General features: G+C 46.6%; 1 protein-coding gene and 1 long non-coding RNA gene across 2 annotated transcripts; one reads left to right on the top strand and one right to left on the bottom strand.

The window, feature by feature from the left end:
* The first annotated feature begins 5049 nt into the window (after positions 1-5049).
* Positions 5050-45504, top strand: DUSP10 (dual specificity phosphatase 10). The gene is made up of 4 exons (XM_003999516.6): positions 5050-5537; positions 7753-8591; positions 39213-39584; positions 43117-45504. Exons 2-4 carry the CDS (start codon positions 7796-7798, stop codon positions 43380-43382), a joined length of 1434 nt encoding a protein of 477 aa, XP_003999565.2. The 5' UTR covers positions 5050-5537; positions 7753-7795; the 3' UTR covers positions 43383-45504.
* Positions 30695-34425, bottom strand: LOC123382732. The gene is made up of 3 exons (XR_006591605.1): positions 34241-34425; positions 32852-33049; positions 30695-31907 (listed from the first exon to the last, which is right to left on the bottom strand). It is a non-coding gene; the product is annotated as an uncharacterized LOC123382732 (long non-coding RNA).
* Positions 45505-61587: the final 16083 nt, after the last annotated feature.

The raw sequence follows: 61587 nt of genomic DNA, 5'->3' as shown, positions 1-61587 counted from the left end.
GCCTTCACTCCTTAGACCTGAGGCAAGCGGGAGGGGCTCTAGGAACGCTGAGCGGGAGTGTTTGCCTTTCGTCTTTGCAGCCGGCAGTCACAGCCTCCTGGGCTGGAGCCACTGTGGGTCCAAGAGCATTTTCTAATGAGAGAATGATTGCTCAGCCTGGCAAAGGGGAAAACGGGAAGTCTTTGATGTAGCAGCTCATAATAATAATAGGCCATCCACTGCAGAGCAAGGCATTGCTGGAAACCTACCGCCAGTGAGTTTTTGGTTTGGTATTTTCAGAAGGAAAATTGTGTCAGTGATCCACACACTCGGGCCTAGCCGGAGTTCTCTCTTGACAAAGAGCAGTAGGCATCTCTGAGGTCACCAACGGAGGGACGAGCCGAGGGGAACGAACAGCTAACTGCTCGGGAAGGGGACCGGCTTGCCTCAGTTGACACAGGGAGTTTATTAATTCCCCCAACAGGGCACTCGCTGCCTGCACTGTAGGGACCACACTGGACCTTCAAGTGAAGTTGAGGTCAAGTCCTGAGGTCAAGCATGGCTTTGACTCGGTTATCACCATTCGCTGGACCTCAGATTGCCTTACGGGCAAAGTGATGGGCCCTGAGTAAAACACAGCAAAAGAAAACAAAACACCAGCCAGAATCCTTTCTTCAAAAGCAATCTTACTTTGGAGTCTCAGGAATAAAAGAATACATCTCCAGGTGTGTGAGGAAGGAGGAGTGGTCCCAGAGCTCCTTCAGCTCACCCCTCAGGACTTTTTCTCTTCGTTTTTTCTTTTTAATATGTATATATTTTTTAACGTTTATTTATTATTGAGAGACAGAGGGAGATAGAGCATGAGAACGGGAGGGGCAGAGAGAGGGGGAGACACAGAATCCAAAGCAGGCTCCAGGCTCAGAGCTGTCAGCACAGAGCCCGACGCGGGGCTTGAACTCACAAACCGCGAACCGGTGACCTGAGCTGAAGCCGGAGGCTTAACCGACTGAGCCCCCCACCCCGGGCGCCCCCCAGGGCTCTTTCTTTAATCTTCCCCTGGCCTGGGTGTCTCTATTCCCTGTGGCTCATCCTCACACGGTTTGAAAAACACCAGCCTAGATAAGCTCTAAGGCCGGTTCAGATCTAACACTGAGTGGTTCTGGTCCCTTTGGCCCCAAAGTGACCTCAAATCAAAGGAGAAATTGCAGGTTCTAGAACGGCACTGCCCACAAACCTATGTCAAGTGCATAAGTCTTTTTGAATTTTCTAATAGCTCTATTCTAAGAAGGAAAATAAACAAATACAAAAATAGGGAAAATTAATTTCATCAACATATTTTATTGAACCCAACATATCTGCACAGTTCCACATGTAGTTGATACAAAAATAATTGAGATATTTCACATTTTTATGTGAAATTTTCAAAATCTGGCATGTATTTTGTTACTTTATTTGTAAAGTTTGTTTGGGAAAGAAGAGAGAGAGAGAGAGCATGAGAGAAGGACAGGGAAGGGAAGAAAGAGAGGGAGAGAGGGAGAGAGAGAGAGAGAGAGAGAGAGAGAGAATATCCCAAGCAGGCTCCATACTCAGCACAGAGCCTGACTTGGGGCTTGATCCCATGAACCATGAGATACTGACCTGAGCCGGAATCAAGAGCTGAAAGCTTAGCCAACAGTGTCACCCAGGCACCCTCGGCATTTACTTTAAACGCACAGCACATTTTAATTCCCATTTGCCACGTCGCCAGTGTTCAGTGGTCTCATGTGGCAAATGGCTACCCTACCAGAAAGCACAGAAGCACAGAATCTTAAATGGCTCGGGCATAGGTCCATCCCATCCATGACTTTACCGGGAAACATCTGCAGGCTCCCCGTTTCCAAACTCATGGAGAGAGACACGCAGATGGTCCCGCTTGCGTTTCCATGGCCGCACCAGATGCTGCGGGAGCCACTCTTCTTCTGGGCCTGGAAAGTGCTGCGCGACGTTTCATCAGGCTGGCCTCGGTGACCTCAGCTGCTCGACACCTCACCTTTCCGTCACTCAGCTCGTGCTCCAACCTCTTGTGGATCCGCGATCACCTTTACCCTGGGATTTACTCCTTCTAAGTTTTCCTTAAGCCTTTCTCTGCCTTCATTCTAGAATTCTAGAATTCCTCCAGGAATCTACCTTGACCCGGAGGAGTATTTTGAAAACCCGGCTGTCACACCCATCCCTACCTTCTGCCGTCAGCATCTCACACTCATCACCATTTGAGTGCGCATTAAGGAAGTCGTTTAATTAGTATGTGTTTTTTTTTTCCGACGTTATCCATATTATATCTTCTGTGTCAGTCTAAGTCGTCTCCATCTTTTGGCTTTAACACATAGTGCTTTGCGGTGAAACGGTATTTTCCTTATGATGTTTGTCGGAACAAAGATATGGCTCAGCATAATCACGTTAGGACACTCAAATACGGCGAAGATGTTTTGCTGTCTCTTTGGGACCAAAACTGAACATTAAGGCTTTGCTGGTTATTTGTATACGGATCAGGTTCATAGCCATCGACTGGCTGGTATTACGGACAGCGTTCTCACATTGATGACTCAAAACAAAAAATTAAAGGAACACAATCACCTCTGTTTGTACAGAAGACGCTCAGAAGTATAACGACTGAAACAACATCCACCTGTAAACTGTTTCCTACCATTCTATAATTTGAACATAAGCTGTACCTTTAGAGATGCTTAGTTAAAAAAAAAAATGACATGTTTGTGTGTGAATGATCCGGTAATTCTTCCACGTTTCAAGTTTGATAAATGAGGAGGAATGTTGCCATTTTTCCTAATTTTGCAACTTGGATGGCTTCGATTCTTAGTCAACTAAATTAGAATAATCCACTAGTTTGAAACTATAATAAAATAATCATCTCATTAAATGGGTTACATTTGTTTTTGAAGTGACATTCCCCTTCTGGGCCTGTGGGAGAAGCTGTTATAAACTCCTCTGTAAGTGTATAAAGCCTACTTTGTTTGGGCTTCGATCGTGAGGCATTAGCAATGAATTCGTAATCTAGAGATCACAAGTGCTTTGAAACAGAGGCACCCAGTTATCAGCACAAGTGTTGGTTCCCCGGCCCCTCCCCACCAGGACTTTTCCTTCTTCCTTCTGGGCTGGGGTATTACCGTTTTACAGATAAACAAATGAACACAGTGACTCTGGATGAACAGACACAACAGATGTGCGTCAGAATCAGGACTTCTATCCAGAACTCTCTGACCCTGAATTAGTGAACGCTGATTCAATAGTCGTCTATGGTTAGGGAAAAGCAAGCTATTAAAGCTCCAAATAGATCCAGGGTAGACCCTCTGGGAACTTCTTCTCTGAGGTCTATGGAAATTACCCAAAACCAACTTCCTCAGCCAGGACCTGCTGATCCCCAAGGTGTAAGGTCGAACGGGCTTGCCCTAAGTACTCAGGTATCATGAAGGGTGTAGGTGCCTTGGCGTGTGAATGCAGAAGGGTGACACAAAAGATGATCATATGATTTTTTAAGATAACTGTATTCACTTACTGCACGTTGAAACCCTGGAGTGAAAGCTGGACTGTGTATGTGGACGCACCTATGTGAAAAACTGTACAGGTATTTTCCCTCCGGAGGAACCCGAAGGGGTTGCTCTTAGCGGCTCTTGGAGCACAGCCGGCCATCGTGTGGCATCTTCTGATGTCCGATCTGCACTTAAAGCAATTATAAGAATATGTCACCGCCACTTAGCTTACTTAACAGGCCTGGAGCCTGAAGAATGTCTCCAAACACCTTCAAGCTCCTAAGAGAAAAATCATCGCCAAATGTCTGCAGTCTCCTAATGCAATGTCCTCCACTGTAATTATTTCACTCCTTCGCTCCCGTCTGAGACCAGTGAGGGGAACGGAAAAAGCTCTTTTCTCTTTAGGGCTCTGTGACGCAAGGCTCTCCGCAGTCCATTTCGTCATCTCCACCCCTTTTCGCACCCCAAGAAAACCTTCCCGCAGTGACCCTGATATTTTCCCGACCAGGCGCGAGCCGGCTTCTCGACCCCCACTCTTTTTCTCCGGACGCGTGCCTGGGCCCGCGACTTCCGCGGGCGGCAAAAGTCTGGAAAACCCAGAGGGTCGGCGCCGCCTCCTCGACGCTCCGCGAGCTACACGCAATCTGGTTGTTTACTCTCAGCTCCAGCTCCTGTCCGCCACCGGCGGGGTTCCAGAAGCGCCGGGCTGACTGTCCGAGGCTCGCCTGGGGCCTTGCGGGGTGGCGGGGCGGCTGCCCAGGACGCGGGGAGGAGGGCGGCAGGCACGGCGCGGGGATGCCGCGCGCCGGGCGGCAGACGGGTCCCCGGGGGTGTGGCGAGCGCACTGCGAGCCCCGTCGCGACGCCGGGCCTCGTGGGCGCGCACCCTGTAGCTTCTGGCCTGGACGCAGGCCGCCGCCACCTCTGAGCAGCCCTCCGCAGCGCCGCCTCGGCCGAGCCCCGGGACGCGGGCGGGGGGACGGCGGGGGCGTGACCGGGGCGCAGATGCAGGCGAGCCAGAGGGCGCCGCGCCACCGCCGCGCGGGGTAGCAGCAGGGCAGCCGGAGGGGCAGCGACATCTGCGGGCGGGCGGGCGGCCGACGCTTCCCGGAGACGCAGAGCCGATCGCGCGGCCCGAAGACGCGGGGCGCAGCTCGGCTGGGTGGGCCTCGCTCCCCGGGGCCGGCCCGCCCGCCCGCTCGCCAGCCGCGCCCGCGCCCCGGCCCCCAGCGCGCGGCGGGTGCTCGCGGGCCGCCGCCGAAGCGACGCCCCTGGCAGCGCGCTCACGTCGGTCCCACGGCTGGCGGCTCGGCGACGTCCGTGGCTCTCGGGTTCGCGTTTGTCAAAGCACCTCGAGCGACTCGGAGAACCCGGTTTGCCCACTGGGGACGGTGATTGTTCTTGTTTCTTGCCTGGAGAAAGTTACTCCGACACTTTTGATCTTCCGTCCCCAGTGAGAAGGAAAAGGAAAGCGTGGTCTGCCCACAGGGAGCGGGGGTGCAGGGGGCGGGGGGGGGGGGATCCTGGCAAAGGGACCCAGCCAGTTTTAGCCAGAGCGGCGAGTCCAGCCCACTGACACTTCAGCCCCGGAAAGGGTTAACCGCATCCAGCCGGTTCGGTTTACATGTAAATAGAGAGCAGCTGCTCCGCGCGGGCCCCGGCTGGCCCTTTTAAGTTTTTGATTGGTTGCCAATGACATCACCGCCCGTGTTCTAACTCTGAGGACCCGGAGCGGCGTCGGATAAACCCTCCTTAAAGAGACGAGGCCACGCCCCCGGCTCCTCCCCCCAGGCTGCCCATTGGCCGCGGGCCGCTGTGAGGCCGCGGTCAGCTTTCTCCGGATCCCTATTGGCCCAACGTGCCGTCGGTCGGCAGCCGGCCCGCCCCCCCAGAACCTTACATTTACAGTGTAGCAAAAGAGAAAGTAACTATGTTGCTGCTGGAGATCAATGAAGCCAAGTGAATGGGGGCTGAATGGGCGAATCCATAGCTGAAGCGGAGCGCCAGATGGTGGAGGGCTACGCTTATTTATGAAGTAAGTGGAAGTCACCGCGGCTGCTCCCGAGAGCCTGGGAGTGTAAGGCGGTGTGAGTGTGAGTGTGAGTGAGTGTGTGCGATGCGATGCTCACGGGGGAGCCACAGCAGGTGAGGTTAGAGGGTTCCGGCTGTTGGCTCACGCTGCCCTGTGCGTTTACTCTGTCTGCAGTCTAGTTGGGTTTGGAGAGAAGAAAAAATGAGGTTTGTTGGGATGCTTTGCGGCAGTTTTAAATGCCAGGGGCTTGTTCGTGCGCTCTGTTGCGAAGGGGGATAAGCGCCCAGGAGTGGGGAAGTAGCATTCTCGAACGACTTAATTTTCTTTCCAGCCCCTGCCTTGAGGTGGAAGGACGACTAGCAAGGGAGAGGGGGTAGCTCCGTGTTTCGCTGGGAGGTTTCCTGGGCCAGTCTGGATGGTTTCACGGGCAATATATACGCCCGACCCTCTGCTGCAGGGATGCAGATCTCTTTATACACTCCGTGCGCGCGCGTGTGTGTATGTGTGTGTGTGTGTGTGTGTGTGTGTGCGCGCGTGTGAGCCGCGCACTCCGTGTGGAGGTGGGGGTCCCAGCCTGTGTCTCCGTGAAACACGCTTCTGCGTCCCTCGCAAAGGAAACGGGCTGTTGATCCCGGGACGAGCCCTACCTGGTAACACAATAGCAAAGACTTTCCCAGCTTGGTCCAGCTGGGAAACAGTTATAGCTTCTGGAATAGTACTTGCTCTTCAAAAAAAAAAAAAAAAAAAAAAAAAATACTACGCAAGGGAGGGAGGGAGGAAGAAGAGAGGGAGGGGGGAGGGAAGGGGATGGAACCTTCTCTCCCATCCAAAGGTGGGAGAGAGAAACCTGAGTCGGTGGGGATCTGTGGACGTGTTGGGTGGGTGCCTCTGTGTGTATGCGTGCGCTCGCGTGTGGATTCTGCCTGTGACACTTTGGCTCTGTGTCAGAGAATGGTGACGGTCGTGTGTAGACGGATGATAGATGACATTTTCCCAGCCATCTCTTAAAGTTCCTTTAGGTGAGCGATTCTTGCATGGGGTTTGGTTTCTTTTCTCTGTGCATGTCTAATAGCAGAGGACCCAGGAGGGTCTGGTCAGAGAGTGCCCCTGTGCCCACGGGAAGGAAGGAACTGTTCCTTTGCAGGCGTCCTCTCATGAAACAGGAGGTGGACCTAGCGGGCAACCCTTCCCTGCGCCCTTTAACAGGGACCAGCTAATTGGGAAGTCCTTTCTACGGAGTTCATCCTCTTCAAGGGGCAAGGGTCTATCTGTGGGGGATTGAAATGTCCTCTATGGTGGCTGCCTGCCATTGAGAGAAGCTCTGGGATGCACAGCGTGTGCCAATAGAGAAATGAAGGAGGGAGGAGAGTCGAAGTGGTCCTTTCCTTAAAGGCAGGAGTGGGGGTGGGGGGGGGCGACGAGGTTGGCAGCAGAGGAGCAAAGGGTGATGGGTCCGCCAGAGCTGAGGGGTTACAAGACTTGGCTCCTTGGCCCGAGGCTTTGTTTCGGGACATTTCGTTCGCAACAAAAGGGGAAATGCAGATTAATTTATAGGAGACTGACAGGAAACATGGGGGGGGGGGTTAATGTGACCGTGCTGTGCCTCTCAAAGGAGTGGGAAGCGAGACTAGCTGCTGGTTAAAGAGATTCACGAAGGGGGACACTTTCATTCTGATGTGCAGAAAGTTGCCATCCGCCCCCGATGTATATTTAGCTGCTGTATATTTTGGTGAGCCATGCCAGCGCTCTTGGTCATTGCTTTGCCTTTGCAGCGGGTGAGGGGATGAAATGGAAAGTATGTAAGGGTGGACAAGTGGCTCTTTCTCAGATGGCTGCCCGATGCTTCTGCCCAGGAGATGAGGCCCAGAACAGATGCCTCTGAAGAGCCTTCCTTTCTGTCTTCAGCTTGTCTGAGTCTTCGTGCCTTTGCTGTCTCCGAGGCCGACCTTTGCTGTGGGTCCGCGGAAGGTCGTTCGTCAGCGTTGGTGTAGATGGTCCATGCAGCCGTGGACTTGGTGACCACGTAGGCGGGGGCCCTCAGGTTGACATCCTCTTGGCAGCTCTAAGGACGAGCTCCAGGCTTGGAGAGTGGCGTGGTAGAGGGCCCTTGGGACCCCTTCCCTCAGAGGGAAGCGGAGACCTTGCCCAGGTTTTGGAGCCGACTGCCTTTTGTGTCACGTGACTTTATTCTCTCTTTCCCCCCTCCCCTTCTTTACAGACTGTCTTGAGTTCTTCTTGAATTGCCAGTTTTCAGCCTCCTCATGCCTCCGTCTCCTTTAGACGACAGGTTAGTGGTGGCATTGTCTAGGCCCGTCCGACCTCAGGACCTCAACCTTTGTTTAGACTCAGGCTACCTTGGCCCTGCCGCCCCCGGCAGTAGCAGCCGCCCTCCGGTCATTGCCACCACCGTCGTGTCCCTCAAGGCTGCGAATCTGACGTATATGCCCTCATCCAGCGGCTCTGCCCGCTCCCTGAATTGTGGATGCAGCAGTGCCAGCTGCTGCACTGTGGCAACCTACGACAAGGACAGTCAGGCCCCGACCCAGGCCGTCGCCGCTGCCATCGGAACCTCTGCCGCCTGCCCTGCCAGCCAGATGGTCAACAGCAATGAGAACGCAGGCCCTTTAAGTCCGTCAGGTGGGGTGGGAAGCCCTGTGTCAGGGACCCCCAAGCAGCTAGCCAGCATCAAAATAATCTACCCCAATGACCTGGCGAAGAAGATGGCCAAGGGCAGCAAGAGCCACCTGCCGAGCCAGGGCCCCGTCATCATTGACTGCAGGCCCTTCATGGAGTACAACAAGAGTCACATCCAAGGAGCTGTCCACATTAACTGTGCCGACAAGATCAGCCGGCGGCGACTGCAACAGGGCAAGATCACTGTCTTAGACTTGATTTCCTGTAGGGAAGGCAAGGACTCTTTCAAGAGGATCTTTTCCAAAGAAATTATAGTTTATGATGAGAATACCAATGAGCCGAGCCGAGTGATGCCCTCCCAGCCTCTTCACATAGTCCTCGAGTCCCTGAAGAGAGAAGGCAAAGAGCCTCTGGTGTTGAAAGGTAATGCCCTCCCTGCCCCCTTCCCCCGCGCAGTCCCGGTCAGCCTGGGTCCAGTGCGGGTTCGGTCTCAGAAGTTCCGGCAGCCTCCTTACACCCTGGCGACCCGAGGCCAAGCCAGGCTTTCTTCTTCTCGTCTTCCCTTCTTGGCCCTTCGTTGTTCTGGTAAGAGTGAGAAAAGCCCAGTAACACAGAACTGGAAGCCAGAAGCCCTGGGTTCTAGTCTCGATTCAGCCGCTCGGTTGCGTGGTGTAAGCATCTCACCTCTCTGAGACTGTTTTCTCATCTTTCTAAAGAGGGGCTTTGTGCCACCAGATGGTTTCTCAAGTCCTAACTGGGCTGGTAGCACCGTTCCACTCAATAACCAGCTGGAAAGGTATTGTCTCTCAGATTTAACCCAAGTTGATGGAACGGAGGAAGCAGCAACTATGGTGAACTACAAGTAAACCTACAGGTACCAGTTCTTTTGGTGGGGAAGCTTCTTCCTCACCTCTCTGGCCAGCTGGGCTTTTAGGTGGTTTATAAAGTGACCTTCAAGAAGGGCAGAGACCCTTCTTATAAGGCCCCACAGAAAGCGTTAAGTGTAGCCAAAACGTGCATTCTTCTGCCAAAGCTCCAGGGGGACAGAGACATTTTTATGAAACACCTCCCCAACCCGTTGTTCTTTCTGGCCTCACCTGGCAACCGTTGGCATCATGGCTCCTTCCAGGATGGAGTGGTGGGTCACTTGCCCACGTACCCTGGATGCGGCATAACTGTGAGGTCAGCGTTGCTGAGCCCTGGCAGGAAGAGTTAGTTACCCACTCTTTCCTGAGTTCCTTTTCACCCAGGGTTGCCGAACCCAGCAGGGGAGCCCTCATCTGGGATCTGTCCCGGTTGCTCCTCCTTGGCGTCCGATATTGTCCTTTGGGGCACTACGCACTGCTGTGCGTCTTCGGTGTCTTCTGTCCTTTGGTGGTCGTGAGAGACAGTCATCCTCTCTCTTTTCTTCTCTTGTATCTAGAGCTAAGGTATACGGTTTCTGGGCCACATCACCACCAAGTCTCCTGAAGAGTGTTGACCAAAGGCATTGCTGGGTTCCTTTAAATACCTTCCATATTTCACTTGCAGCAGGCCACCGGGATGAGCAAGTCGGTCGTTCTGTCTTTGTGTGACAGTTCCGCCACTCTCCTTGTCTTCCCAGTGACGCATTCTGCCTTTTCTTAAGTAGTGTTGTTGGAAATACGGTTCTGAATTGCTCTGATATTGTCCCCCGATCCCATCCTCTCCTGAGCTCCTCAAGCTTGCTGACACTGTGCTCCCACAAAGGCACAACTTTTCTTAGGGTCGGTGGGGTCTGGTGGGAAGGAGAACATAATGGCGGTCACATCCAGAGAGTTTCAGCAGGGCCCAGATTTTTTTGTTGTGGTTGATGGGTTTTCTCAGGGTGACGGATATATTCAGGTTTCCCCTGTGGAGGAAAATCTGTGTATTTTATCGTTTCCTATTCTGGTTTGGTTGACTTTGAGTAATTCCCGGTAGGCTTACCCAGCTAGTGTTCTCTCACCACGGTCTTGGCTTGTCTTGTCTTTTTTCGGGTGGGAAAAAATACGACCTACAAATTTCCCGTTTGTAATAGTGGGGAGCAAAGAGAGGGGCTAGCCGGTGGTCGTGCGGGGCATCTCTTTGCTCACGTAGAGGAGAGGTTGTTAAGAGACAGTAGACCTTTTTACGTCTGTATGATCTGAGGGCAGGCATCAAACAGTAGAAATGAAGATGACCCTGACCTTGAACACGAGGGTGATTAGGAGGAGTTGGAGATCCTACCCTCTCGTTTGCAGCGGACACTGTTGTGTTTGGGGGTGGCTTGTCGATCGCCGGGAAATGAGTCTCCTGGGTGCTACTGATGGAAGTGGGGTACCTCTCCGGTGGATGCAGCTTGAGAGTCCAAGCAGCCTGGGCTTGTTCCTCGGTGTCACTGAGTAAGACTGCCTCAGTGGGGCGGGGCCGGACATGCTGCTGACCTCACCACTGGGCACCCTGGGCGGCCGCCCCGAGGGCGCGTCATTTTCGGGTTGGTGAGACACAGCGGCGGTCGACCTGGAAGACGCGCTGGTGGTAGAGGTTGGATTATTTGTAGTTTTGGGGGCTTTTTCTTCAAGTATCTGGGAAGTTGGTTGAAAATACATAGTTTAGGAGCAAAAGGGCCTGTAATCTAGTTAATTTATTATTGTCATTACCGTTTTGGTCTCTTTTGGGGGAACGGCTTAACATTGGGACCAAGATGGGAAAGAAAGGAAAGCGATCGCGATGAGAACCGCCCCCCCCCCCCTTACCTACGCTTTCATCTGGATAAATAAACCAAACGTTAATCCCGTAGCACCACTGAGGTGAAGAACGGGGTGGGCCTCTCGCAGAAGCGCATGGCCAGCAACTTCTCCCAAGTTCTCGAGTGGGTCAAGCCGACCACTCTGGTCTGGGTTCTCTGCTGGGGTTCATTCTACTAACCCCTCCCCTGGTGATGTAAGATTTTATGTTAGCGAGGTGGGAGCGGTACCATTTTGGAATGAGCAATTTTCGCAGGGAAGCTATGGGGATGAAGGTGGTTGCAAGTCTAAGGCGGAAACTTCTGGGGCCTCATTAATTTCTCTTCAGAGATTTCGGTACAATCTTGGGTAATTTATGGCTGGCCCAACTGATTCTCCGGGTTGTGTTTGTAAACACTGGTTGCTACCCTCCCTGTCCAAGTTTCATGTCCCCCTATTTCAATGCCATGTTCTCCATTTTTGGTGCTACCAAATAGAGTGGCTGCTCAGTTACCATTTTAGTAATGCTGTGTCAGGTTGGGAAGAAACCAATCAGAGGCGCAGAAGCCCCTGGGATTAAGTTACTGTTCTAATTTACAGTCCCCTCCCTGTGGTGACCTATGTCTGAATCTATGTTTTATTCTCAGCTTCCGAAGAATAAATGGCATCAGACCAGTGCTTCTGCTCATCCTGGTGAAAATGATCCAAATGAATAAAAACGTAGGGATTTGCAAAGTCTCTGAAAGGGCCACAATCTGTTTCACCCCAAGTTGCTTTTTGGTATAATTTCTAACCAAACGGAGTAAGAAGACTAGACCGTTCCGGTCCCTTCCTTAATGGGAGCTACCACCTCTGTCATGGTGTTTATAGGGTACCCTTACTTTTCAGGAAAGCTGGATTCAGGGAACTATTTTATCACCGATAGGCCTATGTTGGAAAGCATAGTCTATGGCTTTGCTCCTCTCGAAAGACGGTGTGTGCCTTTAAAACTTTAATAATGATTTTCAAATAGATAGAAAAGTAGAAAAGAGGTTAAAGAGCACCCACATGCCTGTCACCTAGAGTAAACAGTTGTCACTATTTTCCCAATTGGCTTTCTCTTCCTTTTTCGGTTGCTGAAATATTTCCTAGCATAGACCATAATGTATTCAAATATGTTTCACATTGGAACTCTGTGTCTTAGCCTTGAGAAGGCCGGGAATATTTTATAGTCTAGCGTGGACAACATTTGCACTCCTAAAACCTTCAGGGTCGTGTGACCATTTTTGAGAGTTTTTCAAACTTAGAATTCCACTCTGGCTAGGTAGCTCTCAGGTCTGTGGAGAAGCGAATGGGGGAGGGGGCTCTAGGCACTTCCTTGGGGGTCTGTAGGGCCCATGCCCATACTTGCTCTGTGCTGTCAGGATACAAAGACTGACCGACTGCCTCGGTCCCCCACAGGCCTGCTGCCGTGGCTAGAGGTGTTGAGTGGGGAGCAGGGGAAGAGAGGAAATCACATCAGGAAGGCTGATCCATAAGGAAGATTTGATAACGTAGAGAGTTAGATTGTTATACCATAAAACCTTCCATCATGATTCCTGAGGAATGAACAACATAGATTGCACATTTTTCCACAATCACAAAGGATTCTGAAGTTAACACTTCTGGGCAATACTGAGTTTGACAACAAAATAAATGCCCGTGCTTGGAAATCAGGGACCCTGTGACAATATTCTATTCCTGCTTTGTTTTGGGGGGGAACAAACAGTCTTCCTCTTGTCTCTCAGGGTGTTAGGAGGATTTTTTTTTAAGATATGTGAAATCAAGACATACCTACATGCACGAACTCACCGTTGTTATTCTGGACCTCCGCTTACCATCCAAACGTGCCGAACGTTTGCCTTGTAGCAAATGGTGGAGACATTCAGGCGGGATTTGGGATCCGGTCTGTCTGAAGCTAGTCTTGGTCCCCTCTTACCAGCCATGGGCCCTTGGGCAAATTGCCTAATCCCTTACTTCCTTAGTTTCTGCACTTATAAAAGAGGATATAACAGTAGCTAGCTCATAGTGTTAGATTAGGAATCGAAGGAATTCATGTGTGCAAACTGTCTAGACCGGTTTTCATATGTGGTAAGCATTCAGTAAATGTGGCTTCATATTGTTATTACTATTGGTTGGAGAGAAATGGTGGTGCTAGTAAAAAGGCAATCTGTGCTCCTTTGGCAAAGGAGTACAAATAGCAAGCTAGATATAACAGAGAGGGAGAGAGAGGGAGAGAGAGAGGGAGAGAGAGAGGGAGAGAGAGAGAGAGAGAGAGAGAGAGAGAGAGAGAGAGAGAGAGAGAGAGTGTGTGTGTGTGTGTGTGTGTGTGTGTGGTGTTATGGCCTAAAAATAACTTGGTGACTGTTACCTAATTTAAGTAGCATACGATTGGAGTGCCAAATAATTATAAAAACATGTTAGGTCAAGAGGCCAGGGTTATTTGGGCATATCCTAGAGTTATTTATTTGTAGGGGAATCTGTAGAAATGTGATGATAAATCTGTCCAACTAGCATCCCATAACTAAATGATGAAAGTATAAAACCATTAAGCGTCGCTTTTTCTGGCCTCTGGGGCTGATTTATTTTTGGAAGAAGGATTGTAGTCTGACTATAAAAGGGTAGGTGGAAGGAGGGGGGGGATGTGCTTCATTTTCAAAGGTTCTCAAAGCTTTGAGTTGTGAGGAGATGGCATGTGAAGGAAAGGCGGGGAATCGTGGGAAGGCCCGTTCTTGAAGCGAGACCTGGGCCTTTGCTCTCAACTGGTTCACGGTTGCCTGTATTTTGAGCTCTTGGGTATCCTGTCCTTCTTCCTAATTAAGATGTAAGTGAAAGGATGTAAGTGAGCTCCCCGCCCCCCATCCCTGTCCTTGCTTTATCTGTTCCCCATTCGCTGTGTGCTCAGCAAAGTGTGGTTTAGCCCACTTACACCTGAGCTCAGTTCTAGGCTTTTCTATTGACCAACTGTAGGTGTCCTTAGGGAGCTCAGGTCACCTCCCAGAGCCCCGGTTGTTTCTCTGCTGTGAAACAGGAGTAATTCCAACATCACAGGATGAACTGAGACAGCGGAAATCAAGTGCCTGGTGCATGGCTCTCAATGAAGCAGCCCCTGGGCCCTGTTCCCCTACCCCTGTGCCCTTGCAGATCCTCTGAGGTTAGACACTGGTCACTGGGGAGGATGGCAAGTTGCTCTAAGCACGGTACTATGGGAGCATGTTAAATATCAACCACTTGTCCTCACCAATCCAGATCAGTTAAGTTAACCATCTGGCTTGTCAAGGACAAGTTCAAGAAACTCCTTTCCTGGCAGTAGTAGATCATGATTTTAGATTAGAAAAAGGAGGGTAAGGGAAGGGAGTTTTGACAGAATCACAGGCGCAGAAAAACTCTGCACAGCCTAGGTGTGAGCCTTTGACCAGGAGCAGACCCACTCCTCACTCCTTAGGCTCAGCATTGCCACCAGCCAGGCCCTCCTGCCCCAGCCTGGGGGAGCAGTTTGGGCATAAAAATGTGTCGATTTGCAGTGATTTAACTCAAGTAGGTAGGCAAGGATACACTCCACATTAGGGAGAGAAATTCTGAACCCAGGAGAGGTCTTCTCATGTTCTTTGAGCTCAAGATCCCAGTTTTTAGAACAGGAAGGGACTTTAGAGGACCCCTAGTCCCACAGTCGTCCCTGCAGGCTGCCCAGTGGAATCCACTGGGGTGATTTAAAACCTACGATGCTCTGTTCCCACCTCTGGAGATCCTGGTTAAATTGGTCTGGGGTACAGCGTGTGCATAACGCTTCCCTGGTGATTCTGACGTGCAGGAAAGTGTGAGAACCATTGATCTAGTCCAGTCTCATTATGCAGTTACTGAAATGGGGCCTAGAGAGATTTAACTTGCCCAAGGTCACATGCATGATTAATTTTAGAGCCTTGGTCCTCAGTGCTAAAATAGGTCTTGCCAGGTTGGTAGAGTGTGTGTGTGTGTGTGTGTGTGTGTGTGTGTGTGTGTGTGTGATTATCTAATGATAACAGGATCTACTGTATAGCTTACAAATATGAAGTAACATTTAATCAATCATTTTTCGTATTGATACCATTTTTGTTGAATTTTGAGATTTCAGTCTAGAACTATAGGGACCTAAGTCTAAGCTCTTTTGAAAACCAGCAGCTCGTGGGCCCGCTTTTTGCCTGGGTCCTAGATTAATAGGTCAAATATTGACATTGACTTAAACCCATCTTCTAGGGAACTTGATGGTTTATGAAAGAGCTGGAAAACATGTATCAAAATGCACCCTTGTCCCAAAGTATCTCAGGTTTCTAGGGACTTTTTGATGTGTTGGTCTCCATGGATATACAGCCCGTGGGTAGAGGAGATGCATTCATTTGTTCAACAAATATTACTGAATGCCTTCTATGTGCTGGGCACTAATTTTTGAGCTGGGGAACCTGTAGCTGTAACCCTCAAAATCTAAATGCTAGCATGGGAGCATATACAGACCAGGCCAGGATATTCCAGATCCTTTCTACCTTGAAGATCATGTACCTGTTTGTTTTCTTCATCCCCTCCTGCTACACAATCTTGTTTAGGGAGCAGTTCATCTTTAGAAATGCCATTCTCCCGGGAAGTACATGTTTGTGAAGCATTTGGCATTTTCCTCCTTTATTTCTCCTTTGCAAGACAAAGTCTGGCCTTTTCTAAGCACATCTTCATGGCCAACAGGATTTCTTTCTAAGGCTTGATCCAAAAAGAAATGACTTTTTAAAAAAATGTGTTGGTTTTTAATGGAAAAGGGAATATGCACTCTCTCTCTGCCTTAGGAGCTCAGGGCTGACAGGCCTTCTCCAAGCATTAGAGTGGAACTTTGTAATTTGGACCTAATTTTGGACATGTTGCTGATAGGAACGGACTGGTGTTTATTTTTTCCTGCATGCTCTCGACGAAAAGAGGGCATGCTAAGCAAACAAGCGTTGTAAATGATATTTCAAAGACAAGGTTTTAGCCTGCTCAGGGAAAAAAAAAAGAAGAAGATGATGAAGAAGAAGAAGAAGAAGAAGAAGAAGAAGGAGAAGAAGAAGTTTGCAAGTACAATTAAAAACCACTCTAAGAGACAGGGCTGGGGTAAAAACACAAGTCTCTGTCATTTCAAAGCCTGCGTTATTTCCCCTAACCATATGGGTCCCTCTTGGGCGAATGTTCGTTGGCTGCGTTTCCATATACTATTTACTCTTCATTCATATTGTATGACCTTACTAATTCAGAAAAATTGGAGGGAAGAGAAAATGACGAGTATGAATCACAGCCTGAATTTTACCGTACATTTTCGAAATGTACATTTTATATTGAAGTTGATGTGTGTTTTCTAATTATGACGTCTTTAACTCTTGAGATGTTTTCATCCATAAGCCAAGAGGAAGATAATAATATCTTTTTTTCTAGCTTGTGCCTCATCTCATCTATTACTTATAAGTGTATACACACACACATATATATATATATTTATACACACACACATACACACACACATATATATATATATTTATACACACACACATATACACACACACACACACACACACACACACACACTTTCCAATCTTTCACCCCAGCAAGACCCCTATTTTATATGTAAATGAAAGGGAAAAAAACCTTGAGCCTCTGCTCTCGGAGAAGGAAATGAGCCACACAGCCTGGTACTTTCATATAAGATAAAGGCTGTGACCCCAAGCCCGGCCTCTGGCAAAGTGGAACAGCACTAACAGGAAGAAAAGAGTTTGTGGATTCATCAAATTATCTGCATTGCCTTTGAGGTTTTATTTGCAGTGAAGGCCTACTCATATATATATATATATATATATATATATATATATATATATATATATTTTCTTTCTTTTTTTTTTTTTAATTCACCTTCTAAGACTCGAATTTCATGGAAAACAAAACAAGGCCGAACATCCTCAGGGCTCCACCAAAGGGTTTCATCGTCTTTGTCTCACCACCCCAACAGGACCCCCGTGGGGCATCTGTTGCCAAATTTCTCCACCAGGTAAATAGATAAAGCTGCCTGGTCCAGGGGTAACGCCCAGCTGGTGTCCCCTTTGAGGCACATCCACTCCTCAGCTCGTAATGGGAGCTCAGCTCCCCTTCTGCGGTGTCCCCAGGTGATGAGGCAATCACCTCTTTGCGTCAGAACATCAGTAGCTACTTCTTTAATACTTCATATTTATTCTATGGAAGGAATCATCCCACACAGTTTGAATCACGGCCCCAAGGTCCACAACCACTGGGCTAAATATCTGCCGCTGTTGCTACTGGCAGGTGAAAAGAAAACACAGACTGGGAGGTGCATAAGGAGAGGCAGTGGAGAAAAGGGGACACGACAGTATGAGGACAGAGGATACCTTCAGGGTTATGGTGACAGGATCGTCCAGGACCTGGACTTGAGTCCTGGGTTCTAGTGTTTAAGACAGTGAATTGTTGTCATTAGTTATTAGAGCATCTGCTTCCCTCTTATGAGAGGACGTCTAGACGCAGACTTCTAAGGGGGGGGCTTCTTTGGAGGGATAGGGGACATTTTCTTGGGGCTTGTATTTCTAGTCTTATTAAAATAGCACATTTTTATGATAAGACTTTATAAGGATGGTTTTATGGTTCCCATGAAGTGATATTTTAATCTGACCGCAGAACACCATTTAATCACATATAACCACCCTGGGTCTGGCCAACCTATCATCCCTGAAATTAAAAAAAAAAAAAAAAAAGATTTTCCCGATAGTCTGGGACAAAAATTAAGAGCTCTTGAATGCTTTCTGTGTGCTGGGCATCAGGCCGTCCTTTCTGTGTCTTGTTTCTTTCTCAGAGCAGCTTCATCAGAGCGGTTTCAGATCCCCAGTTTTATAGATGCAGAATCTGAGGAACGGATTCAATATTTTCTCCCATGTTATTGACCAGTGAGCTGGCGAACAAGAACAGAAACCCAGTTCTTACAAGGTTGGGGCCCAAGTTCCTTCCAAGCTGGCCACATGCTTAATTATCAGGGAGCATGTATCTCATTCCCAATGGTCGCCTTAACTGTGTTTTATTCTCTGATGCGCCCTAAGTTATATTTTTACCTCCTCATCCCCTCTATTTTCTTGTATATCCTCAATTGAAAATGCTACTGGTGAGAATATTGGCCCCCTCTGTGTCCTCAGAGAAGAGCCGTCTTCTCCGTGACCTCACCCTGGGTTCTATCTCAGCTTTTGGCAACTTCAAACTTTTTAAGCTTGAAGCTTTTTAAGGAGTAACAGATTGATTAAAGAAACTTTGAAAACCGCAACAATTATCTCCAACATTATGCGATGTTTATTGCCTACCAGACTCTGTGCTCGAAGCATTATAGCTCATGATAACACTCCAGTTTCTATACGAGTGCCTGAGACCCAGAGAGGCCCAGGCACCTGTCCAAGGTCATTGGACTGTGAGAGCCTGGGCACAACACTGTTGGGTTTCTGTCAATGGGGAGAACCTTAGGATACCTGCGGATGTGAGGGTGATGTTCTTTCTGCAAGTATTAATCTATTCACTTTCTAGAGTGGAATTAGAGCAGGAAGAAAGACAGGGACAAAGTTAGATCTAGGAAGTGAGAAGGAATAGACGATACACTATCTGATACGAGGTGTGTATAAAATGAGATAATGTGTGATGACAGCCCAAAGACCCTAATGTATCCATTATCCATTCTGTTAGTGTGAATAATAAACATGAACTATAGATTTCCCTCCCCCCCCCACCCCCCGCCCTGAATTGTGTGAAGAAGGAACTTCTAGTAGGTTCTCCTTATCCTTTGGGGAAGCTAATTCTCTGGGATAAGGGAACAGAGTTCTTACCAAACTATTTACTTTTTATTCTTTTTCCCCTCTGCTTTCTTTCTCCTTTCTTCTTCCCTTCTACAGCCTAAGTGTACAAATACAGCTCAGATAATCAGGGAGTGTGGCAGGGACGGACCCTGGAAAAAGCATAACTGACACACTTGAAGGCTAGCAGAACGGCCCCCTGGGAACCTGGGCCGGAAGCATCATTCATTCAGGCGGTACTACTGAGCATTCGTTCCAACTCTCCCATTTTACCGATGGGGATGCTGATTATTTACCCAAGAGCGTCTAAGTAGCTGGTGGCAGAACTGGTATAGGATCCGTGTTTCCTAACTCTAGTTCAGTAACAAATTATTTATTATTATTTCAAGTTTATTTATTTATTTTTTAGAGAGAGAGGGTAGAGGGGAAGAGAGAGAAGGAGAGACAGAATCCCAAGCAGGCTCTGCACTGTCAGCATGGACCCAATGCAGGGCTCCGTCCCACAAACTGAGAGACCATGACCTGAGCTGAAATCAACAATCAGACACTTAACCTACTGAGCCACCCCCCCCCAGGTGTCCCGTGATTTTTTTTAACCCCAGTGGGACTGTAATCCTTTGGTTTGTATCTGAGTTGTTATTAAATATGAAAATCTCAGGGGTCCAAGTGTTTGGCCAGATCACTCCATGTTTTCGTTCCCTTTCCCTTTGCAGTGAGCTTGGTAGCTGACTTCTCAGTGAGTTGGTCCGCTGATCTGTATTTGTAGGCACTGTTCTTTTTCCAGAATTTATATCTCTTCCAGCAGGCAGAGTGTAGAATGGAAGTTAACAGCACAGGTCCCACGGCCAGGCTGGCTGAGTTGGAAATCTGACTTGGCCACCTATTAGAAGCATGCACTTGAGCACATTAAATGCGGTGTGCCTCAGTTTTCTTATCCATGGAATGGGGAGGGCAAGGGCACTTTCCTCGTGGAATTAATGGAGGATTAAATTAGATAATACATGTACAGGTGCTTTGAACAGTGCCAGACATATAATGACTAGCATTTATTAAAAAGGTTTCATGATTATAATATCAAATACCCACACAAATAATTCATCATTAGCTACTTGTGTCCAGGGGATACAGGAGTGCTATGATTCAGAAAAATGACATTGCCACTGGTACAATATAAATAGAAACAACTCTCCGTTGCTTCGTTTAAAGGTTTGAGACAACCCAGTGTTTCTGGTGGGGTGGATAGATACCTACATCGTATTTTTTTCTGAATCAGTGCCATCCTGGAAAATTATATACTATTTCTATGTAAGGAAATCTTACAAAATTAAGTCTTAGCAGAGACTCGATTGTATACCCATTGTTGGAATATCAAGGACGTTTTAGAAAGGAGAAAACAGATCATCTACTAATCCCCCTGACTGGCCTAGTTTCATTTTTATATCTTCTCTTCATTCTTTACCCATATATGTGCATATTTTGCAGCATTTCTCGTATAGAAACTGAAATTCATTTTCCCTTTATATCGTGTGTCCTTTTGATTCCTGTATTACCATCAGATTTTCTTTTCATGTTGTAACATGTCTTATTTTATGGATGCCTCACGTTGTACTTAACTAATTTGCCTATTAATGAGGTTAAGGTTATCTCCAAAGTTTCGGTATTATAAGAGAAACCTCTTAGGAGACTCCCTTGCCTGGAATCTTCTTCACCCCTGCCCCCACCTTGAGGAATGGTGGCTGGGGCCAGCTACCTTGGCTTTATGGTTTCCCCTCTACCGTGATTCCCTTCCACTTGTCTATTCCTGTTTTCCTCTTGAGGATACAAGAGCCAACTACCTATCAAAGTTACTGATTTTTAGGGAGGTCTTTGTCCTCGATCGTAGGTCTCCCTGCACATTCCAGCTGCCTGTATGGCACCCGCACCCTAGAGGGATATGTTGTAAATCTTGGACTTCTGCTTTGGTGGGTAGAGCGAGGAAGTATCGAGGCACCACTCAGCACTATTAAAATAACAGAAGCGTTTGTGGACGTGAATGGTCCGGCAGGGCCAACCCTATGTTGTGTCATAAATATGAGTCACTCCCAGTTTCATGCTGCTGATAAGACACTTTGGAAGGGACATCATTACAATAACAGCACAAAGAGTTAGACTTTGGGAGATGCTGAGTGATACGTGTTTCTGTGTTCCTCCCTCCCCCTTTCTTTTTTTTTTTTCTAATTTTTTTTAACGTTTATTTATTTTTGAGACAGAGAGAGAGCATAAACAGGGGAGGGGCAGAGAGAGAGGGAGACACAGAATCTGAAACCGGCTCCAGGCTCTGAGCTGTCAGCACAGAGCCTGACGCGGGGCTCGAACTCACGGACCGTGAGATCATGACCTGAGCCGAACTTGGACGCTCAACCGACTGAGCCACCCAGGCGCCCCCCTCCCTCCCCCTTTCTTAAGCCCTGGGGTTTCAGGGCAGTGTTCAAGTCTTCTGAGCCCTGAAGCTGGTGCAGCCAAAAGAATGCATCAGAATGGAAAGACTATTCCCATTAGTTCTTTTTGCCAAATTGAGGTAAAATGCCCTTTAAATAGGAGCTAATTCTCCAACAGATAATTAGCTTGTCTTCCTTGATAAGGTATGTGAATTGGATTGCATTTATTATAATTAATCTTGCATATTATGTAAAAAGTGCATTCGCCTGCCCTTCTTAGGGGCCCTTTATTCCTACCTTGAGGGTGGCTGGCACCCCCCCACCGCAACTCCAGTGAGAACTGAATGAATTGGAGGAATGCCAAAGTGACGGGCTGCTCTCCCTTATAAAAGCTGGGAGAAGCTGAATGTGGGGCACCACGATTAAGACACAGAGCTTTCATATTAATATCGGCATCGTTTCCACCCCCCCCCAAAAACCCAAAACCAAAAAACAAACCGTGGAGAATGTTTTGGGGCCTGAGAATCTCATGCTACAAAGCTGCCTGAATAATTGCTTGAAATCGGTCTCCTGCTAGTGATATTCTTCTGGATTTACAGGACACAGCTTTTTCTAGGAAGTGAAGGGGGTGGGGGGGGGATAACTGGTTTGGTAGACTTAGCTGGTGGCTGGGCAGTGACTCTGGGAGGTGGCCTGGGGTGAGGAGGGGCTGCTCAGTGACTCAAGAAGCCAAAACTCCTTCCTATGGTTTTTCTCCCCCTGCCCCCCTTTAGTCCCCAGCCATTCACACTTGCCCCTTGTAAGTGGCACTTCTTCATCTGGCCGCTCCGTGATTTTGGGCATCTTTCCCCATTGAAAGCTGTTGCCCACAGTCCCTTGATTTTGCCATGTGAAATGTACATTGGGGGAATGCCTGGGTGGCTTGGTCAATTGAGCGTCCAGCTCTTGATTTCGGCTAGGTCATGATCTCACAGTTGTGGGGTTGAGTCCCGCGTCACGCTCCTGGCAGAGTGTGGAGCCTGCTTGGGATTCTCTCTCTCCTCTCTCTCTCTCTCAAAATGAATAAACATTTAAAAAACAATGAACACGTGATGGGGAGACACGGGAGCATGGGAGTAGAAGAGCCCACTAGGGATGATCTATCCGAAAACCTCTCTACTCCAAGTTACAGTGGTTCTTTTTCTGAGAAAAGAGGGTCTCTTTCCTGTTCTGTGAAGCTGACCGACAGTGTGGCTTTTGGCATTTCAGATTTTAGTCATTTGCCACTGCCTCTACCTACGTGTGAGCATGTGCACATACATATTTGAGTTAACATTTACAAAAGGGGATGGGATGGCACCAAGCACTAACTCATTTAATGGAAATAACAACGGCTGTTTTCTCTGTCTGTGCTATCCACTACGGGAGCCATGAGTCCCATGTGGCTACTGAGCCTTTGAAATGGGGCTAGCCCAAACTGAGATGTGCTGCACGTGTAAAATAACACCGGGTTTCAAAGACGTCGTGTTAAGAAAAAAAGTAAAATATTTCATGAACTGTTTTAACATTGATTGCATGTTAAAATGATACGATTTGAGGCATGTTGAAGTAAGCAAAATGTATTGTTACGGTTAATTTCATCAGTTCCTCTTTACTACTAGAAAAGAATTTTGTTACATAGTAGCCAGCATTACATTTCTTTTGAGTGGTGTTGATCACTGTATAACAGTAACAGTATTATCTGGATCTACTTCTTAGATGAGGAAACCGAGAGCCAGGTTAGGTCGATAGCCCAAAGTCACATAGCAGGAAGTCAAACTCAAGAGCCGTCTGACTCCAGGGCCTATGCTCTTCCCCACTAGTGAGCTATACTATAGAGAACTTGTCTGGCTTTTGTCCTTGGTTCCTGGGTCATAACCTCTAATGGCAACCAAGCTTATGCTAATGAGATGGCTTATGCTAATGAGACAGCTTATGCTAATGGGATAGTTTTGGCTAGTGAGGTGATTCACAATAGGGGTAGGCCATTGGAAAGACAAAGAATGCCATTAGAGGATGGGGGCTTTGTATTAGTTAGACCTCCTCCTGGTAAGAAAGGGGAGCTGGCAATTGAGTTCAGTCATGTGACCACATGGTTCAATCAGTCAGGCCTATGTGATGAAACCCCAGCAAAAACTCTGAACACAAGAGCTCAGTTCAGCTTCCCGATTAATGAATGTGCTGATGTGTTTGGAGGGTGATGGGGTCCTCAGGGCATAGAAACTCCCGTGTTTAAGACCCTCCCAGACCTTGCTCTCTGTGTCTCTTCATTTGGCTGGTTCTTATTTGCATCCTTAGAATAAAACTGTAAGAGTAAGTATGGCATTTTTCCTGAGTCCTATGAGTCATTCTAGTGAATTATCCAACCTGGGGGGTTTGAGTGTGGGAGTCCCACAACTTTTGCCTATCGGTCAGAAGTGTGAGTGGCCTGGGACTCCCAAACTTACGGCTGGCATCTGAAGTGAGGGCAGTTTTGGGGGGGGACTATGCCCTTAACTTGTGGAATCTGTGCTGATTCTGTTGTTAGTGTCAGAGTTGTGCTGTAGCCTTACAAGAATAGACACCTTTCATCTGGATATATATTTTAGGGGCACAGTGCCTGGGAAAGCAAGTTTCCGTACCTTCACTTGCTGATCTCCCTAACCCCATTTCATGGGTGATGGTGGCTAGTTCCATTCTAGACATGCAGAATGACTCAGCCTTTGAGTCATTAACCACTAGCCAATGCTTTTGACCGCTAGGTTCAGCCCAGAGACGGGAGACGGGGAAGTCTCTGAGACCAGCACAACCAGTCCCCTCCAGCCTGCAACTTGTAGGGTCCCCTCTGTGTCTTCATTTCCCAGACAGCACCACTCGAGTGCTGGGGACATATGTACTGGCATCTCCTTGATTCTGGAGACTTCTAAATATTGATGTTGGGATGGGGATCCTTATAGGAAACTGATGTAGGTTGATGCTGTGAGTAAGGAGTGTTTTCCATGGCATGTTTTTTTTTTTTTTTTTTTAACAGTTTGCATCGTCTAGAACCATACTTTTGTAGTCTGTGTTCTGCTACATCTCATAAATGCTGTGCTCAAATCAGCTGTTGTCTTTTCTTTGGAAACTTTTGTTTGGATTTTTAAGCCACGATCCCGTGTGTTTTATCTATTGATTTTTGTTTGGTTTCTCCTCCCCTGCCTGAAATAGACCCTGTCTCTTGCCTGTGGTCCTACTAACCATTACCCTTCTGTTCATACTCAGGCCTGGCCCCAGTCCTGCAAGGCCCTCTGAGGTCACCAGCTCCTGGAAAGTGGAATCCTGCAAGGGCATCTTGGGGCTGCCCTCAAAGGCACATTTCTAAGAAGAGACAAACTTAAACTCTGTATTGTTATATTGCAATGTATATGTATATATATATTGCCTATATATATTTCCTGTATATACATTCAGGTTTGAGGTTCGGGGAACAGGTTACTCTCAGGCACCTCTCCCTGCCACTCTTAGCGACTGTGGGGGTGTCAGCCAGTCCTGGTTTCTAAAAGGGAAGTGGGTTCATCAGAAACAAGTAAAGAGGTACAGAAAGTTAGGCGTTCCATTCTCACTCCCTGCCCCTGAGCCTCTCACCTTCCAGAAAACCAGAGGCCCCTTGTCTGCCTTTCGAGAGCACCCACAATGTTATTCCTGGGAGAGATCCCCTCCCCCCTTTTTTTAGGGAAGAGGAAGCTCCTATGTTTGAAGAAAAAGCTCTTGTGATGTAATCATGCTTTACAATGGCCTTAAGATTAAGTAACTTACCCAAAAGTGCATGGTTAATGACAGGGGTAAGAGGAACCCAGAATTCCTGATTTTAGATTCAGCGTTGTCTCCCTTCAACAGGAAGCAGAAGAAATAGCCCCCAGGGGTGGTGAGAACTCTCTGTCTGCACCATCTATCTGTTCCTGCTCACTGTGCCCCAGTGGGAGGGCCAGTCTGTATGCCCAGTACCAGCCTCCAGCTCATATTCAGTGCTTAGTGAACGTGTATAGAACTGAACTGGGGGCCCCTTCCACTGTCCCACGATATCCCATAGGCTGCTGTGCCCTCCTGAGCCTTTTTTCCTCCTTTCCATCAATCTCCACTTCGTCTTTCTTTTTTTTCTTTTTTCTTTTTTTTAATGTTTGTTTCTTTTTGAGAGAGACAGAGTGAGAGCAGGGGAGGGACAGAGAGCGAGGCAGACACAGAATCGGAAGCAGGCTCCAGGCTCTGAGCTGTCAGCACAGAGCCCGACACGGGGCTCAAACTCACGGACCGTGAGATCATGACTGATCGTGACCGACTGAGCCACCCAGGTGCCCCTGTCCTCTCTACTTCTCATCGCTCAGATAGAATGTCCAAGGGAGAGGCATGGAGAGAGGAGAAAGCGTTAGAAGCCACCAGATATAAACTGTCTTGGGTCCCAGCCCTCCCACGTCATAGCCGGTCCGCCGTAGGCTGTTCCTCTCCAGGAGACTTGTTGGCCCTCCTTCCTAGCCAGAGAGTGACAAGATTTCTGTGTCCTCATGCTGAATTCACCTGTTTGGTCCTATACTGCCTTCCATGAGTCACAGCTTGATGGTGTCATTTCAGGTTACTCTTTAGTAGGTTCTTAAGATTTCTGCCGGTCCCTTTGTTTTCTCTCATGTTCCTTTATCCTTCCTTCTTTGTCTCATTAGATTTATCTTCAGAGACATATGTCTGTTTTTTAATCCCTCGAATCCCTAACATTATGCTGAACCACACATAATAGGTGCTTGCCAACTAAACGGCCTTTTCTCATCCCAAGCCAAAGGTCATGTAATCTAGAAACCTTTAATGAGCGTCTGTACAAATCAGGTATTGCTCCAGGTGCTAAACAGTCAACCCCTTTATAATTTCTTTTCATAACTCCCAGTATTAGCTCATTAAGAGTCACAGTAACTCCCTTGTTCCCCGTTGGCATTATTATTAGCCCCATTTGACAAATGAGGGAACTAGGGTACAAAAAGGGTAAGGCAGCTTTGCTAAGATCATACTAGAAAGTGGTGGAGGCAGCCTGAGCCCCGGCACAGTGAACTGTTAGGCTCTGTTTCCTCAAAAACAAACAGCATATGGACATTCTCGGGTGGGGGTGAGGGTGGGAGAAACTACATTTTACTAACAACAACCCACCGGCAAAGAACTAAGAAGCAACTTCAGATTGTGATAAGTGTTTTGAAGACAACAAAACTTTGAAACTGGATGATGTCACGGAAGAGTGCCATCAGAGGTCGGTGGTAAATTGGAGACCGGGACGACCCCCGTGAGGAGATCACATCTGACCTGCGTTCTGAGCCACCTACGTGAGAAACGAGGGGAAGAGGGTTCCGGGAGGAGGGAACAGCGTGAGCTAAGGGAGGCAGACCCCCCCAGGCCTGGCACACTCCGAGACCACTGCTCTCATCCTTGCCATCGTCCATCCACATCTGGTTTATGGAAGCTGTGTTGAAGTTATAGAGTGCCAGACCTTGGGGCACAGATTATCCGCACTCCCGACTTCGTAGAAGTGGCAACAGGGGCCCCCAAGCTAGAACCCAGGATCACTTCAGCGCAGGAAGAAGGGCTGTGTTTCGAGCGCTGGCCGTTGGGACTTCTGTCGCCCTGAGCAGTGGTGGGCATTGGCATCGCATTCAAGGGCGTGTCGCCGGGAAGCCCGATGGTGTCCCATGTGGGGGGCAACCCATGCTGGCTCTCCATTGCATATGTCCCAGGTTGAACCGACCACTACTCGGCTGGCCCTCCACCGCGTCCCTATACCCTCCCAGCCCACCTCCTCAGAGATGTACTGGCCTCTTGGTTGTTTCCCCCTTAATTTCAGAAGGTGGTCCACTAGGTGGAGACGTGCTAGCTTTTGACCTGGTGTGACCCCCTATCCCTCTCAGTGCTCCAATGAGGTCTTCCCTGGCTTCCAGCTGACCTTCCCAAGCTCAGCCCTCACTCTGTGATCTAACTGTTGGGCACGGGCGGCTGGGTGAATCCATTGCAAGTGGGGCTCACGGCCGCTCTTTCTGGAAGTTGATCGCTGATGCTCAGGCTTGCTGAGTATTCTTGCCAAATATAGAATTCGGCTCCGTGACTTGAGGAACTTGTTGCTATGCCTTTCGCGAACTGAAAACATTGGTTCTGTAAAACAATTCAGATTTTGATGTTGACATTTAATCTTTTCCCCTACCACTTCCTGAATTCCCTAAGCTAGAGCCTTTGACCTCCAGATCATATTAAAGCATCGTCATCCAAGCTGTCCGGACACAGGCTTTCATTCAAAGCAAGCTAAGAGGCACACAGGATTTTTGGCCGGGCACTTCTTCCAAACACGATGGTAGTGAACCCCCCCCCCCCCACCCCCCTGGGGCTTTATTTGTGTAACTTTGCCTTGCTTCCTGCCTTTCCTCCCCTCCTCTTGTCATGGATGTTTCCAGATGACCTTTTGTGAATGTAATTTCCAATGAGAATGTTTCACAGTAGAAATATGCTCTCCCTTGAGGCTTGTTCTTGATATTTCTAGAGATTTATTTAATTGGACTCTACCGAAGTCCCTTTGGGAACATACTTTTGCTGTGAAGTTGTGATGTGTTTAATTTGGGGTCTTAGACAAATGTCGGTCCTCAGGGGAGGTGGACCGTTAAGCAGCCGTGTTCCTTGTGTCCAGTGGGGTTGTTTAATGAACAGCTTCACTGGGCTTTCCTCTGTTTGTTTGTTTAGCAATGCTTCATTATTTAAACTTCTGCACTGAAAAGCAAAGAATGTTTTCCCTCTCTTCAGAGAATTAAACAATAATGGAGAGTATCTGGTTGAGCTCTTGGGAAAAATATGGCTTTGTGTTTTATAGCACTCTCCTATTAACATTCTTCCCTCTGCAGCCTTCCAGTATGATCTCATGGATTTTTTTTTCCCCTCCCTTAATCCGTCTTGATGGATTAACGGGTATTGAGCTTTTTAGGGAACGGAGAAGGTGGAGCCCTCGCATGGTATAGAGTAGCCTCCCAAATACACGGAAATTCTCCAGCAAAAATGTTCTTTGGCCCAGGAGGATGTAGCACGGAGGGCATTGGGTCAATGCTGATCCGCAGGGAGGTCGGGGTCTTTGGGAAAGGAATGGGCTTCTCTGCTTGCAGCTGGTTCATGGAACTAAGGTTCTGGGAGGCTCCATGGACTTGCTTCCATGGAGCAAGGAGGCACCGTCTTCCTCCTGACCTTGGAACACTTCTGGCTCGATTTTAAGATCTTAAAATATGGTACCAACTTGGTTTGGCTCCCAGGGGCCAGGGGGTCAGGTAATTGATAGGTTTGGGTGTGGTTCTTCAAAAGTACTTATAATTTATATTTTTAAAAAGAAAGCCTTACTGGGAATTTAAAAGACTGTATTAGTCTGCAAAATACCACAGACAGAGTCACTTAAACAACAGAAGTGTATTTTCTTATGGTGCTAGAGGCTGGAGGTCTGAGATCTGGGGGCCAGGATGGTCAGCTTCTGGTGAGGGTCCTCTTTTCCTGGCTTGCAGATGCTCGCTGTGTCCTCAGTGGTCACAAGAGAGTCACCAAGCTCTCCGGTGCCCCTTCTTACAAGAGCATTAATCTCATCATGAGGACGGCACCTCCATAACCTCCTCTAAACCGAATTATCCCTCAAAGGCCCCATCTCCAAATACCACCATGCTGGGGGGTCGGGCTTCAGCATGTGAATTTGTGGGGTGGGGTAGGGGACACAATTCAATCCACAGTAGGTGCAAAAGATGTAGTTTGGGAACGAGAAGTCATGATTTGGGCCCAGGTTTTAGAGTATAGGTAAATTGCACCATCTGGTAAATTAATTTTTTTCCCTTTCTCTTTTGATCCCCTTTTCTTTTCAAACACTTATTAATCCCCTATTACGGACTTCTGAACATTCAAGAGCTTCCCACTGAACTTAGAATAAAATCCTCGCTGCTGAATGTCCCTAAGAGGCCCTCTGCAGACTTCTTTGACCTCCACTGGTCACTCCCTCCCCCCATCCCTCCACCTGCTCATTAGACTTTAAACATTGGGCTCCCTTGAGTCACCGCAGACCTAGCAAATGTCCTGCCCTTGCCAATGGTGTGGTTCTCCCTGCCTCGTCTGCCCTTCTGGGCCCCCTCCCCTCCACCCCTTTCCCAAACCAGCTAATGCCTTCTCATCCCCAAAGAGGCCCTCCCTGGACCCCGTCTAATTAGTTCCCTCTCCTAGCACCCGGGAACTGGAGGGCGCCCCATGCCCTCATCATAATTAATCATTACCTTTTTCCTTGTGTGTTTTAATGTTTATCCTCCATCTCGTCCCACTGGACCCTGACCTGTGGGCAGGGAGAGAGGTGGAGAGAGGGAAGGGGCATCTGTGGCACGTCTCTCCAATCCCAAAATGTTTGGGAGGGCTTTCTCTTAGATAAAAGAGATTATAAAAGTGAAACGTATGTAATATCTCTGGTGTGTCCGTTTAGAACAATCCAGAGACTTGAGCTGAGTGTTTGTGATGCGCCTTTCTCCCTGGGAACCGGTTGGTCTGTGCTGAGGCTTTGACACAGTTCAGGGCTGGACGGTCAGAGAAAGGAGAAGGGAATCTGAACTTGCAAGTTTCCGGGGACATGGGCTTCGAACTTGGCTGTCCTCCTTCCTGTGCATTTCCCTCCGTATACCCAGCCTGTATTTTGATAGGCACAATTCTTTTTTCTTTTAGGTTTAGTTATTTACTATTTTGAGACAGAGAGCGCACAGGCACGGCGATCATGTGGGCGGAGGGGCAGAGAGAGAGGGAGAGAGAATATCCCAAGCAGGCTCCCCACCGTCAGCCCAGAGCCCAACGCGGGGCTCGAACTCACAAACCACGAGGTCGTGAACTAAGCCCATCTCGGACGGACGCTCAACAGACTGGGCTCAACAGACAGGTGCCCCGATAGCCACACTTCTTCGTGGAAAGCTATTCACTTGATTGGCTTCCAAAGCCCTGTCATGAAAAGAAGACAATCACTTTCACTCTCTTTCATTGGCATTTTTGTTAGTGGGAGTGAAGCTCGATGTAGAGGCAGGCGAACTCCCCATGAACATGAGATTCCACAGGCTGGTCTTCCCATGATGCCAGAGCGGGCACCCGGACCCATCCGGGACGGCTGCTCAGACCAGTCCAGACCAGGCTGAAGGGTGAACAGAAGGCTTCTCCCAGCCCCTCAGGCAAAGGGATCGACCCCTAGGAGTCAATGATGCCCACCCCTGCCTTCCAGATGGTTCTTCCGACGGAATGGGGAGAGTGAGTGTGAAGGTGGGGTTCTCCATTAACAGGGCCTCGCTGTGTGGGGGTAGGGGTAAGGGGGCCTGACCACTTTTCCCACCCTTACCCTGGATTCTTTAAAAATAGGTTTCAGGGGCGCCTGGGTGGCTCAGTCGGTTGAGCGTCTGACTCTTGACTTCAGCTCAGGTCATGATCTCACGATTCATGAGTTCGAGCCCTGCATCGGGCTCTGTGCTGCCAGTGCAGACCCTGCCTGGGATTCTCTCTCTCCCTCTCTCTCTCTCTCTCTGCCCCTCTCCCGCGGGCTTGCTCTCTTTCTCAAAAGAAATAAATAAAGTTTTAAAACATAATAAAGATAAAAATCGGTTTCAAAAATATTCTGTGGATTCATTGGCAGGCCAAGCAGAAACCAGTTCTGGGTAGAACCTCTCCCTCTCCTGTTTCTTTCCCCTGTTCTCCTGTCGGGTTTCTGAGAGAGGGAGGAGGTAGGGAGGGAGGCAGAGAGAGGGAGAGGGGAGAGAGAGGGAGAGAGAGAGCTGGCTGTGAGGGAGAGGGACCCAAAGCTTGGTCTTCAAGTCCCAGGGACCCTGGCAGATACCTGAGGGGGGTCCCGGCTGTGGGAAGTCTGAAATCCTAGTTTGATTCCCACTCACTCAGAAAAGTCATCTGCTCGCTAAAATAACACAAAGCTGTTTAATTGTTGTCTTTGTGGAAAATTACATGACTGTCATCAGCTGTTGCTTCTGGCTGTGCTTTCTGTTCTAATGTAAATAAATGAGGTAACAGATTTAAAGAAACAGGCTGTATTTACATACTTGTGAAGCGGCCTCCCAAACCAGCTGCTTGCGGTATTCAAGCACACACAAATGAGACTGGTGGTATCCTGATCTCTGGGTACCCGTGAAAGCCTTAAAGTTGGGGGTGGTAGGAAGGGGACCTGAGAAGGGCGCCTCGCCTCCTGGGAGAAGGTGCCCCTTTGGTGCATTTGAGTGACTTCGGAGGGCTGAAGTGGAATCCCCAGCCCTTTTCTGACCGGTTCTGGAGCGAGGGCACGTGTCTACACCAGAGGCCACTTCCAAGCTAGGCGGTGTGGGGTGCTGGGACACAGGGAGAATCTTTTCAACTTGGACAGAAACATGCGGGGATCAGCGTTTCTTGGAAGGTGTGCAACCAAAGCTTCGTCTTCAACGTTTAAAAAAAAAAATTTAATGTTTATATTTGAGAGAGACAAAGTGTGAGCAAGGGAGGGGCACAGAGAGAGGGGGGACACGGAATCCGAAGCGGGCCCCAGGCTCCGGGCTGCCAGCACAGAGCCCGACGCGGGGCTCGAACTCACGAACCGTGAGATCCTGACCTGAGCTGAAGTCAGACGCTTAATGGACTGAGCCACCCAGGTGCCCCTTCCTCTTCAGTTGTCGGAAGTCGCAGTTCCTCAGTCATTGGATCTTTCCGACTGCGTTCACTTTTTTTGAGGTAAATATTTAGGCAGGGATTTATTAAAATTTCTTTCTGTTGAGGACATTACAAAGATTTTATCAGTCAAACAAGAGAGCAGCGTGTCTTAAAACATAAGAAAGAAGAGCCCCCAAGCAAATTATATACAGAAGTATCTAGAGATAAAAATGAAGCTAAGAGCTCGTTGCCAATTATACAAAGATTAGGAAGGAGCAAAAGTGGAATTTCGTTCTTGGTATATATTATAGTCAAGTATTAGCTTATTTGCAGAATGCTAGATTTTATAATCTACCAAGCTGTTTTGCTGGGAACAATGGCATGTCATCTGAGGGGTACACAAATAAGTAAATTACCCGAGTTATAATGACTATACAAGCAATGTCTTGCCGGTAGATTATACATGTGTGTATATGTACATATACGTGTGTGTGTGTGTGTGTGTGTGTGTGTGTGTGTGTATATATATATATATATGTCTCCAGAAAATTTGCCAGAAATGCATGTATTTTATGCCTGTTTCACAACCCTATATATCTCCCCCTCCCATTCTATTGAAATCTTAGAACATGAATAACTAAATATAACGAAGTTTCCAATGGAGACCACCAACCACAAGACCCGCCCCCGTTCTGCACGCCACTTCCTCCTGCGTTTGTCTAAGCTGGGACCCAACAGCACTGAACCTGACCTTTACAAGAGCAGAGCTGCAGGCCGGCAGCCCGGTGGCATCTTCCAGCACCCTTTCCCTTGGGACTGGCGCTGGAAGATGGTCTCCGATTCCCTCCGCGTACCTTTCTTCAAGGTCCCCCCTCCAGCTAAACCTACGACAGCTCTAGAGCAAGGAAAGCCCCCCAACGTCTCCCCCACCCCCGGAAGTGCTCCTCATCTTTGTCCCCCGCTGACAATTCTTCTCCAAATAGCCACAGGGTTTGAATACCTTCTTAAAGATACCAGGATGGATGTTTTACATACAGTTTCACTGAATCCCTACCACCCACCTGAACAGAAGTATTCCAGATTTATACTTATGGAAAACTCATCCAGGGGCACCCAGTAACGTTCACAAAGCCCCACAGCTGGCACACGACAGAGTCATTTTTCTGAATCAAGGCAAAGCTTTGCCCCTCTGCCTTATATATCACAGATGGCCTTCTAGAGCTGGGTTTTAAGATATATCTGTAGATAACGTGTATCTCCTACCAAAGAGATCAGACAATAAACAAACAGATAAAAAGAAAAACCCGTGAGGCAACATGTATCTATCTTTCTGGAACACTTAACGGTATTTACCCAAATAATCAATATGTACTCAGTTGGCGTCAAGATACTGATTTGTTGAGAATTTTAAGCTTAACGTACCTCTTGTATATGTGTTGTGTTTTTTTTTTTTTTTTCACACTGGGACATTTCACACGTAGGCGATGATGTGATAGGATTGTAGGGATCCTAGGGAGACTCATCTCTGACTCGTGGTCCTGGCCACCATGGCTGCTGGACCCAACCTCCTAAGTCTCTCTCTTCCCTGGGTAACAAAAGTGTTTCTTAATCCCTTTGTGTCCTCGTCTACCTAGTGACACAGTGCTCTCACTTGACTCATCCTCTCTAAGATAGCCTCCCCACATTGCCTGGGGACAGGATCATATGACAGCTTAGGTGACACCACCTGGCATTGAACTTGAAATCATTCCTACTATGAAATCCTCAGTTGTGTCTGTGGACTATGAAGACTGTTTCATGTGAAACAAGCCAGGGACAGTAACCTCTGTGTTTCTAGCTGGCATCCCCAATATTTCCCCTGTGAGGGTGGGTAATTCTCTGCCTCGAAAAGTATGAATTGACTGTGACTCCCGCTCTATGAGAGTTTCAGTGCTAGAAGCCTGACATCCACTCTGGTTTCTCCAAGCTTTGTTTCTTCCACAAGGATCCTTGTGTGTATAGAATCTGGAGAGTCTGCTTTGATATACTGCAGTTTCCTTGGAGGACCCCCAAAATAGGATCCATTAGGGCCCATTTTGCGCCGATATCTTTCTCATTTGTCGTAATATCTAACTCACATAGCATCGTATCCATATGAAGAGACCTATGAGATAGATAGTAGAGCTAACTACGTGGATGTGGACACCGAGGGGCAGGGACGTTACGTAACTTGCCCAAGGTAACATAGCTAGCTAGTGATGGCAGCCAGAGGTTTAAACCCAAGCAGCCTGGCTCCAGAGTCTGTGTTCTTAACCACGGTCATCAGAGCACCAGTTTGCTTTAAAAGACTCATCACCCAGTAAGGAAAAGTAGACAACAAAAAGGAGTGATCAGCATGCTGTCACTCTTCGAGAAGAGCTCCATTTTCATCCCCCTCCACCTTCCTTTGGGGGCTAATTCCATCTGCTGACCTTCAGTGAGGGTTTTCCTTCAATTTCTGGAAAGTGCTCACTTTCCGGCCTAGCATGAAACGAAAAAAGCATGTGCGCGAAAGTGCTGTCCATCCCCAGAATACGGAAACCTCTTGCTTGTAGATTCTGCATTTGGATGTGGTTCTTTAGTTTGCCGCCCAGAGCCCTGCTTCTGAATCACATTACAGAAGGCTCCTCTGTTTCTAGGACGGCGATAGTCAACACGGCAACGGAACTGGAACAAATCTGCCGGGAGGTTTCCCACTCACGCTGGGATCCATTGCTTCAGCGGGACGGTCGCCTTGCTGTTGGGGGAAACCAAGGCGACCTGTATTCCTACATATTTTTCTCTAGGGGTTGGGTATGCTTGGTTGTTGCCATTCGGAATCAAAGTGCTGACCATGCTCCTTTTGGCAGAGAACCTAGTTTTGCCGATAAGGTTTGAAATGTTTGCCCCCAGCAATGGTGCTCCTGCCTGGAAAATATTTGCACGGTAACTGTAAGCAATTGTGTGCGTAAGAAGGTCAAGATCGCTCAGCCCGGTGGGGACTGGGGAGGCGTGGGGGGGTGGGGGCAGGGATGGGTGTAGAGCACTTTTATTTAAAACACCATCCGCCTCTGGAAAAAAATAAAATAAAACAAAACAGGAAGTCAAAAACTATGCAGTCGTTATTGGGAAAGCTAGGGCCAACAAATGAAATCAGATATATTTGTTTAGGCAGGATAGGGAGCTATTTGTTTTCTTTATGATAAAAGTATATTATTTCAGTGTTAAAACTGCTCAGATATGTTTGTCCCTGGTTCTTTTTAAGTAAAAATTTAAAACGAAAAGCTCTGCAATATTAGCTTCCTGATCGTTGTTTAGGGTCTTCTTTTTTTTTTTTTTAATTTATTATAATTTATTGTCAAATTGGCTACCTATAACACCCAGTGCTCATCCCAGTAGGATCTTTATATTAAGAAATTTGGGGGAGGTGGCACCTGGGTGGCTGGGTCGGGTAAGAGTCCAACCTCGGCTCAGGTCGTGATCTCGCAGTTCGTGGGTTCGAGCCCCGCGTCGGGCTCTGTGCTGACACCTCAGAGCCTGGAGCCTGCTTCGGATTCAGTGTCCCCTCTCTCTCTCTGCTCCCCCACCCCCCACTAGTGCTCTGTCTCTCAAAAATGAATAAACTTTTAAAAAATTAAAAAAAAAATTTTTTAAGGACCTTTAAAATGGTAGTTTCCCAAAGTAATAGAAGTAGAAAAGTGCTCACCATGGATAGTTATTTTCAAGCACTTTATTTTTACTACGCAGTTGAATCCTCAAAACAGTAGTGTGAGGTACTCTTATTGCCCCTGTTTTCTATCTGGGGGAAAGAAATTTGCTCGGGGTCCGGAAGCTAGTGTTGGCGGTGCTGGCGCTCAGACCCAAGGCGGCCGGCCTGAGGACCGACCACGCATGGCACTTAGAGTTCTCGCGAAGCGCAGTGTAGACGATCAAACGGAGATAAGGACAAGGAGGGTAATAATGGTGGGGTAAGAAGACATTACGTATCAGATGCCTGGCTATATATCAACATGCTTACCTAGGCTGCTCAGACCACAGCCCTGAGGGCAGGTGACATTACGTCCACTTTACAGATCAGTAAGCCGAAACTTAATGAGGGGCAGTGATTTGCATCAAGACTCACTGCTCTGATGGGGCAGAATCAACATCACACCCTGGGTCTGTCTGCCTCTATCAACTGCTCTTAACCACCAGCCACTTTGTCTCTACTTTGCTTGTCAGTTATCCTGCTGTAATGTTCTTACGTAGTGAAGGACCAACAGGATGGAATCAAAGCTCCTCACTAGGTGATCAGGCAGTTCAGCCTCTAGTGATACATGGTAGCGTAGGGTCCGAGGAAGGTGGTTGGAAGAGAAAACCATATCAGCCTTAGTCTTCCCTCTCCTCCTTCCCCGGCTCCCAATTCCAATTCCCTAAGAGCAGAAAAACCATCCTCCCCGCAGACATCTCTCTGAAGAACCACCACGGTGAGATTCGACCCGTTCGTTTTGCCTGAAGCTCCCTCCCAGGAGAGTTGTGTAACTGCGGATGTGCATGACCCGTAGGGGGACTGATGCTGAAGCTGGTCAGCAGACTGACGAGTGAACAGGAGGCGATTTCTTCGTGCCCCTCAACGAGAATTCCCTTGTCCAACTAATGTGTTTGAGCCCGTGGGATTTCCTTTTCTAGCCTCGTCATCTTCCAATATTCTATGAACGGAGTCCCCACATGGCTGCAACATACAACACACACGTAGTTTTGCACGTGAGCACCCCCTGTGAGTCGGAGCCTTCTGTGTCTGTCTGTCTCACATTCCCTCCTCCCCTCCCCCATGGGTTTTTTTCCCCCATTAGGCAAATGCAAGGCCCATGCCACCTGTTAGCATTACATCATTGGCTCTCCAGAACACAGTTGCACCAAAGGCCTTAAACAAAGTAGTTCTTCTTGTATTGTTTGTACTCAAAGAGCTGATATCATGCCAACTGATGTCATTGTATGTCTTTGTGTAACTGCTATGGCAACTGGGCAGGTGGGGAGCCTCCAGCTGATGTCATTGGGAAAGGAGGTATAGAGACAGAATTTTAAAAAGCTGTACGGTGCTTTTTTTCTGTGTGTGGGTTTTTTTTTTTTTCTTTTTTGGCATGCGTTTTTTTTTTTTTTTTTTTTAAACTAGCCGCTTTTAAGACAAATTACAGCTTGAGAACCCTAAATAAGAACAGAGAAAAGTCCCCTCCCCACCCCTTCGAGACTTCTTTTGAGTTTATTTGGTTCTTTCCTCTCATCTTAGATGAAAAAGTGTAACAACTGCCTTTTTCTTAAGGGGAAAAACAAAGTGAATTAGGTTCCCATCACAGAATCAGTGTAAATCATTTACTTGGATTTTATGGAGGCAAAGCTGAGCGGATTTGAAAATAACTCTTTAAAGTCTCTTTCGTGGCATTTGTGATGGTAACAGTGGGTGATTTCAATTTGCTTTTTTTTTAAGTTGTCACTAGTGAAGTCTTTCTGGCTTTCCATTTCCTCTGTCTAGTTGACAAATAATCTCTTAGGGCCCAAACTTTTTAATCATGATTTCGTAGCAGAGTACGCTAATAATATGTAAGGGCAGAGTTTAATTCTAGAAATCCACCAAAATGAACATATAGCTCCTGTTTTTCTTTTTGAAAGCAAAGATAGGTTTTGACACTTACAGATGAATGAAATGACCATAACATTACCCTCTTTGAATGATCTTTGTGTCATCGCTGGGCCTTGATGAAAATATGGCTTAGCCTGTTGTCACGCCTGGCTGTGTGTGTTTGGGGCAGGAACAACCTGAGACTGTCTAGGTTGTGGCCTGGAGATCCCTGCCCTAGTTGCCAAAGATGAGACTTGAAATGGAGGAGGGCATATGTGAGGTTCAGAAACTAGAGGACAGATAGACTTCCTGTGTCTATTTCAACACAACGGTATCCTGTTCACGCTTTGTGTTTCCTGCCTTATCTCCTGAAACTATCAAGACAGATGTAAGGCCTGTATCAGGAGGCATAAATGTCATGTTCCGGAGGCTTTCAGCTTCTAGGAGGTCTCTAACTTCCCCCTCCTTTTAAAAGGAAGGCCAGGGTATCTGGTTGTCTGATTAGAATGGGAGCCCACACGGCGGTAATCATATCAACTCAGGTTTCGTAGCCCTTACACGTATATCATGTGATTCGACCGTTGTAACAATCCTTGGGGCTTAACCATGTGTGCGATGTATCTAACAAATATTAAAGGAAAAACTTAAACGATACTCTGCGATCCATAAATTTTCCTTGTTTTCAGATCCCTTTCACAACTTTCAATGGCTGCGTCACATTCCCTGGGATGAATATATTAACTTTTCCTTTTTTTTTTTTTTTTTTTTTTTTTTTTTGGTAATTTGTTTTGGTTCTTGGCCTTTCCTATAAAACAATAATGCTGTGGTCAACGTCTTGCCACATCTAGCTGGATATGTTTGGTTAGGTGAGTTTCTTAAGATACATTCCCATAAGTGACGCTGCAGTTGTTGATGGGGACGTTTGCACACTTTGCCCGTGTGCATTCATTCCAGACCCCCAATCACGCTCAGGGGTAGATGCCGTTACCCTCAGTTTGCAGATAGGGAACCGAGGCACAGAGAGAGAAATTAACTTGCCTAAGTCACAGAGCCAAGAAGTTGTGTTACTGGGACGATAGCCAAGGGAATCCGGGCCTTCCAAGGTCCCTGTTCATAGCCACTTTGCCGTGTTGGGAGCAAACGTCTCATTCTGGGTGAGGTAAGCTTATGGAAGAGTGCAAGGCACGTGCCTCCAGTGCCCGGGGAGGTCGGCCATGCTTTCCCTGGCTCTCGAAGTACAAGGTTCTATGTAGGCCACTGAGCATATGGCTCTTTGAAGCAGATCAAATCTGCTGCTGATAAAATTGCCTGATGCTGCACGGAACTCTTTCCAGGGGAACATGCCACAGTTTGTAGAAAGAGCGCATTTCCAAAGTACTGCCTGCCGTGGGATCATCTGAAGCTTGTCCTGGATCTCCAAAAGGACTCGCATTGTTGTTCTCTCTCTCTCTCTCAAGTTTATTTATTTTGAGAGAGAGAGAGAGAGAGAGAGAGAGAACATGGGCGGGGAAGGGACAGAGAGAGGGAGGAGAGAGAGAATCCCAAGCAGGCTCCCCACTGTCAGTGCAGAGCCCAGTGGGGGGGCTTGAACCCACGAACCGTGAGATCGTGACCCAAGCCCAAATCAAGAGTCGACACCCAACCGGCTGAGCCACTGGGGACGCCCCCCGGGCTGGCACTTGGGGTCCGATTTTATTTTCTAAGAGGTGCCTAGGCAGCAAAGGATAGTTTATTTCCCGGGGTGGGGGGGGGGGGACGGTGGCACCGTCTTTCCGCCGGCTCCGAAGTTCTAGAAGTGGTCACTCTCACCTTCTGTGTGTCTGCTCCAGGTGGACTTAGCAGTTTTAAGCAGAACCATGAAAACCTCTGTGACAACTCCCTCCAGCTCCAGGAGTGCCGGGAGGTGGGGGGCGGCGCGTCTGCAGCGTCCAGCGTGCTACCTCAGTCTCTCCCCACCACCCCTGACATCGAGAACGCGGAGCTGACGCCCATCCTGCCTTTCCTGTTCCTCGGCAACGAGCAGGACGCTCAGGACCTGGACACGATGCAGCGGCTGAACATAGGCTACGTCATCAACGTCACCACTCACCTGCCCCTCTACCACTACGAGAAAGGCCTGTTCAACTACAAGCGGCTGCCGGCCACCGACAGCAACAAGCAGAACTTGCGGCAATACTTCGAAGAGGCCTTCGAGTTCATCGGTAACTATCTCCCGCGGGGGCGGCTCACCTTCAGCCTTCCTTCCCCCCTCCAGCTTTCGCTTTGATAGCGAGTCCAAGGTTGATGCTTGGGCTGCCAAAAAAAAAAGGCGGCTCAGAGGTGTTTCCAGGCCTCCCCCCCCGGACCAGCCAAAGGATTCTCCCAAGTCATGGCCCACGGAATGCATGGGAGCCCCTGGGATGGGTTGTAACGAATCGGTGATTCCCCTTGGTCGGGATCTGGTCAATCAGAAAGCCGCATCCTTGTGGTTCTCCAGGAAAAAGACGGTAGGGCTTGGCGTAGGTAGGTTCTGGCACGTCATTTCAAAAGAAGTAATGGGGAGGGAGGCAGAGGAGGACAGAGCTGCTGCCGTGGCCATCTGGTCTACCGTGGCTGTGGGCGCCTTGCGGGAAATGACACCGCCTCCAAACTCGCCCCCACCTCCCTTACCCCAGGTTAAATGAATTTGCAGTTGGTATAGCTTCTCTACATGAGGTTGAGGCACGGGTAGCATTTGCTGAAAGGCCGCTTCTGAAGAATGTTCTTCAGGAAAGCGGTGCTGTAGCGAGCATCCTCAGGTATCACATCGGTGCGGAGGAGAGGGAGGAGAGCGGAGGGATGGGTTGGTTTTTTTCCCCTTCAACTTGCTTTGTCTCAGTTCGTAGACATGGGGTAGCGGGAGCGTATGAACGTGTTAGCAAAATGGTACTGGGTTTCGTGAGACAGCTTACCCCAAACCCGCTAAAGTAGGAAAGATCAGGTTGTGTAGCCTGAGCAGTTCCCAAGGAGGGGAATTCTAACCACAGCAGACTTTAGTCTCCAGAAGGAGGTAACCGCCAGCCTCACCCTGATCCCAACGGAACCTTCTGCTGCTCCCAGAGCCTCGCACTGTTTTAAGGCTCTAATGATCATTTGGGGGAATACCTAGCCCATAGCCAACAATTTTTTTCCAAGTGACTCCAGCCTTCATTAACCACAACAAGGTGATCGAGTTCTTTCCCTAAATACTGTAGCAGATTGTTACTGGCCTCTGTCCCAGGAAGAACGCACTCATGTTTGGCGATCCTTTTTCAGAAAGAAAACCCTTGGGTCTGAGAGGTTTGCTGTGGATTTGGCGGTTCTGGCCACATCACCCAGCTGTCTTCCTGGCCGATTGTGCCTTCAGTGCAGGACCATGGAATATGCAGTCTGGAAGGAAATTCTGAGTGCTCCCTGAACTCAGAAAAGTAAAGTGACTTCTCTAAGATTATAAGAATTTTAGCGGCCAAGAAAGGACCAGAACGCAAGGCTCTTGACTCTGAGGCCGGAGCCTTTCTACAATATGCTGGGGCGATGTTTCCACTGCTCAATTGGTTCCCGAATGGCAACACTTGCGGATGCAAAGGTGTCTTAGATATTTTAGTCATGATATTCGAGTCAAACCTTGAGACCCGAGGAAGAAATGTATGTCACCAAGTTGACGAGGAACTTTCCGGTTGATATATGGTGTTATGACTGCAATTTTATCTGATTTAATTCCAGTTGGGGGAAGTTAAGAGATTGTTTCCCATTTAAGGAGTAGCATAAGACACGCTTGTTCCAACAGGATTTCAATCCAAGCACCTGCATTCCTTATAGGTTATTCAGGCTTATCTGATTTTTTAGAAGGAAAACAAAACAAATAACAACTAGCGTGTAACCTGAAGAACAACTCAGCATCACAGCCTGCAGAGACACAATTTCATTTTTGTCCTTGTATCATTAGATAAACTGAAATTGTGTAGTCTTGCTTTGGGGAAAACAGTAGGCTTTATAAACATAATAACATTCACTGAGAGTCTCATATAAACTAAGCAGAGTTTAGGGTTTTACGGTGCCAACTTATTTATTCCCGAATTGGGGGATATTATTCCCAGATTCCCTGAGCCTCGTTAGTTAGTATTATTCCCATTACGCAGACAGGAGGAGTGAGGCTCTCGGGAGTTAGGTGGTTCACACAAGGTGTTCATCTAGTGTGCCGTGAAACCGGTGGTCAAACCTAGCACTTTGCAGCTCATTTTCCTACAACCATGCTTCCCAGTCTTGGTGTGGAGGTGAATAAATAGCGTGTGCTGAGGAGCAGGAACTAGAAAAGGGAGCTGCTTTCTTCAGATAGCGTCATCTAGGAGAAGTGAGCTTCATTCATAGATGTTTAAGATGGAATTTTGTGTGAGGTTTCTTTTCGCAGTTCGCCGGAGGGTAACCCATAGAAGTGGTTTAAATTAGGGGAGCCTTGGATGGCTCAATCAGAAGACCATGCCACTCTTGGTCTAGGGGTTATGAGTTCGAGCCCTATGTCAGGTGTAGAGATTACTTACATAAATAAATAAACTTAAAAAAAAAAAGCGGTATAAGTTAGATCACTCCTCTTTGCACCCCTCCCCTACTCCTCATCTAATTGATATCCCTTCAGAGAAACTTTCTTGGGGATGCCTTTTGGTCTAGAATTGTCATTAAGAATCCATGTAGGCAGTGCCCACAAAGCTATTCTCCCTGAATACCTGAAAACTTACAAAGTATTGCTTCTTTCAATCGTTCTGGGTCCTGGACCATCACTAGAATTCCTCCATCTTGCTTCCCATCGCCATGTTGGAACAGCATACATGGATGCGGGGAGGGATTGGACAGTCACACGTAGGTGATGACCCCTGTGCCCGAGCACTGCGACTCTTTAGCTACATTTGCAACAATAGACTTTTCTGGTAAGAAGCCGCACATAGCAACTTTCTCGTTGCGTTTTGTTTCTTTGGCCTCAGAGTTTAGCAGGACGGAAACCCTCATCGATTTAACACCAGTTCCTACAGATCAATCCTATAATAGAAAGAAAGAAATGCAGGGCTTTTTTTTTTTTTTTTTTCCCTCTCTGTCACAGCTGGGACGGCCATTGTTAACACTAGTGTTGAAAAGCGACACAACCTTGAGATCGGAATTAACATCCTTGATCCAAAGGGTCTCCTTCATCAGTGGCTTGCTTCACGGGCAAGTTAACTGTGTTGTGACTCTGGCTGTAAGTAGGTTGTCACCACCTGTGATCTGAACGGTTCCTTTAAATGATTCTTTTACCTCGTCCTCTCTTTATTTATTGTTTTTTAAGTTTACATATTTATTCCGAGAGAGAGCGCGCACAAGTGAGGGAGGGGCAGAGGGAGAGCAAGAGAGAGAATCCCAAGCAGGCTTCATACCGTCAGTGCAGAATCCAGCGTGGGGCTGGAACCCACGAACTGTGAAGTCATAACCCGAGCCGGAGTCGGACCCTTAACCCGCTGAGCCACTCGTTCTCTCTTTAAGTGTAGACGTGTCGCATCTTATTCACGTTCATATTGCTGTCAGCCAGTTCTGGAGGTTGTGCCATAAACACACACAATTGACTAGCAAATTATAACTGAGCTCTAAAACCGCTGGAATTTATTCTTTTCTCGACAAAATATAGCCTTGTCACGTCTGGATAAAAGCTAATCTCTCTTTTCCCGTCTCTCCCTTCTTTCCTGCACCTGTCGCCTCCCTCCCTTTTCCCAGAGGAAGCTCACCAGTGTGGGAAGGGGCTTCTCATCCATTGCCAGGCGGGGGTGTCCCGGTCCGCCACCATCGTCATCGCGTACTTGATGAAGCACACTCGGATGACCATGACTGACGCTTATAAGTTTGTCAAAGGCAAACGGCCAATTATTTCCCCAAACCTTAACTTCATGGGGCAGTTACTGGAGTTTGAGGAAGACCTGAACAATGGTGTAACACCACGGATCCTTACGCCAAAGCTGATGGGTGTGGAAACGGTGGTGTGACAGAGGTCTGGATGGAAAGGATTACTGTTCTCCACTAGGAGACGAAGAGAAAGGAGGTTGGATTCTGTCTTTTTCTCTCTTTTTCTTTCTTTCTTTCTCGTTTTTTTTTTTTTTAGATGGGGGTAACGTTTGTGAATGGAAACAAAACTTGTTTAAAAACTCTTTATTTTTAACAAGTGTGAGAAGAATTTAACTTTTGATGCCCATTGAGATTTACTTCCCGTGAACTGACGAAGCAGGGAGGCTAAAGGAGTAATTTTTTTTAAGCCAACAATAAACATATAATAAAAGCTGTTTCTTCCCCCTTTTCCTTTTAAGCTATTTGTAGAGTTTATGATTAAATAGTCTGTGCAGGTTCATAGACCGAAGATACTACTACAATTGCAACAAATTAAAAAGAACCAAAAGGAAGCGGCAGAAAAAGACATCGAATCACAAAGGCCCGACATCTGTCTGGGTCATCCACGCAGAAAACAAACACCCAATCAAACCAAGCCCAGGCGTGCTCACTGGTGCAAAGAGAAAAATCAGGGCAACTTAAGTGGTCTAAGAACCCTTCACATTCTTTAAAGAGACAAAAGATACTGTTGATTTTGTGTGTTTCATACTCTGGATTATTTTCTCCCCCCCTCTTGGGTTTAAGAGATTTTTTGAAACAGCAAGGGACTGACCATGTTACCATAAGCCTTTACTGGCTTCTCGTGCAATAATATGGGGTTTTGAGTGTGCAAACCAGTGAGAGCTGACAGCCAAATAATAGGCAAATGGTGTAAATTTGCCAGCTTGGAGATAGAAAGGAATTCAATAAAAATCAGTTACTTTCCTCCCCACCTTTTTTCCTTTATTATTATTATTATTATCATTTTTTGGATTTGATTCTGTTACAGTGCCATAAACCTTGTTACATATGTATATCAGAATGTAAAAAAAAAAAAAGACAAAAATTTATTTAAAAATATTTTTCGCAAAAAACAAAACAAAACAAACTTGATGTGTTTCTGTTGATTGTGTAAAAATTTATTTTCATTATATAAATGAAACTCATTTGGGGGTGTGTCTTTTTTCCTCAACTCAGGTTCAAGCATCTCTTACCTCCGGTACCTTGTGTATGTAACGTAATTTGGAAAGAAACACATGTTTTTATATGGGGAAAGAAAGATGAGGAAGGGAAAACATCTGTGTTCTCAGGGTGAAGCGGAGAGAATTAGCAAGGAACCCAAAGAGCCCCGGTCATCGGCGTGCCCAGTCGTCACCCCCTCTTCTACCAACGAAATTCTCTCCAAATTAGGGGAAATGTCAGGTGAAGTCACCTTTGAGGTTTGGGGGAGGGGGGTTCCACTCCAGCCTTTGAGTTTTGATGATCAGGTCACTGCTAGATTGATTAGTTAGAATTCTGTGATCTTTTGCAGTGGCTATCTGATAAATATGTGTGAGCATCTGCCATTTAGGGGTCTTGACGGTCCCTCCCCTGCCCCATTGCCACTTTCTCACTTGGCATCTTTGGTAACATTAACCACAGAGAGTACAGAGCAGCAAAGTGCAATTTCCTGCTCTTTTGACAGCAAACTGAACTCAGCTCCATGGGTACAGTGGCTTTCCCATCACACCTGGTTAATCCATAGCTGGTATCCCAGGGGTTCCCAAGCCACAGAAAAGAGGGTTTCGGGGGAGGGGAAGAACACGATCTCAAGGTTTTCTGCGTTTTATTAAAATACATGTCTAGAGGGAGCTGGCCATAGGGAAGAGTCACAGCAAATTGGAAACATGCCTGGCGTGAGTCGCCGAATTGAAGAATCCTGCCATGTCCTGTTCTAGATGACTACGCTTGACGTATTTTTGTGAACATTGCTTAGAACTGTTGTAACAAACTGTTTTTGCCAGTTATTTTTTTAAATAGCTTTTCTACTAGAAGTGAAAAAGAAAGTGAAGACTGGATTTAATGGGAATTAGCTGAGAACTGTTTGAATTATTTTTACTATGAAGTGTTAATCAGGTGAAAAGTAAATTTCTCTTTTGGTGTTTTCTCTTCTTCAGACTAGTACTTTTCTTGGTGTCAGAACATATTTAAGGAGTCAAGTTGTTATATAATTAGTGATTTAAAATACATGGTGACTTCCTAGGCGTTTCTTTTTGTTTACTCTAAATCCAAGAGTTAAATTTCTGATAGAGTGTAAGGCTTTTTTCCCTTTATTTCTTTATCTTTTCTCCCCCCCCCCTTTTTTTTTTGTAACAAAACAAGGAGAAGAATCAATACAATTTCTCTTCTTTAGCTACGTGGAAATGATTGATGGTCTTTGAACTTGATGATTTTGAGAAAAAGACTGTCCTGGGGCCCACAGGAATCCTGCCAACCCACATACCAAGAATTCTGAGAGACCCAGGACTTTTTGCTAATCTGTTTTGAGTCACTTAGCCTCTATTTCTTCATGAGGAATGTTAACCACTTCATGAAAATAAAGTGGATTAACCCAACTATGGCTCTAAAAACCAGACTTCCCAGGTTTCTGGGCCTTGCTAGGTGCCTCAGCTGACTGGGAAATTGAGTGTTGTCTTCCTGAGAAAGCAGAGCTTCTGACCCACCAGTGCATGCGTCATTCTCAGCATCCAGCAAGGGTTGCTTTGTGCTGAATGGGTGTAATGATTTAATAGCAGGAGTCTGTTATGTACAGATTCAGCAGATACAGCTGCCATCGTTAACCTTTAGTTGAACAGCCCAACGGGTCTAGCCCCTCGATATACATTCATTACAACAGTTAATACTTTTCCAATCAATGCATATTAACCAAGAGATGGAGGTTGCATTTCTTTTTTTAATTTTTTAAATGTTTATTAATTCTTTTTTTTTTAATAGTTACTTTTTTTTTAATAAATTTTTTTTTCAACGTTTATTTATTTTTGGGACAGAGAGAGACAGAGCATGAACGGGGGAGGGGCAGAGAGAAGGAGACACAGAATCGGAAACAGGCTCCAGGCTCTGAGCCATCATCAGCCCAGAGCCCGACGCGGGGCTCGAACTCCCGGACCGCGAGATCGTGACCTGGCTGAAGTCGGACGCTTAACCGACTGCGCCACCCAGGCGCCCCAAATGTTTATTAATTCTTAAGAGACATGCATCAGTGGCGGGGGAGGGGCAGAGAGAGAGGGAGACACAGAATCTGAAGCAGGCTCCAGGCTCCGAGCTGTCAGCACAGAGCCCGATGCGGGGCTCAAACCCACGAACTGTGAGATCATGACCTGAGCCAAAGTCTTATGCTTCATGGACTGAGCCACCCAGGCGCCCCTGGAGCTCACATTGCAATGAACAGCTTGTGCTAACTGCTTTGGGATCAGGACAAGCAGGAGGGAGGTGGGGCATGAAAGCTGTCAGGTGGAGGAAATATGAAAGAAGAAACATACACAACCCAGCAATCACATGTTGACAGTAAATGAGCAAAGGCGACCTTCTGGAAAGGTAATAAAGCACGGGAAAGAGAAAATTGGAGGTTACAGTAAAACAAAAATGAAAAGCTATATTAAAATAAAGAACTAGGACTGAATCACACTTCAGAAGTTGACTAAGACAGAGCACTGATAAATTGCTCTAACTAGGTCTCCTGGAAGGTAAAACGTGTGGCAAGCCAAATTGAATGGATATAAGCAATATGGCCAACACCTTGCTTGTGAACAGGCTTTTGTAGACAAGCCACAAGACGTTGTATTTATGGTTTAGCCCCCAAACATACAACATCCGGTCTCAGGAAATGGGGGTTGATGTGTGCTTTCAAGCTCTAACTGGAGACAGTCATTATGTATGGATGTGGGCAGAAAGTGAGTATTAAGCACCGGCCCCCAGAAGAATGGGCAAGAATAAGGTCTTTAGATAAAAAGTCCCAAGTTAAACCTGTCCATAGAGGACTGCCTGCCCGTGCAGAGGTGGTTGTGAATGCCGGTGTTTTCCAGGGTTCCTGATTTCCTTTCCTGTGACAACCTTGCCGATGTTTAGTGGAAGACACATGTATCAAGGTCCGATCAGAAGCCAAAGTGCGGAGAGAGAGAAAAGGAGGGGTTCGTCCCGGGGAATTAGACAGCCGTGGGTCTAGTGAAGAAGTCAAGGGGAGTGTGTTGCCTCCAGGTCTGAAAACGGGCTGAAGTCCCTGTGGGTCAGTGGAGCCAACAGCCCGGGAGAAAAGCCGGCCATGAAGTCGAGGAGGACAAAGAAGTGGAAACTGGAGGAAGAACTGGAACCCACATTTGCCTTTTATCAACCTTGATGATGTGGGTGACCTTGGAGAAGGATCTGGGGCCCTTTGCCAGGGAGCTGACCACGGACTGGTGCAGGAGTTGCAGAACCGAAGCGGGGGATCGGCAGCAATCACAGCTGCTGCCCGAAGCCGGGGTGAGCCACCAGATCCCTGAGAACGGTGCCCTCCGCAGAGCGAGCGGGCGGCTGCTTCACTTCTGCCTCGCAAGTCTCATGTACATTTCTCTTCCGGGGAACCCTAGCCCCGTGTGAAACAGGAAGGGAGAACGCAGTTTCCGATTCAGCTAAGTTGCTACTGTAGGAAACCACCACAGTCCATCCTTGCCAACTCCTTTTAACCCTCCGTAGCTTCCCAGCAAAGACGTTAGAAGATGATGTTTCTGTCTAATTAGATGCAACTGACACTTCTACAGTTGAAAACACATTAACCCTGCCTCCAAAAGAGGCTACGTAGCCCCCTGCGTTGTTACTGTATCCATTTTTGGGTGATGTTCGTTCCTCCTGTGGTTGAGATCCACTCTCTCTTTGCTATTCTCGAATTCATTCATTCATTCATTCACTTATAATGTTTATTTATTTTTGAGAGAGAGAGAGAGCACAAGCAAGGGAGGGGCAGAGAGAGAGGGAGACAGAGAATCCAAAGCAGGCTGCAGGCTCTGAGCTGTCAACACAGAGCCCAGCGCGGGGCTCAAACTCACAAACCCTGAGATCATGACCCGAGCCAGTCATGTTAACCAACTGAACCACCCAGGCTCCCCTCATATCCTCTAGTTTAAGTGCTGAGATGTAAGGATGTTATAGATGGATTTATGTTTGCCAAAAAGGTATGCTTATGAAGTTTTAAATCCCAGACCTCATAAATGTGATCTTATTTGGAAATAGGGTCATTGCACATGTAATCAGGTTTTAAGGAGGTCATACTGGATTAGGCGAATCCAATTACTGGCATCCTCATACAAAGAGAGAAATTTGGACACACACAAAGGAACAAATGTCACATGATGAGGGAGGTAGCGATTGGAGAGCTATGTCTCAAGCCAAATAATCAAAAGTTTCTGGATTCCACCAGAGAAGCTTGGGACAGATTGTCCCTCAGAGCTTCCAAAAGGGGCTAACCCTGTTGATACCTTGACTTTGGACTCCTAGCAGCCAGACTCTAGAGAATACATTTCTGCTGTTTGAAGCCACCCAGTGTGTGGGACTTTGATATGGCAGCCCAACAAAGCTAAAACAAAGGATAACTACCTTTCCCACGTTCTATGTTAGATGGGAGCTAGAGGCGAAAACAACAATTGGTTAACATAGAATCAAATATATTTATAGGAAAGTAAGAAATATTTGTAACTCTTATCACCCGAATTTCTACCACTGATCACGTGGTCTTGGCTGATGTTTATAGCCTCCTTCCTTCGCTACCCATTCCAGGTACCCTGTGCCCTCAGCAAGTACATCACCTGGTCATGCTTCTTTGCCTCTTGGGGTGAACGACATCTTCACCTTTGAAAGATCTGAGCTTCAGGCTGTCCTGTGTGCATTGGGTTGTTTTCCACTTTGGTTGCAGGATGTAAGAGTACCAAGGCTGCCCTTCATCCTGATACACTTCTACTCCTATAGTCTAGTGGTGATCCGATTTCCCTCTGGTGGCCACAATCATCCCAGCCAGTTCGGGAACCCCATCTTCGCTGGCTGGTTCTTTAGTATGAGGAGCCCAGCGTGGCCAGCATGCAGCGTCAGCTTTCAGTGTAATGGAACTTTTGCTGGATCTCCCAGAAGAAGCATCTGCCCCTTCAGAACTAAGCCTCCTAGACCGGCAGAGCGCAAAGTTGCAGGACAAGTAGGACGAATTTTACAAATGGATCATGAGGTGTAGCATCGAGAGGAGCTTTTCCCATTTCTGTCCCTTGATTTGGGGACCCACAATCCTGGATAAGGGAGAAGGAGCAACATCTATTGGTTGACAATTTAGAGAATTTGCTGCATCTTACAGAACATTACCCCTATCCTGGAGAGTGTTTTTATTCACGTAGCACAGTAACTGAATTATCAAAAGGACCGTTCCACTGCTTCAGAGTGATGGATAACATGGTAAGACTAGTGAATTCCACATGCATGAGCTGGTTGCCACACTTTATTTGCTGTAAAATAAGTTCCTTGGCCAGAAGCAAAGCATCATGAAATACCATGATGGTGAATAAGACTTAATAATTCTATACGTTTGCAGATACTGACTTTGGCAAAAGCATTTCAGGCATTTGCCTTCAGGGAAGGCAAATCCACATAATGAGTAAGTTTCTGTGGAGTGTGAACAGGAGACTTCCCCTTCCATGATAGAAGTGATGTGATGTAATTAACTCACCATCAGAGGCCGGCCAATTCCCTAGAAATGGTGCTATTTTAGGGGCTCAGTGTGGGGCTCTGCTTTGGATGGGCTGGACACTCAGCAGTGGCTAGAGCCAGATCAGCCATGGTGAGTAGAATTTCACATTGCTGAGCCCAAACATACTCTCCATCTCTGCCCCCATGGCTACTTTGTTCATGATCCCATTGGTCAAAGACAATGACTAAAGAAAGGGACCGGACAGGTCCACAGAATGTGTCATCTCGACCATTATCAAGATTCTTCTGTGCTGAGTTTGAGCTTTGCTGAGTATTTGCATGTGACATTCTGTGCTCACCGAGAGAGTTCCATCACTTACTTCTCCCCCAGACTTTCTCATCACCAGTGTTCCAGGCATGTTGAAGTCCCTGATCATCATCTAAACCATTAGCCACTGCCCATGAGGCAATGTAGATTCATACCTCTGGCTATCTGTCCTTCCAGACACAACGAATGACCAGGGACACTGCTGGACATTCTGCCCACTGGGGAAATTCTCCATTACTATTCTTCTGGGCCATGCCAGAGTGTGGCTGAAGTGATATAGCCATTTGTTTTGGATGAAAACTAGGATATCACATAAAACTTTCTATAAACAAGGTCAAATCTTTTTCTGTGAGTCTGCTGGTCACAGAGAACATCTCATGAAGCCACGAGTGAGTTCCAACAATAGAGACCATGGGTATCCGGATCACTGGCTCGTTCAACCTACTTCTACCTGATCTCATAGATGCCGTGTCTACTTAAAAATGACATGTTGTTCGTGCCCAGCTTAGAGGTTTGGTGGGTTGACAACACTTAGTTTTTCATGGTGAGTCCATTATAACTTGATGGTCCATGATCAAGCTTCCGGTTTCAAACTGCTATTCAAAAGGAGAATAGTTTTTCTGAAGAAAGCATCACAGTTGAGCTCCAAGATCCTAACGGTATGCTCTAGGATTTACCTAACAGGTGAATGGCTCCACACAGGATCCCTGTCTAACACACACACTTCTGACACTGTGGGATATACTGGATCTAGATAGAAAAGCAGCTTGCATGAGAGTCTTGAGCTATTGCAGAGACTTTTCTTGTTCTGTACCCCACTCAAAATTAATGATCTTTCAGGGTTCTTGTAAACGGATTGGGCTAGCATGCCCAAGGATGTAAGTGTTTCCTCCAAGATCCCCCAAAGCCCGTTAGACATTGTGCCTTTTTCCTAGTGATAGGAGGGGTCAGGGGCCACAACTTCTCCTTCACCATGAGGTGATATCTTGGCATGCTCCAAACCACCAGACCTCTAGACATTTCACTTGGTGTATGCCTCTGCATTTTGTGGGATTGATTTCTTATCCCCTGGTAGGTGTGCATCTTAACATATCTAGAATAGTTATTTCATCCTCATTACCAGGTATAGTCAGCATGATATCATTAACATAATGTACCTGCATGATGCCTTGTGGAATGGATAGTCATTTATGGCTCCTGTGGACTAGATAATGACAAATTACAGTTATGATTACTATAGAATAACACTAGCTCTGAGGTGGGACAGTGAGAGTGTATTACGGACTATGCCCGCTGAAAGCAAATTTCTTCTGATGGTCTTTACCAGGGCTTAGCAGCGATTTTTCTTCCACGTAAAATAAACATTTTAGACTTTGCAGGGTGTAACATTTCTGTCGTAACTATTCAGCTCTGTTGCTATAGCACAAAAGGAGCCAGAGACAATATATATATGAATGAGTATAGCTGTGTTCTAACAAAACTTTATTTATAAAACAAAAACAAAAAAACCACCGTAGTCCAGATTTTGCCCACGGGCTGTAATTTGCCAGCTCCGGGTCTTCACTCATGGGTAGAGAGAAATACGCATCTGTCAGATCAATATTCCTAGCCTGGTGCCAGGAGCTGTGTTGGTTTCTTCCATCAATAAAGACCACACAGGTAATGGCAGCTCTAATTGGAGCCAATACCTGACTGAGATTTTAAAACCCACTATCATTCTTCAAAAGTCATCTGCTTTCTACATAACGGCAAGTATGAGGAATAAATGGGAACACGGCAGGAATCACCATCATTGCATTGTTTTTAGTCCTTGTTGGTGGCCCTAATCTCCACAATCCCCTTGGGAGTCTAATATTATTTTTTGTTTACTATTTTGGCATGTAGCTGATGGCTGTATGACAAAGTGCTCTAAAATTTAGTGACTTAAAACAATGGAAATATATATATTTTTTTATTCCTTGATGTGAAATTCGGTTAGGTTCGACAGAGACAACTCATCTCTGATGAACTCATCAGGATAAGAAATGTCATCTGGGGTTGGAGAATCTACTCCCAAGATGTCGTGCTCCAGTATTTCTTATAGCTAGCTTGGACCTCAGCCGTGGTTGTCCACTGGATATCTTGGCTTCTCCTCAAGTGGACCTCTCCATGGGGATACTTGGGCTTCCTCAAAACATGGCAGCCCTTCTTCAAGAGGCCTGGAGGAAACCTGCAAAACATCTAAGTCACCTAGACTCAGAAGTCCCATATCACTTCTATCATATTCCATTTACCCAGTGAATCACTAATAGGAGTTCAGATTAAAGGAGAGAGGCATTATACTCCACCTCTCAATGAGAAGAATGGCAAAGAATTTGTAGCCATCTGTAATCCATCACTGTTACTTGCACAATAAAGCCAGTATATGGAAAAGTAGTCTGCAGGAGGCAGTAATGTGGGAATGACGGTAAAGAGAGGAATGCCGTTAACTTCCTCCTTAAAGTACCTCAAATAGTGTTGGAGTTCAAGGCTAACATGTGAAATCCACTCTTGATCCAAAGATTATCTTTTTCCATCCTCCAAAACCCAAACCCCAGAGGTATGGGGATAAAGGGCACCGGAGGACAGAGATCTATTTGGTGGATGCTTGTGCATCTGGTTCTGACAGGAGTATCAGTTTCCTAAGAACTAAACCACCATATTCTTATTTCACCCAGAGCAGAACTTCTACAACATAATAGATTTTTGAAGTGACAGGTTTGAGAGGAATTTTATATTCCATAACTCATGGCTAATTCTCTGAACTACCTTTCCTCCCTTCAGCTTGATATACTATAAAGACAAACAAGAATGCTCCTCAAGGGAAAAAAAATCCACAGATCTGTTGTATCTCTATGTGCTGTTAGAAAATGTCTAAAGAATTAGTGACCAAACTACTGGCCTGGTATTGGAACTTGGAATGACTCCTCACCCCTGGGAGAATGGATGCCCCACTTGGCTATCCACAGCATGAACTTTTAGCCTTTGTGTCTCGGTGCTTGGACTCTTATTGGTCAACTGTGGGATCTTGGAAACAGTTTCTGCTTTATCTTTGGTTTACTCAGAAGTAGACCACGAGGATGGATTCCAGACCAAGTAGTCAGTTAGGTAATCTCTGCTAAAACCAGTAAGGGAGAGGGGAATGGAGACGGGGTAGGGAAAGAAGCCAATAAAGAATGAGTTATCAATAGTTGTCATTGTGGTAGAGCTTAATTCCAGGGTAGATGAAACTCAGAATTATCCTCCCAAGGAGTGAAGGAGTGCGTGAATTTAGATGAAGGTTAGTTGGGTGGGGGAGGAGGCATCAATTACCCAGCAGTTCTAGTCGTAGAAGGCAGTCAGAGGGACCAGAGGAAGCCCTTGGGCTAAGAGTCACAGTTCCCGGCATTTAAAAGATAGGCTGGCCTCTTCTGGAAATGGTAAGTGACAAGGAATAAGGGAGAGCACTGACTGTGTGCATGTCTTACAGGCCCCATAGCTGGCAGTGCAGACGATTGGTTCCTTGGGGTTCCTTGCCCTTTTGATCAGCTACTGAGTCCCAATGAAAATAGACATATTTAGAGAAGAGTAGGAAACCTTCCCATAATAGTTCAGAAATTCAGAATGTTTGTTTCCTATCTTATTTCATTCACTATCTATCTATCGTCTATCTATTTACTAATTGGACCCTATATCCTCCATTCCATTTCTTCTCTCATTTCTCTCTCATCCTTTTTGCTAAGAGTTAAACTTGCTATATCACAGTCTACTTCCAAAGGATATTTGTTCTCTGATCAGTGGCTCTTTACGAATTCAGACCCAAGGCCCTGGACACTCTATTTTTCTCTTTCCCTGTGCCTTTCATTCAGTCAGCGCATGAACCATTCAGCACCTTGTTTCCAAGGTTTCCTTGTTCACTAAAACCAGTGCTCCTTCGTGATGGAGTGTATGGGGGAGGGGGTGGCGAGGGTAAGTGGGAAGATGTGGTTGAAGAGAATTTTCTAGAAACCAGTTGTCTTGGGTGCCAGGATAAGGTTGAGGTGTTTCTCACAGGGCTGCTGACCCCTCTGCAGACATATTTGACATACAATCCCTTTACAAAATGTTTAAATTATAAGTTTCCTTCTGAATTATTTTATGAGTGGATAAATCCTAAGTTCAAAGGGTAAGAGTCATCTTTTTCTTCATCCTCACTGTTTTCATCTTAGAGGGTAAGTGTGTTCTCTTCAGGACAAATGCCAACTGAAACGGCCTGGAATACCAAACGCTACATTTTTTTTTTCCTTAAGGACTCCTCTTGTGTAGTAAAAATTACTTAGGCCTAGAAGTCAGAAGTCCTGTGTGACATTGACCAACTCGTTTAACATCTCTGAGTCTTAGTTTCCGACTTCACGTGGTTGTAAGAATGAAATGAATGAATGTGGGCAAAGCACCTAGTGTAGTCCTAACACAAATCTAGAAGATAGATAAATGTTACTTCTCTAGATGAGAGGTTTTTTTTTAAAAAAAATTTTTTAATGTTTACTTATTTTTGAGAGAGAGAGAGACAGAGACAGAGTGCGAGCAGGGGAAGGGCAGAGAGAGAGGGAGACACAGAATCCGAAGCAGGCTCCAGGCTCTGAGCCATCAGCACAGAGCCCGACGCGGGGCTTGAACTCATGAACCGCGAGATCGTGACCTGAGCTGGAGTCGGATGCTTAACTGACTGAGTCACCCAGGCGCCCCAGATGAGACTTTTTGTAAGAAAATGATTTCAGTTTTCCTACATCTGCTAAATCACTGGGGGACCCACGGACTCATACTTTCATTTATTATTTTTTTAATCGAAGTGTAATTGGCACACAATGTTACATTAGTTTCAGGTGTACAACGTATTGATTGGACAATTCTATACATTACTCAACGCTGGTCCCCGAAAGTGTAGTCACTACACAACGTTACAATATTAGTTACTGTATTCCCTGTGCTGTATTTTGCATCTCCATGACTTATTTTCTAACTGAAAGTCTGTACCTCTTAATCTCCTTTATCTGTTTCCCTCATTTCCTCACCCAGCCCTCTCTTCTAGCAACCACAGGTTTGCTCTCTGCATTGAAGAGTCTATTTGCTGTTTGTTTTCTCATTTGTTTTGTTTTTTAGATGCCACGTATGGTGAAATTATCTGGTATAGAGAGTCCAGAAATAAAGCCACACCTATACGGCCAATTAATCTATGACAAAGGAGGCAAGAACATCCATTGAGCAATATTTTACATGACTTATGTTCTAGTACATTAAGAGGAGAAGCCAGAGAGGCTGAGGCAAAGGCCGAAAGAAGAGAAGAAAACACAACTATGGATCTGTTAGCTCTTGCTTCTTATATTTCGCTTCCCAAAGGGTCATCGCAGAGACCTTTCCTTTCTCCTAAAGTGGACACGAGTGGTGAGAATTCTCACGAAAGTGATCTTCCCAAGCTAAGAAGCACTGTGCCTTCACCATTTGCCCACTTATCTGTTCATTCAACAAACACTTGCTTTATTCCTATCTTACAGTGGCCCAAGGTATGACAAGGGCTTATCAGTGTTGTACCCGTCAGGGGGCTCAAATCCTCCCAGATGGTCTGTTCAGACCATATGTTTATGTAGGACAAACAGGCATCTGGCTTGCCCAATAGCAGCCAGTTCCGGGTCTTCCTTATAGCAAGAACTCAGAAAGAAATCAGGACATTTGCATCCTATTGGTTTTTGTCATCTGAAACAGTTGTCAGCTCACAAAATTCCAGAATATTCAAACATCAGTGTTCGGGAGCCGGTGTGAGCCATTGTATTTATGTGCGACAGCATCCAAAAGCTATCTTCTACCTCATAAAGCTGTCATGGCAGGCAGCACCCCAAAGATCTATTGTTCTGTCTTTAGCTCACTTAAAGCTGTCTTTCCTTGTTTGGGATGTCAGGAGGAAAATTACTGGGCGGAAGTGATAGAACGGACAACGTCAGCATCCGTGATAGAACAGCAGCAACACAATTATTATTATAATTGTAATGTTCTGCATGTAAATGATGCTTTCTTTCCCACGGTCTCACAATGCTTTTCTAAGTATCTCTTTTGAGTTCAAAAGTATTTACTGAAGAAGGCAGAGCACAATGTAATTATAGTAGAATTTTACTCCGAAATACCATTCAATTCCTATCAAGTGGACTCCTTGGAACTCGAATTATTGACACACACAGATGGACATTTTTATGGCGTGTTTTTGACAAAGGGATGGGGATGGGTCTTTGAGGAGAGCGTTAAGCATGGATGCTAACACATTTCCACATCATGATGGGCTAATTGCCAGGAAGCAGACTGAGATGAAAAGCAAGAATCAGCATCTCTCTACTCTCAGCCCCACATTCTTGCTAGAGATGTTTTAAATGACATGGCTCCAGGGCTCCAATATAAGATGAAATCTTTTGTTCCAGGAATAGCAAGAGAATCTAGGAGTATTTCTGTAAGATGGCAGGCATGTAAAAAGAATTCGATCCAAACAAGTACCTAAGACAGAAAGCAGGCAACAGGTGAGCAGGGTGGGGGGAGGTATAGCCTACAAAGGTTCTTCTTTGGTCTTTGGGCCACTACAGAGATTATAAATAGACTTCAGGTGTCTGTGAACCCTTAGAAACCACATGTAAATTGTGTATGTGTATGAACACATTCATCACGATGAGGGTGTCCGTACTTTACATCAGCTTTCCCAATGGTTCTTTAACCAAAGGAGTCAAGACCTGCCAGCCTAGAGCAGTGTCTTAAGGACGTGGATTTGACATTGCTCCTCCCAGAAGTGACCTCCAAATTTCACTAGCTGCTGCATAATTTGGACCTTGCCTATCCCTCCAGCCTCAGCTGAAGGGCAGCAGAAAGAAGGCGTAATATGGCAGCTTTTAATGGATTCAACTCCATCCCCTACCACTTTGCAGTGACACGACCTTGAGCAGTTTACGCGCTTACTTATCTCATCTGAAGCTCTGTTTCCTTATGTCTAAAACGGGGATAAGGAGAATAGTGTGTATTTTGTCCGGTCTGAGGGCCTACCAGGCTCTGCCACATGTCTTCTCCTGTTACTTCAAACCTCAGGGTCTTTGCCCGAGGGATTCCTTCTGCAAAGTATTTGCTCCATTCTCTCTGTGGCTAACTACTGCTCGCCTCAGCTTAAATTCCACTTTCCCGGGAAGGCCCTGACCCTCGTAACTTGGTTCCATCTCTCTCTCTTGCATTCCAGGTGACCCGGTGGTATGTTCAGGTTGGATCACACTGACTATTGCAAGTTGATTGTTAAATATTCTGGAATTTCATAAGATGGCAACTGCTGGTAGCCATGCAAGTTGGCAAATGTTACATATCTTTTTTTTTTTTTGTAATTTACATCCACGTTAGTGAACATATAGTATAATACTGATTTTAGGAATAAAATTTAGTGATTCATCACTTACATATAACCCCCAGTGCTCATCCCAACAACTGTCCTCCTTAATGCCCCATCACCCATTGAGCCCATCCCCCACCCAATACCCCTCTAGCAACCCTCAGTTTGTTCTCTGTATTTAAGAGAGTCTCTTACGGTTTGCCTCCCTCTCTGTTTTTATCTTATTTTTGCTTCCCTTCCCTTATGTTCATCTGTTTTGTATCTTAAATTCCACATATGCATGAAATCATAGGATATTTGTGTTTCTCTGACTTATTTCGCTCAGCATAATACACTCTAGTTCCATTCATGTTGTTGCAAATGGTAAGATTTCATTCTTTTTGATCGCTGAGTAGTATTCCATTGTGTGTGTGTGTATTATATCTTATGTATATATATTATATCTTATGACATTATATATATACATAAGATATATTGTATATACAGATACCACATATCTTATGTGTATATATATATATAATATCTTATGACATTATATATATATATATACATTATATATATGGTATATACATATGCCATATATCTTATGTATATATATATAATATCTTATTGACATTATATATATACATATATATAATATCTTATGACATTATATATATACATATATGGTATATACATATACCATATATCATATATATGTATATATACCATATATCTATATGTATATATAGATATAATGTCTTCTGACATTATATCTATATATACATATAGATATATGGTCTATACATGCCATATATGTATATGGTATATACATATACCATATATCTATATGTATATATATCTTATGACATTATATAATATGTATATTATATACATATTATATAATATATGTATATATATAATACCTTATGACATTATATATATATACACATATATATGGTATACATATATATGTGTATATATATATAATACCTTATGACATTATATATATATACATATACATATATATATATATGGTATATATGTATATATATATACCACCTCTTCTTTATCCATTCATCCATGGATGGACATTTGGGCTCTTTCCATACCTTGGCTATTGTCGATAGTGCTGCTATAAACATTGGGGTGCATGTGTCCCTTCAAATCAGCAGTCGTATCCTTTGGATAAATACCTAGTAGTGCAATTGCTGGCTTGCGGGGTAGCTCCGTTTTTAAAGCTAGTCTACCGACGACCACTGTGTAGCATCCTGTACGTCTTCAATCATGCAATTATTTCTTTGGTTGTTTATTTAAGGTCTGCCTTCCTCACCCAGCTGTAGGCTCCACCAGGCAGGAAGGAAGTCACCTATTCACTGCTGTCCTTGCAGTTCCTAGTACAAAGTCTGGTGTGGGCCCTTCAGTCTGTTAAGGAAGCAGATGCTCAGAGAAGACAGTCTGGCGAATGGCACCTTAGCTGCTTCCTTGGACGAGAAGAGAATTGCTCAGGAATTGAGGGACTACTATGGTGTTGGCCCTCTTCTTGGGACACGCCCATCCGTGGGTCACGTGACAGCTGGCCGTGTCACGCACCACACGGTCATTGACGCGGGGCTGTTAGAAGCTCCCGACACCTGCAGGACTTGAATGACTACAAGGAATGAAAAGATGGCCTATGTCCACCATCCAGGTTTGGAGAAATGTAGCCTCTTTCTTACCTTGTTAGAACTGCCCTTGGTAAGCTGGAGAGCTGGAGAGCTCTCAGAGATGCCTCTCCGTGCGTGCCCCTTTGCCGCCTCCCAGCCGGCGGCTTCAGATGGGTCCGAGTGGTTGCAAAATTGCCTGTGAAGACGTGCTCCAGAGTGGCGCTTGGGTGTGCTACCCCCTTGGTACTTTGCAGCTAAGAGAGGGTATCCCGTGGGTCGTTTGGATTTCCTGAAGCTCATTTTGTAGAAAATCTACAAAAAAAGACATCTCATAATGCTTATTGAAATGGAGAAACTGGGCCAGACTCACCGGCCGAGCTATAGTGGCCTTAGTGCCTTTAAGCCCTAAGAGTGAATCTCGTGGCCAGAAAGCCCCCTCAGGCACCTGCACAGTCAGCGATTTCCGTGGCCTCTGCTGAGGCCAGCTGCCACCAATAACTGACTCTTGCAGATCTGCCTGGGCTGGAGAGGCGCCCGCTACCACGCAGAGGCTTCCCAAGGCCAGGCCAGCTGGCATGAATGAAGAGTGGGTCTGGGGGGAGACGAAGCACACAGCTGCAGGAACACAGGAAGCGGCTTCTCCATCTTGAAGACGCCAGTCATTGAACCTGAGATCGGTGGAGAATGAGCCCCTCTAGTAGCCAGTAACCGCAAACACAACCGAATATCCTAAGTCAGTTAGGAATGGCCCTCCCAGTCCAGAACTATCGAATCCTTATTAGGCTTGATGGATGAGTGGGCCTTGGTCCAGAAACTCCCTTGGGACCGTCAGATGTGCGCATCTCAGGGCGGTGCCCAGAGGTCAAGTTGCAGACAAGCAAGAACTCCCAGACTGGATACTAGATGAGTTGAGTATACACAGATACTATCCTGGGAGGCGGAGAAGTCCTAAAATGTTCCAATTGTCAGGCAGTAGGAAACCCAAACAAATAAGCAAAGAAACAAAGAAGCAAACGGTTAGGCAGTGCAGCAAATGACCTCACGGCCTCTCCAACTGGCCGAACTTATCTGGAAAGCCCACTTCTATCCACTCCCCTCCCAGGTACGAGGCAGTGAGCTTTCTGGGGAAATTGCTCAAGTTTTGATGTTCTTAACAGATGTTCTGGGTACCTTGTTCAAAAGCAGGTTTGGACTCGCTAGACGAGAGAGGAGGTGCGGGCATTCCGCGTCTCTACCCTGCCCCCCAGGGCTCCAGACCTGCTGATCCAACGACCCCACTTGGGGTAGCGGGCCCCAGGGGACATACCTTACAAGGAGGTCATCACCACGGAGACGAGTGGTCCCAGGTGCTCCGGAGGGCCCTTGGGACCTACTGTGGGCTCTGCTGACAGGTCTAGATTTTACTCTCCACACTCCAGTTTCTAGAAAACAGAGATGATAATAAAATCTGTGAAATGGAGAGAATACTTGTTCTTTCTCGGCCCCTAGTCAATGTCATGGGAGCGTAAGTCAATGGTCGCTGACTGTTTCCAAATCTAGAGTACTTCCAGCTCCCACTTAAGAGTACCTTTGCACAGGGACGGAGAAGTGCTTTATAATGAATGACGCTGTGTCCACAAAACTGTTTGGAATTGGAGGGTGTCATTGCAATGGCATGCCATGGCATCCTTCCTCACCCCTTATTTATTTACTTATTTACTTATTTGATTGGTTGGTTGGCTGGTTGTTTTTCAGTGGTTCTTGTTCACATATGAGGTTTACAGACACACCGTACCCCCTCCGTGCCCTCGGTCTTTGGCTGAGCCGTCCTTCCTAATGGACCGGGAGCAAACCTGTGGCTTGGCTAATCAGGGCTCGTAAATGTCAGGGTGCTTTACTGGGGCTGATGTGGTTTTTCACTCCCGAACTGGATCTGACAGCCCGTGTTCGGCTGAAAGTCCGGGGCATTTTTAACTTCAGTTAGGCAACACCCAAATCCTCCAGGTTGAAGTTAAACCCCTTTTACTGCCCTCGGCGTGCTAGCTGAGGGCACGGTGTAGCCTCAGCTCCAGAGGCGCCAGCACAGATGGGGCCCGCTCTGGGCTGATTCTCCTATATTTAACCCGGCCCTAATTACCCACAGGTCTCTGAGTGAGGAGGGCTGATGAGCAGTTCAAGTTCCCTGCATAGAAATAGCCCCAGAATAGCTGCAGTGTTGTTTCTAATTGCCATGGATGAGCAGACCGGCTCATTAATCCTCCCCTATCAGCGTGCAAACTGGCTGCCCCAAATAGCCTTGATCTCAGCCAGCCCACAGTCAGCTTCGGGGCCAGTGG

This window comes from Felis catus, chromosome F1, assembly GCF_018350175.1.
Source record: "Felis catus isolate Fca126 chromosome F1, F.catus_Fca126_mat1.0, whole genome shotgun sequence".
Lineage (NCBI taxonomy): Eukaryota > Metazoa > Chordata > Mammalia > Carnivora > Felidae > Felis > Felis catus.
This window is presented reverse-complemented; position numbering and strand designations above follow the sequence as displayed.

Excerpts from the sequence above, each read along its gene's own strand:
- DUSP10 (XM_003999516.6), top strand. The coding sequence starts at position 7,796 with ATGCCTCCGTCTCCTTTAGACGACAGGTTAGTGGTGGCATTGTCTAGG. Across the intron at positions 8,592-39,212 it reads AGAGCCTCTGGTGTTGAAAG|GTGGACTTAGCAGTTTTAAG; the intron begins GTAATGCCCTCC and ends TGTCTGCTCCAG. Across the intron at positions 39,585-43,116 it reads AGAGGCCTTCGAGTTCATCG|AGGAAGCTCACCAGTGTGGG; the intron begins GTAACTATCTCC and ends CCCTTTTCCCAG.